The 57,323-nt window shown below is 38.2% G+C and overlaps 1 protein-coding gene and 2 long non-coding RNA genes across 5 annotated transcripts; 2 read left to right on the top strand and 1 right to left on the bottom strand.

Moving 5' to 3' along the window:
- Window positions 1–10,484: 10,484 nt before the first annotated feature.
- On the bottom strand, window positions 10,485–12,466 carry NPBWR1 (neuropeptides B and W receptor 1). The gene is made up of 2 exons (XM_010401178.4): window positions 12,383–12,466; window positions 10,485–11,948 (listed from the first exon to the last, which is right to left on the bottom strand). Exon 2 carries the CDS (start codon window positions 11,902–11,904, stop codon window positions 10,921–10,923), a length of 984 nt encoding a protein of 327 aa, XP_010399480.1. The 5' UTR covers window positions 11,905–11,948; window positions 12,383–12,466; the 3' UTR covers window positions 10,485–10,920.
- Window positions 12,448–40,810, top strand: LOC104690393. Of its 3 annotated transcripts, XR_005601569.1 has the most exons (6): window positions 12,448–12,528; window positions 36,970–37,124; window positions 38,503–38,582; window positions 38,838–38,885; window positions 39,322–39,488; window positions 40,737–40,810. It is a non-coding gene; the product is annotated as an uncharacterized LOC104690393 (long non-coding RNA). The 3 variants fall into 3 exon arrangements; XR_002045780.2 differs by lacking the exon at window positions 36,970–37,124 and having other exon boundaries at window positions 12,450–12,528; XR_002045782.2 differs by lacking the exons at window positions 36,970–37,124; window positions 38,838–38,885 and having other exon boundaries at window positions 12,450–12,528.
- A 6,537-nt stretch (window positions 40,811–47,347) lies between these two features.
- Window positions 47,348–56,650, top strand: LOC109144789. Its single transcript, XR_002045783.3, has 3 exons — window positions 47,348–47,437; window positions 52,793–53,047; window positions 55,566–56,650. It is a non-coding gene; the product is annotated as an uncharacterized LOC109144789 (long non-coding RNA).
- The last annotated feature ends 673 nt before the right edge of the window (window positions 56,651–57,323 follow it).

The following is a 57,323-nucleotide window of genomic DNA, read 5'->3' as shown; positions in this document are numbered from 1 at the left end:
TTTCCCATCCAAACTACTTTTGATTCCAAGAAGTGGAGTATACTGAACAGCTCTAATTTAATATTCATTGGACCAAGGTGCTCTAGGAGGTTTACATAAACTTTATTTAAAATAATGTTATTATGTAAGAGCTTATTGCTGAATATAAACAGTTCCTGGAAACTTTTTCCCTTGCAAAATAGCAAAGCTCTATAAAAATCCTCATTTTGGAAAGCCTTCTCTTGTTATGAAAGAAAGAAATAAATCATCTAAGATGAAGCAATATTTAAAATAAGGGGGAAGGAAATGAAAAGCTTATTAGCAAGTCTATAATCGTACTTCTAGCACTTTGTAATTACACACTGCATAAATTTCTCAGGCATTTTCAATTACTTTTAATTTTTGTAAGCAGAGTTCCAAATATGTAGAAAATTCATTTTTAGCTGTAGTTTTCTACTTAGCATATTGTAGCTACTGTTCTACACATACAACATGCAATAGAAACACAAAACCTGACAATCAGATTTTTTTGTTTAATAATAAAATACTGCCCAGTTAAATTTTCTGTTAGAAAGTAAATTAGAATGGAGTAAAAAACTCTGTAATTTAAATTTGGAGCAACTGAATTAACATACTATGTTATAATACATATATAATGTACTATGAACAGTATTGAAGACACAGTTTTTGGACCCATTCATTGCAATAAAATTGCTGGGAAAGTGGTTGGAAATTATAATATTAAGATTTGTATGATTTTCATGAGTTTAGTAAATTATTTAGGTTGTTTGATTCCTTGTACATATTAGTATTATAGCTTGTAGTGCTTAGCCACATCTTTAGTTCATAGCATTCTTTTTTTTTCTCTGCAATTTTATAAAACAGAAATTATATGGTTAAGTTCATAATTTCTTCATCTAATGTCATAAATTGCTTCATTTATTTATGTGTTTAGTAGTGATTTATACATATAATTGCAAGTATAACATTGGTAATTTTACCATTGCATATTAAGGAGGTTCATAGCCCTTGTCGGAGAATTGCATTGGGTTCCTTAGACAGTGTGCAGCATCCCCAGCATGGAAGCATCTGAGAGCCATTCTTCTCCCCATTCCTATTAATATCAGCTAACTTTGGGTCAGATTCTCTTTCAACAAATTGCTGCAAGATGTTTTTCTGAGTACAAACACCTTTTAACAACAAAGGAAGCAGTTACTCATTTATGCCACATTTTCTTTTTACATCCTCTAAAAATTAACATTGCTGCTGCCTTGCTTTGCTTTGCTTTTCATCATGGCCCCTGACAGGTGTGAACTTCTTAGCAGGTGGATTGCAATTCCTAAAAGCTTTTGCAGCACGCCATAAATGACAAATTCCCCTTGCAGGAGCAGTGGGAGGAATTGTGCAGAGGATGCTGGAGTCTCCTAAAAGTAGACAAGAGAGGAACAGAAGAGCAGCTGACACTTCAATAAAGAACATGTTACTTCATTCCATTGTAGTGGTAGCATGAACTTGATTGAGGCAGTTCAGAAGACAAGAGGAAATGCACAGTGAAGCCTGACTCTCTGATAGGGACATGTCAAAGACCCTGAAAAGGTAGAAGAAATCAGTTTTGCAGAGCACCTGTGAACTTGTAAAGAGAGATTGATGGGATGACTGATAGGGCAGAGGAGGAAAAGAAAGTCTTGACTTAACATCTTCAGTGAGCAACGTCTGAATTTGAGAAAAAACAGTGGAACCTGGACTTCCCCAGAGCAGTACGTGAGATCTGTCCTAACTGTGGAGTTATTCTGAAGAGTTAATTTAATGTAGCATGTAGGTGCTGATAATAAAGTTACATATTGGATGAATACTGGCATTGTATATAACCCCATTTGTCTTTCACATGCTGTGATAAACTAGAATAGGTATTCATCCTTGCTTTAGGGATTTCCCTATCCTTGCCCTCTGAATCTGGTGAGTGGATGGAAAACATTCCCTCTCTGAGTAGATGTAACTGGTGAATGGAATTGGGCCCTGTTGACATGCAATATGTAGGGTCATCTGCTCACCTCTTGTAGATTGCTAGAGAGTTTCTGTCTTCTCTTTTGTTATTTTTCTTCTCAAATTTCAGGCCATGTTTTGGAAAGAAATCTAAGTTTATCCATAATTTGCTTTTCCTACCCTTTAGAACTTCTTCCTTTGTCCACTTATTTCTTTGCTTTAAAGAGACTAGTTTTAATTTTATTATGACCAAAATCTTTTCGTCAGTGTTTTGCAGAATGCCCAACCCAGGAGAATCCTATTGGCCCACTGTATGCTCTCATTGTACAAATAATAAAAAGAATTGTAAAAGGTTTCTATTTCTGCCTTGCCAGATTTAATTCTGACAGGTAACAATGTTTGCCACCTGCCCACACACATTATGTAATAATGTCCTTGAAAACAGCTGTGCATCACCACATCAGGAAACATAATATAGGATCCATTAAAAATAGACTGATTGACATGAGAGACCATTGGTTTGATCCAGAATGGTAACTCTGAAATAGAGGATTTGTTTCAGCATTTTACAATGGATATTATTTTTCGTCTTGAATGCTTCTGGCTACAGTACTGTGACTCAGTAGTTATGGTCCTTGAAAACATGGAAAAAATTAACTGTGTAGTATAGCCACTGAGAGCCACCTCATTTACTGCCTAGTCACAGAGGGATGGAGACTGGCCATCTCAGATTTAATCAACCTTGAATAAGAGTCCTGTAACTGATACAGGAAAAAGTTCAAAATATGTTTGCTAACTCCACTAGGGCCTGTTAGAGTGATTTCTGCATTGGTTCTCCTGTCATATATTCTGGTTTGACTTGGTTTATTTAATTGCGTGCTAAGTTATTTATACCAGGATTAATTTATCTAGATGACATTTCTTGATGTGTTTTTGATTTCAGAGGAGTTTAAGTAAGAGTCAGCAGAACTCTTTATCACACTGAAAAAGTTTGTCAAGGGAGTTGAAGTTTGTTCTGTGCTTTTTGGGAATAGCAGTTTTTGAGGAGATGTTTAGCATTTTATTATTCTCTTTACCACATATAGCCTCTGTGAATGAACAAGAACATCAGAGAAGTATCAAAACTTTAGAAGAAGGGAAAGATTACCATAATCTTTTGAATCTTTTCCTTTTAATACTTCAGTGCTCCTTAGAAGACAGGGGTTTTTTGGTTTTGGGTTTGGTTTTTCAAACTGGTCAAGGTATCTCCAAAAATGAGAGCTAGGTGCTTTCTCTCTTTATAATAAGTTTACATATTTTGTTGTCCAAATTTCTCATCACATGTTGCAGCACCACAAACCAACAATGATCTGTCACACAAACTCTTGCTGATAGTTGAGTAGCTTTAGCTCATCACAGAGAACAAATGCCAAACTCTAAGGCCCATCAAATATGAAGACAATAGCTTCCATAGGTACCTAATATAAATCACATGGTAGTTTTATATAGCATACTGCTGCTATGTCACTATGCCAACCAGAAATCAGCCTTGTTATTTCTTTAGCTGAAGATCCATTTTGTAACACAGATTCAGGGAGTGAGGCATAAAAGCCCATGCACAATTTTTCAGGTTCAGTTTTAAGGTGAATCTAATGCAGAAATGAAAAGTACACCTTGGGAAATACATGTCTCTCCTGACACAAGGAGGGAAGCAGGCTCATGGTCCTCTCAGTGTTCCAGGAGACCAGTGTCCCCAGAAAAGTAAGACAGTGTCTGTCTCTGTCAGGTTGCAAATTCTCTTGTGAAGCTCTTAATTTTCTGTACGTGGGTGAATGTCTACCACAACAACCCAGACTACTTAGGATCTCAGTGGAACCACAGTATCAGCAGAAAATAACAACAACCAACCAGCACCTCCACTATTCTAACATTTTCTTACTAATTTGGGTTGGCCTCATTAGGCAGGGATGTAATGCAGAAGAAAAGCACCTCAGAGCTAGAGCTGAGGAGTGCTAACCCACCAGGTGCCAGGTGGTGTAGCCCAGATTTCCTCCCACAGGAAAGGGATCTGCTGCCACACGGGCATGTTGTATGACTGCCATGCAACAAGAAACATAAATATACACTGGAATATTGAAGGGAACTGTAGCAACACCTGAGCCTGTAATATTCTATAAAGACACATTACACTGTTAGCTATTTATTTATGAAAATCACACTAACTGTATCCAAGCCCATTGCACTTACAGCTCCTGAGAATTCTGCCAGATATTTAAATTATTAAGCTGCTTGCTCCTTACTAGAATCATACAGATTTTCTTTTACTTAATATACGCCTTAAAAAAATAAAATATTTTGGACATATTTTCTCTAAAGAAAATCCCCAGTTTTGTTTAAGGACTTGAGAATTTTGGTTGAGAATCTGTTCCCTTACTGATCTGTCTAGTGTCTGAACTGAAAATTTGAATCTAGGAGCAAAAAGGAGTTTTAATCTAGGTTTAACCCAAACTACTCCTAGGCTTTCAGCATACTTTATTCAACCAATACTTGTTAGAAAGTACTAATCTCCATTTAAAAAAAAATTGTATAAGAATTCATGATATTTTATATATATTTGGCAATAAAAAATTCAGTATATTTTTGTTTCCCCTTGCTAATTTTTATTATCCTCTAACACAGTGTCCTAATTAGTGCTCTGGAACATTTTATTTTAGTCTTTAACTCTGGTTTAGGAAAACAGTGATGGCTTGTCAGTGAAGAACCAGTGCCATCTCGGGGCTGAAAGCTGAAAGGAGGGGAAGTGTCCTAAACATTAAATACAGTGTGGGGATAATGGGAACCAGGGACAGCAAAAAGGCAAATGGGGAAAAAAATTCCAGTTAATGAAAATAGGGTGAAGCAGAGTACAGAGACACACAAATCCTTGCCTGGAGGCAGCTGGGGCTGCCCTGGTTTGAGGAATGGTGTGGAGGAGAGTTGGCCTCTGCCTGCTGACACAGGCTCTGCTTTATGTCAGTGACACCTGCCCAACACTCCCCCAAACCAGTCTCTCTGGGGGGCTGATTGAGTGGGAGTGGGAATGTGAGGACCTGCTGTGTCCTCAGCTGCATCCAGACATCATTCTTAGTGAGAATTGTTACTATATACTGGAAGAGGATGCTTACAAAGAAACAGAAAAATGGCAAGCAGCTTTGGGATCACGCCTCTACAAAATCCTGACCTTTATTAAAGCTATTTTGTTATAGTTCTGTTTATCATAGAATAATAAATTTGAATAAAATTTGAGGAAAATATGTCTTACATAGAAAAATGCATGCTAAGTGTCAGGCATGACAGCAGAAATTTGTTTCCATTCAGTACATTTGCTGAATAATTTGTCTTTGTACTCCCTCTGGTGGTATAAAGGTTTTGTAAGTAAAAAAGATTCTGGAACCATTTGTGGAGCCTTCAGAGAGCAATAAGTTGGTGGTTTGTGCTTCTTCTTCATGCTTCCTAAAGATGAAAGTGAAAAAAGATGGGGAAAATGGAAAATACATAAAACCTATGCAGAGTTTAATTAATTTTTCTTTTACTTTGTAAAGCAGAAGAAGAGGTTGCCTTGTGTTGCAATCATGCTTTAAATTGGCAAAACAACGTAAAGAACTTGCTCTATTGAGAAAGAAAATTTTTCTATTGTCCACAAGGGAACTATTTTGAAGCAGAAAGAGGCCAAACAAGCTGAAGGGGCTGGGGACCACTGTAACTGGGTTGGGCTTTTCTGCAAGATCCTTACTGACACTGGTGAGCAATTAGCCCTCAGACAGGGTTAAGAACAGAAATATTTCCCTGTCATGACTGGGCTGCTCATATAAGCTGCTTACCAGAAAAAGAACCACAGTGTCTTTTAATACAAACTTGCCTCCTTTGCACATGTGAACATACAGGGGTTTTACCCGCTGCATGTTGTGCTGTGTGCATTAGACAACAATGTTGGTGTTAGACTAAATGTTGGTCTGTTAAATTCCAGCCTGTAAACTGCTCTTTCATCTGCTGTCTGCACTGGGTGAATAGAAGATCCTTTTTTCTCTTTGATTAATTAGCAATTAATTTAATTATGTTTTATTTTTAAAACTTTTGGATATCCTGCCATTGAATTGGGCCTCATGGGAATAGTCTCTGGAAAAGGAATGTTTATTTTATTTCCAGGCCCTGAAAATTCCAGAACTTCTGAACTCATAGGGGGAAACTCCATCTGCTCAAACATAACTAGGCAAAATTAGTGTATTCTTCATTTAAGATAAAGTCCTTATGACAAAAATATTACTAAAAATAATAGACCTAAAAATAGAGTATTAATTTTCTTTAGAAATGGGAGTACTTATTTTGGAAAACTGTTGAAGATTTTGCTCACAAGCATTTTATTAGGAAAAAAGGATCATTTTCATTGATTAAAAGGAGCAGGCACTGGAAACGTTCTGGAACCAGAAATGTAGGAGTGGTGGTCAACATCAGCTTTGGGTTTAGGGCAGCTGGCTCAGGAATAGTCAGGCAACTCTGCTGTTGCTGGGAATGTATGCAGGGTGATTTTTAAACACAATTTATAGAAAACTCATGGTCCTGAAGGAATATTTGTTTGCCAGAGGTCTTTAACCAGAGCTCCCAGGATGTGTCTGAGCCACCAAGGGACACATGGACTCAGGTTCCTGGTTGAAGGGGGGCTTGACAGTCACACACAGGGTTACCCTCGGGGTCTCTATAGCTTGCTATATAGAGACTACAGGGAGATGTTCATGAGAAGCAGTGCATGTCTTTTAGAAGTCAAGGTATTGAAAAGATTTGGTGCTGACAAGTCTGCCACAAGCTGGAGGCCTGGTTCTGTTTAATCACATTATTTTGGCACGTGGGAAGCTGAATACTGACTTAAACAGAAAAAAATGACACTGTTCTCTCCTGCCTTGACTTAAGAGGCTTTACTGCAATCAAACCAGCAAACACCTGTTGTCCTCCTTTGTGTTTATCCAAGGCTCAGACCCTTCTGTGTCCCAGAAGTTTTCCCATCCCTGCTTTCTGCAGAGCAAGGCATCAGGCATTATACAGGTGTATTCTCCTTGTGCTCTAACCAACCACAGTCCCGAGAATACAACCCTTCCTACCCCTTACATCTTGTTCCCCGCCAAAAATCCCCCTCACAGACAAAATTTGAGGCATGCTTTTGGGCAGTGGCCAACAGTTCAAAATGCTGAATTCAACACCAGTCAGAGGAGTATAAACAAGGGAAAGGATAAGGCATAAGTAGCCAGAAAATTTAATTCTATTCTATTTATTTATATAATCTGTTTTTCTATTTTCTCTGCTTTCCCTCTGGTAGTCTGTATCAAATATCTGCAATATCAGTTGCAAGTTATAGTTATGCTGTGGAAAAAATGAATTCATTTTTATTTTAATAATTTTCATACATATAAAATACTTCCATGTATATAAAATACTTCCTTACAGCAACTCTATTGTCTCCCAATGTGACACTCTTAAATTTCATTATTGCTGGTTAAACATGGGCTGAACAGGAGCAAAAACTCCTCCTCCAGAAAAAAGAAAAAAGAAATGCTTAAAGGGAGCAAATGTATTGTTATATTATCATCTATTGCTGCTCTGGGAGCCAAAGTTTAGCATCTATACAACACCAAGCCATCCTTGCTGACCAGCAGGATTGAAAATTGAACCTCTCCTGCTGCGTATTGGTTTGGGTTACATTTAGGCTCTGCCAGAATGTTCTGTCTCCCAAACAAAACAGGCATATGCTAAAGCAAGAACTAAGTATTGTGTTTTCATATTGAAGCTCTGCAAGGTGCCAGGAGGCCTTACTTAGCACTCAGGACCCTCCTCAGGCTCTCCAGACTCAACTTCCTCTGCAATTCCTACAGTGGGATAGGCTCCCAGACACGTCACAGACACTGCAGACAGCACAGCTGTGCAAGGTGGGGGCTGCCCAGTGCAGGAAACTGAGCTGAACACCCCTGTCAGAGCTGGGCATTGCTCAAGCCTCAGTCTGCTCTGTGACCAACAACCCTGGGAAAACTCCAGCATTTGGAGAAACAGTGAATTCTTCTCAGATGTTCACCCTACTGTGAAAATAGGTAAGATGTGGCTTCAGAATGAGAAGGAATTTAGGGAAGGATTGTGCTTACAACAGGTGGTATTCTGTTTGCATTTTTATGATTCTACTAGAAAAAAGACAAGCAATCCAAGTTACTTTGAAGTGAAATTTGCTAATAGATAATTCTTCTCATATTTTCCCTTTAGGAAAACAAAAAATGAGCATGGGGAAGACAATGAAATGAAACATTGGCTAAGAGAAAAGGCATACTTTAAAATGCTTTCCCATTTCCTGAGAAATACAAAGATTTTAAAGAACCCTCTCCACACTGATCTAGACTAGAAAGTTGTTTATTTATTTAAAAACTTGAACCAGATTATATTTTTCAGGAACAGTTACAATTTTGATATTCAAAGCTAGATAAAAATGGAATACAAATCTGACTGTTCTTATAACTTATTGTAACTATCAGTCGGCATCTCAGAGATGTGTTTGATGTATAGGAACAGAGTAGGTTTTTCAGAAGCACAACAAAGCTACCAAAGTTTCAGTAATATTTCTGGGGTAAAAAGAAGCCCTGACAGGTGATGAGACAAATGTAACTGCATAGCAGCATGACCAAAGCACTTAGGTGGTCACTATCACAAACAATGTTCAAATCTGTGCCACTATGGTCACTGTTTGACAGAGAATTTTATTTCACTGGCATTCATCAGTTTCCAGGGAAGGACCACCACCAAAGAGGGCACAACGGTGCTGCAAATGTCTTTTCGGAGAATAAAGATGCTTACTTTTTAAACTGCATGCAGTCTTTAAGCAAATAATGTTGTTGTGGACATGATGACTGAAGAATAAAAGAGAGGTGGTGTGTGTAGCAGCAGCCTAAACAAAGAGAGATTTTGCTACTTGGCCCATAAAGACTAAATTCTTTCTCCATGGCAAGTGACTGACCACCAGGCAGCTGGTGGGAAAACTTAATTACGCTTTGTTTCAGGCAGAAAGATAAAGTGTGGGACACTGGTTCTCGAAGCACATCTTTTTCTATGCAGTGTGGAGATGGGTGCTCCACACCTTTTGGGCTTGCTCTTCCAAAGGCCAGCTTCTGTGTGTGATGGAAGTCAAATCATCCACCCTCCAATGAAACAGAACAACACTGTCATTCCCGAAAGGAGTCCTTCCATTTCCATAAAAGCTAGCCTGGGTGTTGAACTTAGCATTGACTGTCCCAGGGAATATCAATGTCTTATAAGGAGAAATTATTTAAGTGTCAACCCAGTTATATGTTATTATAAAGTATCAGGGTGCATAATTGCTATAATCTGCAAGTAAAATTTTTATTTGGAGTTTCTGTGGAAGGATTTCACAAAGGAAACTTTCCATACGCTTATGGCAGATCTTTAAACTGCAGCAGTGGGAAAGGACCTGGTGCAAGGTCTCCCAGGAGCAACCTGCAAACTTGAGCATGTGCCATACAAATCCTTATGCACCTCCTGAAAACCATCATGCCCTCCTGTGTAAGTGGAAATGCAATTCCTTAGCCACATTCCCTATCTCTCTGTTTTCAGAGGAGGTGAAAATATGTAAAAAATTGTGCTACTTTGATTTAGCATCTGCTGCAGGAAGTGCAGTGAACACCTCTAAGAAGAGAAATGTTAAGTGATTGCAGATATTTCTCAGTCCTCAACATTTTTGTAGATTTCCTTAGAGGACTAAAAGAGGAGATGAGACAGGAGGAGAAAACCTCCTCATGCAGTGTTTGGACATATGAATTCTAGTGAAACTTTCACCCTCTCTCTCCTGCTTCAGGTAAAATTAAACCTTCTTTTGGGTATTTTTTTATATTTTTTTTTTCACTTCTCCTTCTTAAGAAAAATATTAATAAATCTTACCAAAAAGTGGAATACAAGTATGTGAGGGATAGTTTAAAAGTAGCCTAACCACTGCAAGTTATTTGTGATTTCTAAGGGAAGAAGTCAGGATATTCTCCATGTTTCAGAAAGATCTTTTCAAACCCTTAAAAGGTAACTGGTTCTGAAGATACCCTCTGATTCTGTTTTCTAGGACCACAAACTAAATATCTGTAAGTGCAATAGCCCATAAACACATGACAAATGATAAAGTATTCACCACTTCTGATATAAACAAAAGCTGCATTTTTTTGCAAACTATGACCAAGTGCACTGTTAAGCTATTTTCTGCAGCAAGTGGCTCCAAACCCACACCTGTGTATTTTATTCATTAGGGAGGACTTGCTCTTTTTTCCTTAAATCCAGACTGATAGCTCTGTTACATGTTATCATGGATTTTGACTACCTTATCTTAGTCCCCTGTAAAACGTAATGAGCTCAATACCTTGGTTTATTCCTTATCCTTTGGAGTTGTGCCTTTTCAATATTGCTAAGTTTGCAAGACTTTGGGTAAGCAGGTCCTGCAGGTACGGAAAGAGACTGAGGAATCATTAAGCAGGACAGTTGGTAACACACTTTTATTGAGCTTTACAAATCACCAGTGATTGAGACAGTCACGTGTCTTGAGTTCACAAAACAATGCCTTGAAAAAGGGAAAAGAGACCTGTGGCAGCTCCAAACCTAGGTCAGAAAGCACATTAGAGAGAAGGAATGTAAAAAACCCAACAACTAACTAACTAATTAACTAACTAACTAACTAACTAAGTAACCAACCAACCAAAAACACAGGGCAAGGAAAGCAGTGCTAAGGAAATGAGTGCAGGACAATTGAGAAAGACGCACCAGGCCCCAATTCGTGTCTTGGGTAGTGAGACAACCTGAAGCCCTGTGGGCCATCACAAGGAGACTGGAGAGAAAGCACTCTCTAGACTGGAGTCATCCAGGAGAAGCAGGTGACTCTAGGAGGGACACAGGACAGGGCAGAGGGTTGAGCTGGCTTTATGAGGCGGATCTGCAATCTATCAGTTTGCGAAAGTTCCTCCGGAAACTGTCATCCAGAAAGGCATACAGGAAAGGGTTAAAGCAGCTGTTGGCATAGCTTAGGCTGGTGATGAAGTAGGAAATCTCAATGACGAGTGGAGTTTGTGGGATGTCCATGATGAGGGCCACCACCGCACTAAGGTGAAAGGGCGTCCAGCAGAACAGGCACACAGCCAGGATAACAACCACCATCACTGTCACCTTTTTTTTGGCTTTGTCCAGGGCTTTTGCATTGCAGTGGAGCTGCAGATGTCTCAGTCTGCAGAGCATAGTGGTGTAGAGGGTGCAGATGGTGGACACTGGGATGACAAAGCCTAGAATAAGGGTGTAGATCCAACTGCCTTTCCACCAGACACTCTCGGGGTGGGGGAACACGAAGACGCACTGGGAGCGCCCCTGCTCCTTGTGTATCTTAGCAAAGACAGTAAAGGGCAGGATGATGACAGTGACAAAGGACCAGACGCAGAGGCTCACAATTTTGGCTGCTCGGTAGGTGCGGTAGGACATCTTCCTGGACTTGGTGGTGGCCACCACAACGAGGTAGCGGTCAATGCTCATGACAGTGAGGAAGTAGATGCTGGAGAAGGTGTTGTATTGGTCTATGGAGATGATGAGCTTGCACATGAACTCTCCGAAGGGCCACTGCAGGAGCAGGTAGTCAGCAATGTTGATGGGCAGCACCAAGGTAAAGAGCTCATCAGCAATGGCCAGGTTGAGGATGAAGATGTTGGTTACCGTTTTCATCTTTGGTGCTTTGAGGATTACATAGATGACAGCAGTGTTGCCTGTCAGTCCCACAGCACAGATGACTGAGTAGATGACAGGCACCATGATGTAGTACCTGGGGCTAAGTGGAGGAGTGGACATATTCAGACCCCTATGTCCTCTCCCAGTGCAGTCTGCACATGAGGAATTGATTTCAGGGAGGGAGGAACTCTCCATGGCTACAGGAGAGGATGGCTAGGATCAGTGGTGGTGAGGATGACCTGGAAGTGGGGAAAAATAGGTGAGACCTCTGCTCTTTGCAAGGCTGTCTCCTCTGGCACATCCAAAAGCCAAAATCTCACATAAACTGCCCACCACCACCCTGTTGGGAGCAAAGGAAGATTACCAAGGGCTTATCCAGTAGCCAAGTGACCCAGAGGCTGCCCCTTCCCTCCTCCCACACAGGTGAGTGCCGTGCAGGGTCAGTGCTCAGCCTCGGGTTCCTCCGAAGTGACCGACCATCGCAGGGTGACAGCGCTCGCCTGGGAGCCCAGAGGTCCGACCCGGTCGCCTTCCACGCCGACCTCGGGGCGCCCACGGCAGGAGTCCTGCCCTCTGGGGGAGCCGGTGTCCTCGGTATGCTCCCCAAAAAGCAAAACCCACCCCGTTCCCGACTGCACAGAGCACTTTGAAAGTGGAGCAAGGATGCACTGACCTGTTTCAGCCTGGCTGCGGCGGTGCGGCTCCCTGAGCGGCGGGATGCGGTGCTGGGTCCGTGCAGGACGGATGTGCCGGTGCCCCTCTTTGCTCGATCCTGAGAGTTACAGCCGTGTCCGTCTCGATCTGGGCAGCAAGAGACAGGTAACGCGAACAGCAGAGAGGATGGTTTAAAAGTCGGAAGCTGGGGCGCTGGAAAGAGACTTATGCGTTTGTTTACCGGAAGTCACATCTCTTCCCGAGGTCTGGCAGTGCAGCAATGGGGAGAAAAATCCCAGCTGTAGGTGGCATCTGCTGGTCTCGCTGTCTCTGAGACCTCAGTGCTCAGCGCCTGCCTGGCCCCGGGACCGTCCCGGCGCGGGGCGTGGGCAGCGTGATGCTGTACATCAGGCTCTAGCAACATGAACGAGAGGAAGATGCCCCTGCTTATTGAGGGGGGGTTGGACTAGATGGCCTTTAAAGTTCCCTTCTGACCGAAACTGATCTATGATTCTGGCATCTTGCCAGGAAAAGGTATTTTTCACGGGATTCAGAGGCAGGATGGATGAACAATAGACCCTATGCATCTGCCTGACACTTTGACTCCTTCATGCTGTGCTAGCAATAAACTGGAATATAACCCTGGGAAGCCAATCTTTTTCAAGAGGATAATTCAGCTTTCCTGATTATCATGTTTGGGTTTTTTTTTTCTGAAAAGTACATGGTATAAAATCTATCTAACTTTAGTTTCATTTTTGTTGCCTTTTCAATGACAGAATTCTATGGGCTTGCAATACATTTGACAAAATTTTTGCATCCCTAAAATCAGAAGTGCAAACAACTTCTTTTTTTTTCTTTTTTTTTTTTTTTTAATGCTACAAGCAATACTGACCACATTCATTGTCAATAATTACTAAAAAATTACTAATAATGTAATATATGCATCTTTTGGCAAACTGGCATAAATGTTTATTATCTGTAAGCTAATACCATGGAGAGAGATAAACACAGCCTGGGTCTGATTGTCCCATATTCTGGTGCATAATTACCTAGATCAGCAGGATATCACCAATCTTAAAACCCAAGCAAATAAATTATTAAGTAAATACATGAAAAAGGACAAGAAAAGTACCTTCGATTCATTGTAACTATGATTTTTTGTAGCTGTCTTATTTTATTTCAGATTACTAGCTACATTGTATAGCAAATGATACTTCACCATACAGAGCACACTCTCTGCTCTGTGATTCTTTATTTCCTTTACAGAAATACTTGAGAATAAAAGGTGTTCACACTCTTGTGTGCTCCCATGAGAATGACATAAATACTGTGCTGCAGGCTCCTCATGGAGTTTTGCTTCCCTTTTTTGCCTATAGTTTCACAATCCAAGTAATGAAAATGTCACCTTTGCTATGGAGTTTATTAGAAGCTAGCATTTGAGTCAGGTTTTGTGACCTAAAGTCTTAGGCACAGTTGTCTGAAAGTGAATATAGCTTTGGAAACTCAACGTGCTTATTCCCCATACTGCAGCAGTAGTATGACAGAGGTGCCCTACCATGCTGAGTACCGAGAAGTTTCTTGGGGAATTCTTCCATACTGGTCCTCTGTAGGCACTTTCTTGGTAACATGCAAGTGCTGGAGGTGACCTAACCTTAATGTGTGCAAAAGTTTTTTCACAGTAGTGTTTGTACCCACCTTTCAGTTTATCATTGCCTGAACTGGGAATCTTCTTCTTCCCAGAAAAAGATCCCCTAACTTTAGCAATAACTTTACTCTGTGGAGTTAATGTCTGGGTTTTTTGACTGTGTCAGGTCAAAAATGCAATTCTAATAGAAAACTGACTAGGAGGAATCTGCATTTTTCCTCTCTCTTGGTAGCCAAAGAAATAGATTTTGGGCCTAATAAACCTCCGATGCTTATGTGGACTGCTGTCATTACTCAGGGAATTGTAGCTGTCTGTACAGCACACCTATAAACAATTTGCCTCTACTGTCATTGCTGATATTGATGTAATGTTTGAAGGCATCAAAAGACATCAGGTTTTATACACAGCCCTCAAAGTAATTATTTTCCCCTTTTATAACATCAGTTTCCCAGAAAGGCAGTCAAAGGGCTTTATAAGTTTATAGCTGACTACTATAAACCTAGAAATTCTATTTTTCTGTGAATATGTCCAAGCCACAGCATGTATCTCAATGTCTCAGCAGGTGCACAGACCATCTTCCTTTCAGCTGAAAGCAAAGAGAAATGAGAAATGTTAGGAATAACCTGATGACTTCTACAAGTTGAGACTGTCAGGATTGGGAAGTTTAGACTGATAGCCACAGCAGCTTCTCTAGGAGTCATTAAAAACTGTAGGCCAAATCCAGCTCTTGGCCAATTAACTATGACCCCATTACCTCTGGTGGAACTGTGCCTGCTGACAAAGTTGTACCAGATGGTCATTTGGCATGTTCACAGTATATGAGAAGACAGTGATTTGTAATCATCATCATATGTGTGTACAAAATATCTCTGACTGTGTTTCCTTCTGAATACTTTAAGCAGTTTATGCTGTCCTAGTTAGAAGTCATATGTCATTTTCTTTGAGCAGTTTAAATCATAATTGGCTCTTTAATGTATTTAAGTATCGTTATCTGGTGACCTAGATGAGCAACAAACGAGAAAATGACTTCATGAATTGCCACTAAGAGCTGAGATTTCATCATAATGATGACGTACCTTCTCTGTTCATTTGATCCATGTTTGAATTTTAGAGTATATCCTTTTCTCCTGTGGGCTAAATGCATGTGAGAGAGATCCATTTTAGTGGTGAACTGGGTCAGTTTTGAAGAACTTCCATCATCTCAAGTGGGGAAAAAGGCGCCACATAATTTTCTTTGCAGGAGTGCCTCATCAATCAGTACAGAAAATAGCTCAGTAGTGGAGCTAGGGTGCAGCTTCTGCAATGCACTCATTTTCTGCCTTTGGCACTGACTTATTTGCCAACACAATGCACAGATGTGGAGGAGCTCAAAAATTTTCACGAGAGTCTCCTTCTGTGACTCCTGCCCTTGAGGGAGAAAATATGTTGGATTAATAGAGCTATTCATTAGGTATAAAGGACTAAACTTGCCAGGTGACATCAAGATCAGACTTCTCTACACCAATCTTCACAAATTCTATCAATCTTTTCAATCTTGCATGAATCCTTTCAAAAAACATCCAGTGATGGCAGAACCACAGCCTCTCCAGATAATTTGCTCTATAAAATCTGTTCTTCAAACCCTGACGTTTTGTTGTGATTGTAAACACTTTGGTTGTTTTCCTGCCCCAAATGGAAGCTCAGAACAGAACATTTTCTGTCCCCTGTGATGAGCTTTTCCATGTGTGAACACTGCAGTGTCTTTTCTCTAGAGCTGACAAACACAGTTCTTACTGTCTTTCCTTTTGCCTCATCTGTTTGAGATCAGAGGACCAGTTATTTTCATTTGGTCCATGGTTGGGTTTTTTTTTTTTTTTTGTTTTGTTTTGGTTTTTTTTTTGGTTTTTTTTGTTTTGTTTTGTTTTTTGTTTTTTGTTTCGTGGTATGTTCTATTGGGTTTTTTTGGAATTTATTATATGCCCTTTGTCTGTGATAGTATCAAAGCAAAGTTTCACATCAGTAAACAAGGCCTGTGGCAAAGCTTCAGATTGTTTTGATTTAGCCAGGGTTGGCAGGCTTCTGCAAACTCAGTATTTGGAGAAATAGAGAGTCCTGTGAGGTAGGACTGGAACACTGGGAAGCTGTTATGGGAGGATATGTGCATGGTGTCTTTTGCACTGCATTACTCAGCAAGTAATCAACCTGTGTCTATCACATCTTACTGGTTTCAATTCAATATCACCCCAGTAAGATGAGCTTGTGTCCCACAGACTGAACTAATCTCTCTGCCTGTGTTCCCCACAGCTGCATTCTGTGGGAGCAGCTGACTTCTGGCACTGCATCAGTGTGAATAAGTGTTAGACCTCAGTGTGCTGGAAGGGCACGCAGGTGGTGAGCAGCTGAACCATGCAGGCCTTAGAAATAAATTCTGAGCTCTTTTAAAATGTGATTGGTAGCAGTGAGTTTTTTAAAACAAAAGAAAACTAAACAGCTTGTTCTAAACCCAAGTGTGTGTGTGTATATATATATCTGTGTGCGTATATGTAGTTAATCAGTACAATATGAGTGAAGCATAACAAGGGTAATTGAAGAGAAGCAAAAGCAGTAGCTGAATAATAATAAAATAAAAATCCAACAAAAACCCCTATGTGCATGTTTTTGTTGCCTTTGGGGTTTGGGGTTTTTTGTAATAAAAAATTCACTAAACTTCAATGTATTCCTCACATGTCTTTGTCTTTGTTATCTATTTGTGAAAGAGAATGTCCTGCCTAAGTCAGATGAACTTAGCAATTCTTTTAAATCCATTCATTTCAATAGGTTCTTACAAACTTATTGATGGGCTTATATTAGACTCTGTGCTTGATGTAGTGGGAATCAGTTCCATAAATTCCTCATTGACTTTGCTATTCTAACATGAGAATTGGAAGGACATTTAAATTATCAGGGAAAAGGAATCCACTTGCAAGACAAAAAATTAGCAACAGAACAGAAGTAACTGCAATACAAAATGCAGCTGTCCAAACTTGATCAAAACTTCTGGAAGACTTGAGTGCTCTTCAGCCTACAAATGATGAAATAGAAATTCTGCTTTTTATCTTTGCTATTAAGGTCACTAACTTATGGAATTACTGTTCTCCAAGGCAGATCTTTAATAAAAACCCAACGAAACTGTAAGATATTTAAGATCCTCTGTACAAGCTCCAAAAAACTTGTTCGAATTTTTAGCTTTGCCGCAGTGAGACATCACAGCCAATCCTCTTACTGTTTTCAGCACACAATCAAGGCTCCCTGGGCAGGCTCTCCGGCATTTAAAGAACACTGTTGGGCACTATGAGGTTTCTTCTTATATACCAAGTCTATCATGATGCATCACCACTCCTCCTACCTGATGGAAACACAGTCAAATGAATTTGCTTTTTCCTTCTGCCAGACTTGTCAGTGCATGCAAACTCGCACTCTTAAACTGTTTCTCATGTGCAGCTGGGTTTCTTAGCTCGCTATTAAAGCTCTCAGATTATAGGACTGAATTAGTGTGTAACTGTCACATAACCTTTGTAATTCTCCTAAGAAGAATTTTGCTGCTGAAATGTGGCAGCTATTTGGTAAAACTACTCCAGAAAGGTCATAAACTTGTTAAAGATTGATCAGCAATTGCTGAAGTGCAGCTCCATAATTGATAGCATACCAGATCTTCTTTCTTAACATGCTGTTTAAATTTCCACAGCATGCACTTTGATTTGTCTGATATTATCCATAGCTGGTGTCTTCAGTCTAGAGTTTCACATACATCTTCTTGATTTTTATATTGGCTTTTATTCCAAGTATGTCTATATTAACTGAGTGTATAATAAGGCACAAGGACCAACAAAGTCAGTACATCGTATTAATGAAACCAGTGTGGTGTGTTTTGGATTAATCTTTTAAAAAGCAATCTGTAAAACTGAGGGTAAGAGGTAATAAAATCTCCATCTGTTAACCTTGGAATGCTGATGAAACATAGAGAATGGGACATCCTTTTATATATGGGTGTTACTACTACAAAGATTGTTCTAAGTTAATAAGTCATAAAAAGGAGTAAGAAAACATGTGGGAGAAACCTCAGGTTCAAGAACACCCTTTCAAAGACAAGGCATCAAAGAATACATTCAATGTAACCTTCACAATATTTTGAATTTCATTTTACTTATACAATTATAAAAAATTTTCTCAAATAAGGAACAAAGTATTTTTGGACTGGATTGGGAAAAAAAAATCCATATATAGATATGTAAATCTTGTTGGAAAGGATAAATAGAATTTTGATATATCAAAAGGATATATGACAAGTGTGTCAAATGCAAATATTGAGCCAGAGTGGGGAGGGGAGTGGTTTTCTTTTTAGTAGGAGTACTAAACTGGGAAATACCATTCCTAAACCACAACATGTTATTGAGCAAAGTACTAATGTGGCTGCTATTATTGAACTTGTCCATGTATTTTGGAAACAGTTCTGATCTTAGGTTTATCACCTGTGTAAGGCCCATGTTTCCGTACTTGCTGCATTTAATGTCTGTTTTCTTGATGACTCCCCAGGCAGTCCAGTAGGTGCCAGCTTACACCCTCTCTCTGTGTTTTTTTGCTGTTCCAAGCATGACATTTAAACCTCAGTTTCCTGTGGGACAAGTACACAGCTGTCTATGAGGAAAGCCCCTCTTTCAAACTATCTAGAAACTATCCCTAAGTGTCTAAATAGTGTGTTCCACTTTATATAGGGAAGATTGCATCGATGTCCATACAGTCTCAAGAAGTGGTGCATTATCTCAAGGTCCACAGTGTGATGATGCTGCCTGCAGCAGGAAAGCCAGCCAGGAGGGTCTGCGAGCTTCTCTCTTTCATCCCTGTCTGCTCTGCAGCCATGGCTGCTGCTTTATCATTTGGTTTTTAAGTAAGCGAAGTTTCCCACAAGTTCCCACCACTGAGCTACATCATCTTCAAAGAAAACACCTAAATTAGACCTTTGGCAGCTGTGGTGTCCAACTTCACACTAAGACTAGCTGTTGGTGAGCCTTTGCTCTTAACCATTGGCTGGCTGCATTAAACACGACACAGGAGCAGGAAGACACCAGTACTTCATATCTCAATAAGTAATTTTGCAGGAGAACAATTTTGTTATTGCAGACATTTGTTTAAGAAATAGTGCAAATAATTAATAATATCTTTTAAATATACACATAATAAAGATATTTAAGTGTGAAAAAAAACATCAGTGGGACTGCTTGGGGCTGAAGGCGAATAAAAGCTTCCTACTGCAGAAAAGCTTGTTGAAATAAAAATCAGAGAGCTGGGCAGAGCAGCAAATACTGATTATTGGATATAATGATGAAACTACATGGTGTGGGTTTTTTCTTTACAACATTTATCGAGCCAAAGTTATCAGTCTCAGAGAGTTGAGTTTTCCTTCAAACCTTTTCTACCCCACTGCTCTCCCATTGCTTTCCCTTTAGTTAAGTGTTCAAATAAAATACTTCCAAGCTTTTTTTAGTCTGTGAACCACCGACATCTGGCACTTCGTGAGTTGTTTTACTCCCTTTCCAGAGGCAAAGACAGTCATCTCTGCTGGGGCAAAGCCAACTCTGGTCTTGGGGCTGATGCTTAGCTTTCATCTGCCTTAGCCATGATGTGTTTATCACCACTTTCAGGCTACAAAAAGCCTTCCCAGAATCAGGAACATTATCAGAACGCCCATGCTATTCAAAGCATCACAAAGCATGAAGAACAAGTCTATGTACCTCTAAGGCAATGCTTTGGCAATACAATGTAGGAGAAGAAGACAAAAACTCTTGTAGGCTTTTAGCGAGAAAACCAACCTCAGAGATGCTTAAAAGCAATCCAGAGATTTCTTTTTTGAACTACCCCCCAAAGTAAAATAAAATTTAAAAAAAACACCAACCCCCCCAAACAAACAAACAAGAAACCTCCCAAAAAAACCAATTCATAGGCAGAGAGGACTGGAAAAAAACTAGAAGAAAAGAGGCCTATGAAAAGAAGTTATCACATACAGTCTGATTTTTGTGGGATGGGAAAGACAGAAGGTCAACTTTGTAAAAGACATCCTATTAAGAAATCATTTAAACAGTGAAATGAAGAAGCAGCATCTACATCTTAGACAAACATAAAACAGGAAAACAAAGAAGGAAGGAAATCATAGTGCCTTTATATATACAGAGGAACTTACAGATAGTCTCCATTTCCTGCCTAGATTACTGCTTAGATGCTGGTTAATTGCGGGGGTACAGGTGATTTCAACCACTGTCTCCTCAGGAAAACACAAGCAACCAGCTGTGGTGTTAGCAACCCAAGTTTAGCACGTAACTTTCAGTCATGGTGAGAACCCATGAGTCCCTTGTTTTGTCTTTTGCATATTTTCCCCTCATTGGTTAGTATTTTGTCTTCCTGTTTTATGTATGAAGTTATGTATATTCATGTTCCTTTTTTAATATGTATTAGTTCTAGAAAGTTCCTTGTTCCTCGACGCCCCATTGGATCCTTCCCTGAGTCCCTCCTATGTGTTGTCCCCATTGGTTCCCTTGCTGTCACCTGCTTGTCTCTATCCCATTGGCTGAGATCCCTTTCCCCGCCTATTCTGTACCCAGTATAAGATCCCTGGACCCGCCCACCAGTTGGCCTCTTCGTCCCTGTCGTTTCACTGGAGTAAACCTGCGTGGAGCACATACAGAGAGTCCCCTCTCTTTCTTCTTTGCCTTCACCTGTGTGCCTGCCTGACAGCAACAGGGAGATCCAGCCCCTTTGGGTGAGGAGCTCTGCCCCGTTTTCATCGTATGCTGGGCACTGAGTGCCGCCTTCCAGAGGGGTTTCAGCGTTGACCTCTGGGCTTCTTTGTGTCGGCACACGAGGGGTAAAACCCCCTTCTGTCAGCTCCCAGTGGCTGGAAACCCCTATAGCTAATGAATGATTTCTGTATGTGAGCTGAAATGCAAGGACTTTCTAGCACTTCACTCAGAAAACTAAAATAATTTCTTCTAAACTCTTCATGTTACCATTAAACTTTGTGCCATGCAAATAGCAAGCACCATACTTGTTGTTTCATGCTTTGCTTGTGCATGCACTGTTGATTACTTACGTTTCCAAGACTCTGAAGTTTTGAAATACTGTTACCTATTTTGTGACGAGTGCCCTTGGCTGAAAACTTTTCATTACTTCTTGACTGCAATTCTGTTGTCTGTCTGTGGCTTCAGCCTGGCAGTCACAAGTTTAATTGCTCTGGTAAGTGACTCATGTATTTGTCGCCTGAGGCCGCTTGGTAACTAGGCCCACATCAATTTTCACTTCTTTGAACAGTTCTAGGTCTATGCCAAGCCTAGACACAGACTATTGTTCTTCAGTTTGCCATATAATCACAGGAACACTGGCATTCTCAGCTGCTGGGGGCTAGGCCAACGCAGCCTTGTGTGCACGACGGTGGTTTTAGGTAAACTGTGGTTTCTATGGGATACATTATTCCAACCTGCTGTTCTTCCCACCATGTGTAAACACAGAGCAATATGCTTGCTGATGGACTAATATACCTAAATTGCCAGCTGGACTGCCCTAGCCTAGGAATACTTCTATCCCCGCCCCCGTCCTATCATTTGAGCAACATGGAAGGTGTCCCTGCCCATAACAAGGGGGTTGGAACTAGATGATCTTTAAGGTCCCTTCCAATATAAACCATTCTATAATTCTGTGATCAATTTTAAGTTGTGTTTCTTCTTGTGCTGCCTGTTTTAATGTCTAAATAAAAGTTAAAAATTTTCAAGGTAGAGTGGGGAGGGTTGCAGTTAATTGTGAAAACTAGTATATTGTAGAGAGCCAGAGGAGTAGATTTGGACCATTAGCATTTCTCAGAGACAGCTCAAACAGGAGGATCTGCCTCAGTCAACCTCTTGATACAGAAACAGGAGTATGTTCAACCTGTGTGCTGCCCTTTCTGCTGATAACTCTTTTTACAGGACAAGGAATGAGACAGTTCAAGCACTTCCATCTCTAATCATGGTAGCACTAACACAGATGGAGCTTCCCAAAATAGTTGGCTTTTTCCTCTCTTAGTAAAAAAATGAGAAATTCATGACATCCTCAACTCAATCTGGATAGCGCCAGGCAGCCAGGAATTCTTCTGGAAAGAATATCTCAGGGCTAGCAAGCACAGAATTGATTTAAATCTGTCCTTAGGACCCATAATGTTGCCAGCCAGTATAAAGAGGCAAAAAAGTCAGGCTTGTGGCCAAGACTGTGAAAAATGGGTACATCATTAACTATTCTGATTTGCAGTAGAACCCAGCATCCAGCTATTTCTGCCTCATATTGAATACTCAGGTTTTGAATACTCCCTTTCTTTTTTTCCCTAAGTACTAAAATATAAAACTTTAAATTGCAGAATGCAGTAATTGGCATGCAAGCAAACCTAATGTGGGACTTGCAATGTGTAATTTTTGTGTCTGCATGAGGAAAATGAACTGTTATCTGGAGTTATTTATTACTTTTCAGACACTGAGGCCTGTAGGAGTGAACAGTGAGTATCCTTAGTGCTAAATCCTGTCTCCAAATCATTGGCTTGAGGAGTGCTGCCCACTAAGAATGGTCCTTGGCCTCTTCTGAGCAGTGCCAGGGAATTGCTTTGGAAAAGTGGCTGGCCCAAGTGGACAAAACATCAGGGAAAGTTCATAATGATGCATCACATCAGGGAAACTTCAGATTGAAAAAATAATGTTGTTGGTGGAACTATTTCCCTTTCTAAAAGGAATAATTAATTTTGGTGAGATTACTGTTTTTCTGGGTGCTGTTTAGCTTACATGTGTCCATGTGTGTGGAGCCATAGGCCTGGAGTCCATGTCTGTCAGCAATGAACCCAAGTGAGAAATCTGACAGTTCTGTCTCTTTGCCAGCCGAACTTGTTCCTTGCAAATTCTGATCTGTCATTTATTTCAGTCACAGGAAGTGGGATTCTTATATGCCTGGAATATGTCCACATCATATTTTAGCATTGTAAAGTAGGTAACATGAACTTTTCTTTCCTTTTTCTATAGTGAACAGTATGATAACTATAATACTCTAGAGCACATCAATGGTGCCTTGTTTAGTCAACTGCAATAGCAGAAGTTTTTTTGAGGTTACTTGAGAGTGCTTATGTGAACAGCTTAAAAACAGCTTGAAAATTGTATAGGGAGTAGGTAATGGGAGCAGCTTGAACTCTGAAGACCCAGGCTGATCACAGTTGGGATTGTGGAGGAGGTGGTCTGAAAGCTTTCTCATGCCAAAAGAATCTGTTCGCACCTTTTTTTTTGGTTGCAAATGAAGCAAGTTGAAGGCAGAAGAGGTGCCAGAGTGTCTCAGAGTGGGAAGTGGGGATATAGGTCAGGGAGGAACATGACTGAGCAGGCGGGAGTATTTGCTCCAGATCTTTCTCTCCAACATGTCCATGGCTGTTCTTGGTCTCACCTTCTTAACCTGCTGCATGAAACTTAGATCAAAAGTCAGTGAGAACAGTAAGTCAGGTTTCTCTGTGAGTCTGAGGCTCCTTGGAAAAGCTACCTTCACTCTGACAGTCCTTGAAATCTGCTTATCTTCCTTTCTGGTTCTCATTTTAGCACTTTCTTTTTTTCATGTATTTTCACGTGTTCCGTGTTACCAAGTCTCAAGTTTTTCATGATTTCTAAAACTTTGCTTCAGCCCCCTCCAAGTAATCCTAAAGATGATATTCCCTACTCGATGCCCACAACATTGCCATAAGAAACTCTTAATTTTCTCTGGCTGCTAATTCTAACCAGTAAGACATACTTACAGTCTTTGGAACTTCACCAGGAGCATAAAAGAACCTTACAGACCTCTCAGATTTGTCTCACCAGAGGGGAAAGGATATATTTACATATATTTAAAAAATCATTACCTTATTTCTGCCACTTTTTAGCCATGTTTCCAGTGAGCCAGAGTTCCACAGGAATGCTCAGCTCTCAGTTCTGATGGAATTTGATATGAAAATTCATAAAGAAGCCCTTTGTTGCCATGTAGCTTTGGAGACATGGAGTACACTGCCCACAAGGGCTGCTACGTTGGCTTGGCTGGTGCCCAGCGCAGCATCAGTGCTCTGGCACTGCAGGGTGTGGTCTACCCAATTCACTGGGGCAGGCAAGACTCGTGGCTTTGCACAGGTGCTGATAACCAGGGGCCTGTCCCACAGAGCTGCTCATCAAATGGTATCCTGTGAACTTGAGGAAGTGAAGGAAGATGGCAGGAGACTTGGGTGAAGGCACAGAGGGAAAATGGGGAATATGTTCAGTTTAGCTGAAGCTGGGGATTTATTCTTAGAATAAATTACGTCTTAGCAGGGGAAAATTAAGCTAAGGTGGTAAATGCCAAGAGTTTTCTTCATTCCAAGATCATGTATTTTTCCCGTGGTCAGGATGCCAATTCTCAAGGAATCTTCAAAAAGTGTTGCTACTTAACATGTCCACTGGGGCATCAAATGTATCACACAGAAGCAGATGAAAAAATCCAGCATTTTTTTTACTTTTTGCCAGATTCAATATGAAGAGACATCTGTTCCATTAGTACCATTATCAGCAACTACACATTTCATATGTTCACATTTGCCAGCTGCAGAATGAGAATACCAGTGAATAATCATTTTTGTTGCTTGAGTGTGTCCGTGGCATCTTAAATTTTAGCTCCTTTGGAGTGTGTGAAGGTAGGGAGAAAAAAAATCATGCTTAAATTTAGCTTAATGAAAAAAATTACTAATGTCTGTGACTTCAATGAGGCACAGATGATCAGGTAAAAGTATTTACCCTGCACTTCAGCAACTAGGAAAATTCATGATTTGTTTAATCTATCAACCAAACCAGCGTTTCCAACATAGGCTGGTAGTGACTTTAAGGCCAACATAGACTCTTCCAGAGGACTTCTTGATAATAAATTATTATTATTATTATTATTATTATTATCTGATAAAAATAAATCCATAAACAGCTGAAAAAATATTGACAAGCACCGGCCAGTACATCTTTACATAAAATGTGAAGATATGTGAAGGCATAATATTGTGCCTTTTGAGTCTCAGTCCTTATAGACTGCAGTTGTTCAAAGCTGTTTAAAAAGCTTACCCTAAATCCATTCTTACTTTTCCCAAGAACCCATCCTTGTGCTTGCCAATCTTTGGGAACAAATACCAGAACAGACTTATACAATCCTCAGGGAAGGGGAGTAAGGATGTAGCCTTTAATACTTGTATGATTATTGAATGGTGGTTAAAGCTAGACAGTCTCTAGTTTTATGCTTTTGGTTAAATAATGCTGTGAAATGCAGCAAGACAGTGCCTAAGAAATAAATCCACAAATATATATTGATCTTTGTTTATAATACAGTAAGATATCTTTTGAGACAGAACTGTTAAGGTGTGATTTCTCTGGCTTAGTGTGTTCTAGAGGTAGAAATACTAAACTGTGGATCTGCACATTGACTGTCGGTTTCAGATATTGCACTAATTCCAGATAACAGTTAACTTTCCTTCTGCAGATGAAATGATTACACACTGCTTATCCCAAATCAGTTTTGCTTGCATGCCAATTTCTGCATTCTGCAAGTCATAGATTTTAGTACTTAGGGGGAAAAAAGTCCTGAGCCAAGTAGGAATTAGCTACTTTCTGTGAAGCCCCACTTCCATCAGTACCATTTCACGCCCGGGGACAGGGCAATGGACTGCAGTGCTGAAAAGCCCCAGGATGCAGTTCTTGTTTCTCTTGAACAATACCCGTTCCTAAGGTTAATAATAGTAATGACAACCCTAACTGCACTAGGTGGTGAGCACATCTAATTTGGACTAGAAAATCCCTGAGATTTCAGGAAATATGGGAAGAACTGTGCAGTTGTGCAAACATTTCTACATCAGGAAAGTAGCATGCATTGTACCATGCTGGCTCCTGTCAGTAAAACTGTGAAGGAAGACATTAGACCCCCTTAGCTTCACTAGCAAAGCTACATCTCTTCTGAAGCTAGCCTTTCTGTTAACTAATTAGACATTTCTTACTAGTTCTGAAGGTATTGATTTTCATTTCTTAACCAAATCAAACCAAAAAACCTTGACATCTTCAAAGGAGAAACTATTTTAAAAATACCTTGTTTAGGAATTTGTTTCATATTTTGAAACCACAAAGAAGTAAATAATCTTTCAAAACATTCTTTTTTGCACCATTCAAAACAACACAAAGCCTTAACAAACAAAACTCAAGAACTTTATTATGGGGACAGACATTCTATACACCTGTAAAAATCTCCAGTGAACTTCACTGAGCTTCACATGCCCACTGAATCTCAGTGTACCCTACTTGGATTGAGGCAAAAGGAAATCAGTGGGATCCATTCTTCAACCAGCTTTTTTTTAATCCATTGTCCCCCAGTGCAGTGACTGTGTGCACTCTGTCATTGTCCATCCTTATCACCTTGCATGTGGACTGATGGAGTGCTTCCACAGTTGCCTCCTAGTACACCATTAATCCAGGGTGAGAACAGTCAGATGCAATGTCCCTCATGTAAAGTGATTGATAGTGACATTTGTTTACCACATTGCCAAGCTCTTTTTAATATTCTGCAATTTGATTTTCTCTGTGGTTTTTATTGTCTTCCACTCTGATTTATTAATTAATACTTTTGATAATGCTCCTTCATGTTAGTCTTCCACAGAGTGAAATAAACAATAATGGAAACTTTAAGGGTTTCAGTGAGTCTTGAGGAGGATTAGCCTTAGATACAGAATATCAGAGAGCCACATTCTGGGACTATTTCAGACTTGGCCCCATTCATGTCTTATTCACCTTGCACAGATGCTCCCCATGTACACTTTCTTTTCTACACCAATTATGATGGAAGTGAAGTTTGCTTGCCTTCGAATGCACTGTGATGTAAAAGACCATACACAGCTGGTAAAGCAGATAAGGTGGCCTGTGTAAATCCATTTGAATGTCACAGTTACCCATGCCATGCATGCTGGGATTCGTATTTCCAGGATTGGAAACAGCAAAAGTCCTGGAATTAGCTAAGTCAGTGTGTGTAAAAACACATTGCAGAACTCATCCTTGGCTCAAGGCAGCACGAGACCTACATTTAAAAATTCACTTTAGAGTGTGTTGTACCTTCTCTTGTCTTTCATACATCTATTTTTTTTCCCTTTTATGAATAAAATAAGGAGGGATTCATGGCATTAATCATGCCCAAACACAGTGCTGTTTGCTCATCACTAACAGGTTCTACTTTTTCAGTTGGATGATTTACACTAGAAATAAATAATCCTCTTGTCCTGAAAAGATTGCAAAGGAAACTGTCATGTGCTAAAACCAACATTATTCTTTAGCAAGAAGCAAAGTAGTCCATAACTACTTGCTGTTGGATGGGACATGGCTCTGCTTACTTTTTTGTCTTTGGAATTTTCTTTTCCTGCTGGAAAATTTGCCTTCTCTCATGTCCAATTATTTTAACATAAAATCACCTTTTAAAATATAAAATATTATAGTCTAGGAAAATCTAGAACTCTTCATAGGGAGTGTTTCTGTTTCTAGAACATCTAGATTGACCTTACCCAAAAGCAGCAATACTTAGCTCTGTTAGTATGGTAATTGCATACCACTGGAATTTTTAATCTAAAAAAAAAGTCAAATGATTGAAAAATCTTGAAATCCTACCCACCCGCCCCATACATCTCAGAGTTTTTCCACTCACCATGTTGTGAAAAATAATTTATTCTTGGTTTCTTGAGGCTTAGGGAGATGTTAAAATTTTGCCTTCTTTTCCACCAAAGAAAAGCATCTTATCAGAAAATTTACACTTTTTCCTCAAAGGGAGTACCATAAAAGTATTGTCAAGGGAGCATGTATCCGTGATGATCAGCAATTTACCATCTTTTGTTCTCAGTTTTCCCTTCAAAGAAAGTAAAATAATTGTTTTGCCTAATAGCTAACTTTTTCATGAGACAAAGATAAACTGCAATATATTAAAACCAGGTTTTTAAAATACTTAAATTACTTAATTAATACCATAAATGACTTGTTAAAAGTATTAGCTAAACTCATTTCTGGCAAACCAACATCTTCAATGGAATCATGTTATTGATAACATATTTTCATTCTAAATGCAAACAAGAAATTGCGAAGTATTTTATAGGGAGAGGTAAGTTACCGATATCTTTATTTGTTCTTTTTTTGGCTTGTTTTAAATTAAGAAATTAAAAGCTAAAAATTAAGAAATCTGTCAAGACTGAATTTCACAATCTGCACGGGATTAAGGAATACTCACATTAATATCTGCAGTTTCCTCCTTTTAGCTGCAGAGTGGTTGCAAATTCTGAAGATGACAGTGCTGAATCATCCTTTCAAGTCCACATTAATTTTGTGGTCCTATTGGAATTATATTCATGCAAAGATTATTTTAAACCTTTGGTTTTTGTTGTGTGAGAACCACAGGATGTCATTTCTTTACTGTAACTATGGCCATGCTGAAGACACGTTACCAGGCTGAATGGGCCTCCGAGCAGACCCAGACCAGCTGCACTTACACTCCTTGTTCCTAAATATCCAGTTATGCAAATAAACATCTCTTCAGCAAAGCAACAGAAACGAGGTGTTCTTCAGAATTATATAACCCTATTAATATTTTTTTCATTAATCATAGATTAATGTTCAACTATGGGTTCATAGCATGAATATCTAAAAAGGATGGTGGTGGTTGTGAAGTTTATGTATTTTCAAGGGAAGCGAAACTTCTGCCTTTTACATTTTCTCACTCATTATTATACAACCAAAAATAGCTTAGAATTTGAGTAGAAGAAAGTATTTCATGCTGCAATTTTGAAGTATTCTAAAAAGGGGAATTTAGAATAGGTCATTTTATTATTATTCTTACAAAAATAGAGATCAGTATTGATACTAGTTAATGAGAAATTGTCACTTTTACATCAGTGGATGTTGAGAAAATAAAGATATGGCTATACTTTTTGTTATTTTATTCTTCCATAATTACAGATGATGTTGCAGTGAAATAGAGCAGTTTTCAATAGCAATTGAAATGTCCTTTTATTTATTAATTTATTAATCCAGAATTTAAACAAGCTTTTCTGTAAAATAAAAATGCAAAAGTGAGGAACAAATACTGTTGCCCTTGATGAAGCCTAGACACAGGACTGTGTTTTTGAGTCTTATTAGTCTTGCAGGCTGACCACTCCAATTTAATCAGCCTCCTGAGTACAAAGAGTAGATTGCTGCCAAGCAAAGGTTGTTAAATCTGCACTGTCTGGCTTGCAACTCTGAATTCAATGTCTGTGTCTAGATAAACAGGGCTATTTGAACCTGACAAATTTATCACCACCCAGCTACATATGTTTCTAGCAAGCTGTAACTTGATAACTAGAGCCCTTTTAAATCACTTTTCAAATCAAATGAATGATTTTCTATCTCCAAAACGAAGATAAAAAGGTAAAGATTGGTAAAATACAGACATCAGTCTTTTAGTGTAGGATCTCTCTGTCTGCACTTAGATTACCTTTTTTTCCCTAGTCTTTTGTTATAGGATATTTTAGTGTGGTTTTGATTAAAAGTAATTTGCTTCCTTGCTCATTCTATCTGTGCAGCAAATGAATGGTCCTCTGAAACTTTTCATATGCTCTACAGTGAAGTATTTTGCAGATATTCTCAATTTCTTTACAATAGCTCTCAAATAGCATTTCATGGAGAAGTTGTGATGCTGGAGATGCCCGAATAGGCAGCTGGGTGATGACAGTTCTTCAGACTTTCAATGTTTTTCTCTCACAGTGATATTCTCTAGTAGCATTACAAATTATTTTCCAAAATAGCATTTGCCACAGTTGTGTTTTCTGGCATTACTTATAGTTGGATTTTACTCAGAGCAAGTTGAAAAGCAAGGAAAGCAAAGCTTTGTTTGAATGTTCTTTGTAGTGCCCATAGCTGTTCCACAGGCTGCAAGTTATCAACACCACTATGGAGCTGTATGGGAAACCAAACCCTTCTTATCCGTATGCCCCAGAGAACAATTGCTCAGCAATCAACTGTGGATAGAAAATAGTTAAAATGGAAACCTGGTAAATAAAAAAGAGTTTGAAAGTCAAATACACAAACCACTCTATGGTTAAAAATGAAGGCTTTTTCCTTTCAGGCTATTATACTGTTATAGAACTGAAACCAAGAACCCATCATTCAAGGTGTCATCATTTCAGTTTGGTTTGCTCTTTTCCAGATATGCAAAATGTCCAGAGTCCAACAGCAGCACCTAGAGTGGGGTTGTTGGAGGAAATTTTTCTTCCACACCTTTACCTGCACACTGGTGCAATGTGTAGGCATTCAAGTGATGCTGGAGCCCACTCTAGACTGCTTGGCCAACACTTTAAACAGTGTGCTCATTCTTCCTCTTCATGGCCTCAGAGGGAAAAAAAAAAGTAGGTCATAAAAAAGTCACTAGAAGACATCTTCCCAAGGTATTTTGACAAAGAAAAGAAGTCTTACCTGGTTTGATACTTCTGGGAAGAGTATTGGGATATCTATAGAGAATGAATGGCATATTTTTGTCCTCAGGCCTCAGAACCAGAATAATAGGACAGTGACTCATTTTTAGAACAACAGCTTGTCATATCTAGCCTTCCTATTGTTGAAACAAACTACTGTTTTGTTATATGATTAAAAATGAAGAACACTTGCCAGAAAAGAATATTAGTTTATCATACTAAATACCGGAGCTTTAGAATCACGGAAATAGGTTTCTTTCTTTAATTATGAAGCTAAACTTGACACTGAGGGATTACTCTGAGTCCTGTGAGGTGACCAGTAGCAGGTGTTTTCTAGCAGGAAGATGCAGAATTCTTCCTTCAACTTCAACAGATTAGTTGCCTGAGTGTTTTTTTCTGAGGAGCATCATATCTGTAGCTAGGTGAAAGTAGTACCCAGGTACTCGTATGGGTCTGGAAAAGACTGGCAGTCTGGATTTTCTACAAGCAATTATATTAAATCCTGGAAACTCCAGTCAGAGTCAGTAAGTCTGGCTGTTTTGGTAGGACTTGCAGCCAACCTGGTTGTTGGGAGGCCTCTTACACAGAACCAGTCAATAAACCAGTGCTGCTGTTTTTAAGCTGGAATAGTTCATTGACATCTTCCTGGATGTTCTGAATTCTCAGTGAGTATCCATCACCAAAGCAGGAGTTCCTCTGAATGTTAGCATTACTTTTCTCAAAGGATCACCTGAGTTTTCAGCATAAAATACTTGCAATATTTTTAGTGTGGCAAGAATATAACACCATAATTTAGTCAGATACATATTTGTCTATTGCTACATTTATGTGTCTTTCTATTCTCTTTATTGCCCAGCTATAAATCTTTATATTTACACTTTTTCTTTGTATCAAAAATGAAATTTAATGGGACTTCCTGTGAAACAGAACACCTCACTGTGGCTGGGGCTTTCATGAACATTCTGCTTTTGCTGTGGAACAATTCCTATGAACAGATTTTTCAATATGACTTGCAGGAACAGATTGTACTATGTTGTTTGAGGAAAAAAGAAATTCTCATTAGAAGCCAAAGTAGTTCATGGGATAAAATTTAAAAGGTGAAAAGCATCACTGGGTGCAATGCTGAGATCTATTGCACTCTCCTCAGCTAATGTGAAAGTTACTCTGATGTGCTCATCTCAGCACTCAGAGCTCAGGCACCAAACCATCATTTGGTTTAATTTCTCCACAGCCCCCATCTGTCACAGCCCACTCTAAGGCTGAACAGCACAGTCACACCATCTCCTGCTCCACAGGTCAATAAAGTACTGCCTACAGGCAGTGATTTACCATGTTGTTATTCTTCAGTAATTCAAAAGATTCAGTCATGTTTTCATAGGCAAACAGATCTGTTGCCAGAGTTTCATACTGTTTTCTAAGCCCTGTGCTCCTGTGAAGCATAAACTCAGCTCGGCTTTAAATGTTTGCTCTTCAAGCCTTTCTCCCTTCTGGGACTGGAGTGTCACTGGGGGGAGACTTGCACAGTTTTGAAATGGCTGTATGATATAAATTGGCATAAATTGAGCTGGTGGCTTGAAAGAAATATTTGTGAATAATGTAGCATGCTTTACTCAGTATTTTGAAAGTTCTGGAGTGTTTCTTATTCCGACACAAGAAATAGAACTAGATACATAATTTTCACGAGCCTCAATTACTTTAGGGGCATTGTTGAGGGTGTAGTGGTATTAGATAACCACATTGGGAAGTAACATTTGTTCATTATATGTCAATATTAAAATCACAGAATAAGAATTACGAGGTATCTAATGGGACAAATGTTGGAATAAGTTTCTCATTATTTCTATTTAATTTCTTTTCAAATTTAGTTAAAATTAAAGTACAATAAATCTGTACAACGCACACTAATGTAATTTTAATTTCCTTACAGTATTGTGTCTATCTGTGTATCTAATATAGGCACATGTAACTCACTAAATACTTTGAGACTGTGTAAAACCGGTGATCTTTTGATCTAGGCTGTAGATACAATATGTCTTTATTTTCTACTCACTTAAAATCTGAAACTTTGAATGTGTGTTAGCTTGCATGTTTGCTAGGCATATATCCTGAATTTCTTGGGACTTGATTACTGTGGCTGGACATCAGGAGCCAAGGTCTAAGTCTCACTGATCTATGCTGCTGCATCAGTGGTTGTACACTAATCTGTGCAATCAGTGTCACAGCAACAAGCTCTTTCACTACATGTCAAAGAATTACTTCACCAGGCTAAAAACTTAGGGGGGTTAGAGGGGCATCTCAGAACCTTTGTCTTCTTCTGGGTTCCACAGTCTGCTGGACTTCAAAAAAACCCGTGGTAAATAGATAACATAAACTCTCTGGAGTTAAACAGTCAACATTTGAAACGCCAATTTCTACTCACATCTCTCTTGTTGGTAGCTACCCAATTGTGTGTGTATGGTCCCACCAGGGAGCAAATGAGGAAACATGCAATTATCATCTGTGCCCTCAAACCAGTTCTCTGCCTCTTTTCTCTCTATTTTTATTAAAACCTTTCTCAACTGTTATCACAGGTTTAGCAGCAGTAGAGCAGAGAGCCCTGAAGGATTTTTGAAACTAGGACATGCAGGAATTTCAGTCTCTTAATCATCATTTGCAGGAAAGGAAATTCCTGATGTGTTCAAGAAAAAATATTTTGGCAATGAGATAGGACAATCACTGGAGCAGGTGACCAGAGAGATTGTACAACCTTCATCCACTGGGGATGCTTAAACTTGCTTGGACATGGCCCTGATCAACTTGATATAAATTGGAAGTTTGATTTACTTTTAAAGTTATCCCTTATATATAACCTTATATAAGGTTTTGAATGGGGAGTTCTAGTGAAATCCTCATTTTTCTTTAATGAGGTAATCAACTTCTGCATTGAAACCTCACAGTTCTGCAACAAGTTTTGAAGAATATAATGAATTATTGAGAAGCTTCATAGAAAATGGCATGCTCCATTCAGGTGCCTTTGTAATTATATGCTATGTTTAGGAATATTTAACTTTTTGTGTGTCCCAGTTTTCATAGTTTCCATAGTAGAGGAGTAAATGGTGGTAAATTGTCCTCTTACCCTTTTCAAAAGATCATAATAAAAGGTCCAACTTTTTCATAAATGCAGTATCTGGAAAATTCTGGGGCTCCACAAGCACAAAGTTCATTCCTCCACCTAATAACTGGGTCACAGTTGTGTAGGGTATCACATGGTTGTGTCTGTCTGCTCTGAAATTCATGTGGTCCAGTTCACATCCTGTTTTTCTCTGGGATAATTTAATCATAGTGAAAATCCTCTTACATGTATGGCAGCATAAAACCAAAACCAGAATTTAAAAACCAGACAACTTTCTGACCTTAAATATTGATTCTTACTCCCAAAACACTATTCAAGCATACAACTCACTCTTTTAGTAACAATTGAGAATATTCACTCTACTGGCAATACTTTGTTTACAGGAAAATTACGGTGTGAAGACAGAATCAGGAACATAACTGAAAATGGAAAATATGTATGAACTATATATATATAGTATATTCTCTCTCTCTATATATAAAGGATGCTATAAAATACAGGGTTCTTAAGTGTTGGGAATTATTAAAGGATCAGGGACATGGATCATTCATAGAATTATGGGATCAATAAAAGAACTGTAGCAAGAGCCTGCAAGCAGAAGGCCTGTGTGTGAGAAAAACTCTCCATGAGAAAAATCTCTGTGAGAACCAAGCTGGGAACAAGAAGGGAGTTTTGAGAAGGTACAGCTGTGTAGATAAGACCGAGAGAGAAGGAAGATAAACTTTGAATTCTTTTAATCATAACATAACTGTAGAAGCTTGCCAATGTAAGTCCAATTATGTAGAAATAGAAATTTGCTTTAATAAGTTTTAAGCCACTTAAGAGTTAACAAGCTGGTACACTATATAAGTGCCTCTGGATTGCTGATAAACGGAGTTTTGCTCTTATCAACCATATTGGCTGGTCTGCAAGTAACTCTCCCCGCTGGAGTCGCCGGGCCTCTCATCTTTTTACAATTCCAACACTTAAGGTTCTCACAAGGTTTTTTTGGTTGGGTTTTTTTATTTCATTTTTTTTCCCCCATTTGTTAGTTTTTTCTTTTTTTGTTTCCCTATCCCCTGCACCCTGAGCTAATTAACTGAATTCTAAGACGAGGGCATTGAAATCCAACGAGGACAGCTAATACTTGACAAACACAATGCATTAATCTGGAGACTGGGAGAACCACAGACACACTCAGACAAAATGATAATGACAAATAGACTTGGCCATCTCTTGTGGCTCAAGTCAGAATATGTGAAGACCTAACAGACAGTAAAAGGTTGCTAATTACTTATATTTAGTTTTGACTGTAATTTTGAGGCAAAGTTTATCCCCGGAGTCTTTACAAATTTATCTTCCAAAAAAGCCACTGGAGAGCCCATAGGAAGAATTTTGTATCTACAGTATAATAGCATTGATGAAAACCTTGACTTAAGATCATTAACAGCAAAAATAGCATAATTGCCTTTGAATTTTTTTTTTTTTTTTTGATAGAGAGTAATAACTTTGACTTTTATGTGACTGCAGTTTCCTTACAGACTGAAATTCCATAAACCAGAGAGGGCCAAATGATGAAAACAAGCAGGACTAGCTTTCTGTTTGGGGAACCACTGTGGAGTGGAGAAAATAAGTTGTTTCAATGCTTTGGCCAAGGAATAATTAGCATAAAAACATTTGAAGAATGGAAAATATAGGAATTTATTGAGGAAAAAAAGTACAGATCCTGTGTCCTCTCATGTTTTTAAATAGCTGGTCTTATAATTCAGCCTCTTAAGCTGCAGGTGCCAACAGCAACAATGCCAGTATACCAAAAGCACTGAATTCATAGAGGCAGAATAATGAGGCCAAGCTTTATTATGTTGATTAAAAAATGGTTTTTGAGTTCTGTTCCTGGTCCTGGGAGAGAAATTCTCTGCATCTGAACAAATTGCAAAACTATTCATTATTGATTTTGCCACTCTGTTTTTTTCCCCCCACATTGGAGGAGGTACACAGTGCAGGAGAAAATGTGAGCTTTTAATTTTCATGTTGTGTAAGACAGCTTTTCAGGCAATCAGTCATGGGTCTGAGCCTCAGAGTAGGACCATGTCCAGTGAGAAGGATTACTTGCAAGAGAAGTAAGGGTAATGGTACTGTTGAAGGCTAATCACACACATTTAAAGGAGGGAGTGTAGATGATGGAGAAACAGACAAAAAATCTGGAATACACAAAAGACTGTCTAATCTTTGTAAAGTGAGGTTTTGAGAGCTTTTCCTAGGAGTGTGAGCAGAAGAACTGGTTTAAAAGAGACTCAGCATAAAAGAAACCAGTCAATTTTTTGACTGCATACAGATAAGGAAACAGGTAAGGACATATATAGTCGTGAGAAATGGAAATGCTGAAGGATGTTGAGACAGACAACCTTTTTGTAGGAGATGTGATGTGTTTCAACACGTTGGATGATGCTCTCCACCTTTTCTCTCCTCCATTGACTTTTAATGTACTTTGTAACAAACAGGGAAACAAGCGCATGTGCTCCGCTCCATCAGCCTCTGCCATCTCCAGACATTTTTGGTCAGTTTTCACATTTGTTACTGTAATAATCTGTCACCTAAATAAAGCAAGGAGGCTCTCATTCAGTCTGTACTATGACCAGAAGTAGAGATGGCTTCAGACCCAGAAAATCACAAACTTAAATAACCATTTTTTTCTCTTTTGTTTGTTTATACAAAACATTTGCTAGGAAAATATCAGGAGAAATATTTTGAAGATATCCTTATAGTTGATTTTGCATCCTTGTCGGTTTGCTCACAGTTTTTCCTTTATTGCAGATACTAATTGAAATCCGTCCTATCTTACAGAATACCTGGGCATGAAGTAGGTTATTCAATAAAATTTTTCCAATCCTAGGGGCTTTGATTTATGTATTCAATCTAATGAAACGCAATTAAACCGCCATTCAGAGTATGTATGGAAGTGGGTTCACCAGTCATCAGTCACAGGCTGGCTTGCCTAAATTAAAGTTTGAGGTTTAACACCAACAGAGTTAATATTAATGTAACTTTCATATTGTCACATATACTAAGGGGCAAAGGAAATATTGCCTTCAGAAGAAAGGAGCAGGTGCAGGCCAGGGTTTCCATTCTCCAATCCAATGCAATAGGTCAAACAAGACTTCAAAATAACATTTGAATCAGTTTTCTGAACTTCAGGTTCTCTAGTGAATCACAGGTCATTTATTACAGAGTTTCTTTACAAGTGGAATGGTGTAACATCTTGTCATATTACTAGGATGAAATAATTTTTTTTAGATTATCTATAAAGCTTATTTCAGCTGGTTACAATTCTTCTCACAAATGTTTTCATCATTTCAGACATGAACATGACCCATGGAGTCACTGCCTACTGGAGCAAACAAACTCCAGCTCCAGTAGGAGCTCTAATTTGTTGTGATTAGGCCAGATCTGGGTGATCAGAAGCTGACAAAATTACATTTGAATGCTGCTTTGTTACAGTGAGATATTACAGGGTAAGATCTGAACATCTCTCCTAGTCTCATACACCTGAAAAACTAGTTTGAAGTGGATTCAGCTCATTGAAAAATCATAAACTTTACTTACTACCTTGGTTTCTGTTGATCAGACTATGGCAAAAGAAAATATTTTGGAAAGACTGTTTCTAGACACATAAAAAAAAAGAAATGTGAAAGGCAAGAAAAAGACTTATTTGTTGGGTCTCATATGTTGAATATAGGTTTGGATTCCTTGGAAATAAGTTCATTAACTCCAACTGCCTGAAAAATTGCATGGGAGTATTAGAGAAATCAATAAACAATTTGTATGCAGGTGTATTTGGAATTACTTGTAGTTTCAGAAAAACGTCTTCAAAGCTAAGGTCTGCCACTAAAACTTCATTGACACTTTTGGGGTTTTTTTTGCACCAGTACACAGTCGGAAATCGCACAGGACTATGCTTAAGACTGAGGTAGACTTGGGGATTCAAGCACTACAGAGAAACAAGTGAAAATGGAGGATTTGTCTGAACTATTGCTTAATGTTTGTCAGAGAGTCACAGATTTTAAAGTTATTATGGTGAAATGAGAGTAGTGAAGGAAAGGAGCCCAAGAATACAAACTGGATTAGCGTGTAACAACTGGAGGAAGTGTTGTCTCATATCTTCTTTGATATCCAAGATACATCCTACCTATTCTGGGATGACATTAGATGTCCAGACTTTCTTTATGTTGGAATTGGGCCAATTGCCAAATTCAAATCTGTTGCACAAATTTTTCCACATGATATTCTTCTAAAAAAGATGAATCAAATGCTTAAAATCAAATTGATATTGCTTTAATGAGTTTCCTTTGCTTATTTTAAAATGGTGGGAATAGAGAGCCTGTGTTGGAATAGATGACATCTGGGAAACTTTGTATTACAATGGCTCAGGGAAGCCATTACACAGTGAAATCCAGTTTTGTGATTTTCACAGTGTAGCTCTGAGCTCAGACCCATTCCTGCCTCAAAGGTTTTGTTCCCCACCTGATGTTATTGAATATTAGAAGAATTTCTGACAGAATGTTTCCCAAAGGCAACAAATTTCTATAATATACCATTGTTCAAAAAACACGCAATACCTTAGTTTTCTTTCCTCATATAACTCCAAATAAATTAATATGTTCCAGGGAATGTAATTTTGCAATACTGTGGGCAACAATAAAATTCCAACATATAATGTTCTGTATAGTAACAGGTCTCAGGAAGTGGTTTCTTAGCTGCCTACTGAAAACTTGCACTTCATGTTTCCTACAGTCTCTGCTTTCAAACAACAACCCCCAGCAGACAATAAATAAAAAATTCCCCCAGAAAAATCCAGCTTTGATTTGCTTGTGATTCTTTTTTCTTTTTCAGCTTAATCCTGCTCAGTGATGGCCTGAACTGTAACTTGAATTTTTGCCTCAAAAGTGTTTCCAAAATTTTTCTGGGAACAGGTATGGAAATAGTATCTTCAATATATTAGCTCCTCACTCTACATTTGGAAGTTTTTATTTCTCATCATTTGGCCACACAAATTATGAGAGGTTTTGTGGCTTTTAATAGGTCTCATATTTTTAAATTTCAATTAATTCAATAATTTGAATTTATATGATCTCATTGTATGTAATAATTTGAATGCACATCACATGTTGAACTTCATGACTGAGTCTTTGGAAGCAACTCAGAATAACATCTGTCTTTTTTCACAGGTTGATCATAATACTGACTTGTGGTTGGAAATTGCCTGCCATATCCAGGTTATTCTCAGTTACCTCAAACTTGTGGGCATTTATAACATTAACAAAAATGTAATTAAATATCAAGTCCCCTTAATTTTTCCTATGGAATATTTTCATTTTCATCTGTATTGACAGTGCTCCTAGCATAGGTTTATCAGCAAATATCACTGACATCAACATGGTGCATGTCTTATGCAAAAAATACAGATGAAAATATTCAGATCCATCCCAATTCCCACCCTTCAGGAGCTGTGATAGAGAAGTCTCTTCAGGCAGATGTTTTTCTTTTCAGTGTTGTCCTTCATCCCACCAAATAATTCACTGTTAAATACCAGTCATTGCCAATCCATACTTTTTCTGGTTTCCTACATATTTTACATTTCTTCCACATTTTATTATCTTTTTTTTTCTTTGGGAAATCTGCCTTTCATTTAAAATATTTACTCTCTTCCAGAAAACAAATAAGACAAATATTTTCCATTGGAAACAAGGACATGGTTTCCCAGTTGGCTCCTGTTACTACTATTAAGTCACTACCCCTTTTTGGAACTCTGAAAGTGCACATAACCCTTTGAAATAAGCTTAAGTGAGAGAAGTCTTGTGTTCATTTTGACAGAAAAGGTAAATATTACTCTTTCATTTTTTTTAGCATATGTTTATTTTGATTAGTAACCTATTTCAAAGATTTTGAGATAGTAAACATTCTGTCTCTGTTCCCAGAAAAGTTAAGATCTTGAGTAAATACTGGAAAGCTTGAACGGTCTCACAGGTAAATATTGACAGAATAAAATAAATTACTTGTGAAATGTGGCATAATGCTGCAATCAACAGAAAACTGAGAGGTGGTTAAGAGGCCAGCTTGATGGAAAACAAATATTCAGAAATTCTAATGGGAAGATTCATCTGCTCATAGATGAAGCCCCCTCTCAATGTCTGAATAATTCTGAAGGACAACATTGATTTTATACTTTGAAGCACAGAATCAAGTTTAAAGGTTTGTGTTTAAACAATGCGTAATGTAGTCAGATTAATCTTGAAAGAAATAATTTTCAGATACAAGTGTGTGAAAGATATAGATGTCAACAGGACAGATGGAGAGATATTGCAGCTTATCATTCTTAGATGAAGGAATGTGTTCAAATGATTTATCCTAATTGTATTTTTATGCTTCCTACAGTAGATCACTTATAAAGGCACTATCTATAATTTGTCAGTCTAGCATAGCTTGCTTTTGCTGAGAAAAAATAGAGAAGGCATGAAGAAAGCTGTGATATTCTTTAATATTTGTTGAATAAAGTGCCAGAAGGAAGATTTAACATTTTTGCATGCATCTGTTTTAAAACAAAAAATCATTTTGCTAGACATTGATTTCCAGAAGCTTGATTAAAGACTAAGAGTTTGGTTATTGAAAGCAGAATGAGACATGAAAATAAGAACATAATAGGATAAAAATATACATGATTTGAAGTTTTAAATGGAATGTCTGTGCCAGGTTGTCTCTGACTATGTGATAACAAAATTCTGGCTTACAGGCAAAAACCACATCTATTTGTTTACTTTAAACACCTCTTTTCTGACCATTGGACTCACAGTTGCATATCTAATTTTTTTTGTTTTTTAAGACTGTTGTGAAGTTGCCAAATGCCTACTGAAGCTGTGGCACACTAAAGTGATTCCATATTGATCACAAACTTCAAAACATGGATCAAGCTTTTGATTACAATTGGTCCCAAATATTGAACACTTGGCCTTTTTTTTTTTTTGTAAGAGATGATGAGATGACATCTAATACAACTGCTGCCAGTTTGAAAGCTGAATTTCAGGACTGTGTTTTGAAGCAAACTTAGAGATTTTTTTTTTTATTTGCAGTATTTCTGTAAATCATCTAGAACAGAATTTTCTTAGCAAGTCCTAAGGCCTCCAGCTTCTCTGATTATTAAAGGCAAGTAAAGAGTTCTTAAGCTTCCTTCCTTAAAGTCTACTCTTTTCTTCCACTTTCTTATGGTGATGGTACAAGTTGACAGGTTATTGGTAAGGTATCTGTAAGCATGATTTTGTAGCTTACAAAAATACGCCTTCCTTGCACAGTGTAGTGCAGATAAATACCTCTACTGAGGACCCTGGTTGTTACAGCTTATTTGAATAAAGAGTAGGTAACAGGGTCTGAGAGGTGTGTAGAGGGAGAAAGGGAAGAGTGGCATTTTCCCTCCTCTTGTACAAGAGGTGTTGGCCTTTACAAATAAAATATAAATATTGTTTCCTTTATAAACAAGGAAACAATAGTTGGTGTCAAGGACAGGACAAAGCTATCCAGCCTTTTCACTGCTTGAAGTCTTCTACAAGATGGATGGGATTTCTTCATCAGAGGAGTGTCTTTCATGTGGAAAGCTGTGTCGTGTGTACTCATATCAGGTCATACACATCTAATTGTTCACTTCCTAGAACAATGAGTAAGCATTATTAGGACCCCTCTTTGTGAAGGCTAATTACCTCCATATTGCTCTGCCGTCCTGGCAGCATGGTTTTTCATTCAATACTGACTTGGTAGAAATGGTTTGTCTGGAAATTCAATTTGACTTTGGCTACAGCTCAGAAAAAAAGCTCAGCACTCATTAAGATTACTAATGATGAAGTTTATATTTTATGAATTTCTCAATACTGTCTTTTTAGATGGAAGTGCCATTTTTCTGGAGTAAAAAACACAGTAGTTCATATCATCTTGTAGGTAATTTCAGCCTACAGGCTCTCTGCCTCCCAGATAGATGAGAGTTATTACCCTGTGAGGCTTTTCTCAGGAAACAGACAGAAAATAATTTATTGAGTTGCTTTTTAGTGATGCCTTTTAAATTTGTCATTAAATTTCTGCATTTTTCTCTGTGCATGGAAAACTCTAGTATAGTTTTTCAAAATTCTATCTATAGGGTATAAAGAGAGCCTTTTTAAAAAATTTTTGTTGTCTTTTTTTTCTTTTTAAGTGATTAAACATTTTGTGTACTTGATGGATTTCCTTTATTGTTCTTAATGTCAATATTTCAACAAATAAAATGGTTATTGTTGTCTTTTATAACACTCTGTGCAATAGTTTTTAACTTCAATTAGGCATATCAACTCAAAAGTAAAGATTTCATAAGTTTTAAGTAGCATCTGCTATAATAACTATCCATTAAATTCAGAATATAATTACAGACATGCACAATGCAGGTCTGAGGCCTGATTAAACTGATGTTGAATCTTCAATTGTTTAGATTTTAGCATTTGGGCTGTCAATTAAACTACGTTAATTACAGTGCTTAAAATATTTTTCCCAGCTATTGTGAGTGTTAAAGTAAAAAAACCTAGCTGTTGGATAGCAGTAATTATTTCCAGTCCAGGGAAATAGATTATCAGTAGCAGCATCAGACACAAAACTTAAATCTACTTCAGGACTCCAAGATAGAAAACCGCTGTATGCAGCTGCAATTTATCAGGGACTTCCAAACATCATGCTGTTTACTTAAAAGTTGATAAATGTGGCACTTCAGCTCTCTCTTCTGCAAGGTGTCCACCTTCTTCTCCTCATCTTCCCTGCTCGGGAGACCTTCACTCAACTACAAGATAAAACTCCTACAGACTTGATCCCAAAGTGAGCCACTCTGAGTTAATTCCCATGATTTAAATGCAGTTCCTGAGCTTTTTGGTATTAGGAGTGAATGTCATAATGGAAGATTTGGTTCAATAATTACAGCCTGTTGAAGTCAGTGGGATTTCTGATAGAGCAAAGAGTTACTGAGCATTATGCAAATGAGCCCAAATCATTACACAGCTATTAAATGACTGTGTGCACCAGGAAGGAAGAAAAACTGTTGGTGGCTATAAACACTTGTAATTAACACTGATGGAAAGAAATGAAGCAAAGGGCAATCTAGGCTGAATGCTAGAAAAAATGCTTAATGGTAAGGTCTATTGAACTGCATGAAAGTTCACTGACTAATGGAAGCAACTTTCAGTTATAACACTGAACTGGACAAAGAAATGTGTTCTAGGAACTTTTTCTGACATAGGGAGCTGAATAGTGTCTTTTCAGAATATATGAATAATTATTTTCTTTAAAAATTTTGTTATCCAGGCTGTAGGTTTTGGCAGTAGATTCCTTTCTGCTTGAAGATTTTGTATTTTGACTTGCAGGTGTAGGGAAATACATGTAACTTTGAAAATATAATTCTGGTGGTGTGACAGGTACAAATTTTCCAGTTGCCTTTAGAAAATAAAACCAAGGAGAGTTCAGGACTTTCATGAGAAATCTAGACTGAAATGTTTCCTGCAGAATTGAGAAATGGGAGAATGGCCACAGGCTAGACAAAACTGTATTTAATTCTTTAATGGTTCCCACAATCACAGAATGGTTGAGATTGGAAGGGACCTCTAGAAAGCTTCTGGTCCAATCTCTGACGGAAACAGGGTGACCTAGAATCAGGACTGTGTCCAGTCAGCTTTTGATTCTCTCCAGGGATGGAATCTCCAAAACCTCCCTGATCAACCTGTGACTCTCCTTGGTCATCCTCACAGTCAAATAGTGTTTGTTGTTGTTCAGAAGGAACCTCCTGAGTTTCAATTTGTGTCCATTGCCTCTAATCCTGTCACTAGGAGAGCAAACTACCTGGTTACTAGCCAACATACATTTTTGGTTTTTGGATGCTGTTTACTAAAATGGCCAAAACCTGCCCAGACTATTTTTTTCCCCTTATTTATTACCAGTTCCAGTTGCCAGCAGAGAACTCCTTAGGAAGAGTTAATTCTGTAGCTGCATTTTCAAACTCTAGTTGTCTGATTTGTGAGAAGGTGAGAAAATGTAGACTGTGCATGAATTTCAAATCATCTCTGTGAGGTGATGCAGTGAAGCTTGAGAAGGATTCTGAAAAAGCTGAATTTGTAGGCCTGAAAACTGAGTTGTTCAATCATGTGTTGTTCAATCCTTAAGAAACTGCAAAATACAATTCACCCCACCTTAAAAAATAGACTGGTAGTACCCATACCTTCTGCTTTTATGATTAATGCTTAAATTGGAAGCATCCAACCTCTCTTAGATGGTGATATAAAGAACAAGAAGCTGGGATAAGAAATCTGCTACTACCCTAAGCAAATGCATCTTAGAAGGAAGTTTCACATGACACTATTATTGGTATAGACCTGGCAAAAGTTTGTCCTAGGTTTTTATGAGATTCAGAAGAACCAGTTCAGTCCAGTATCTACATAGACATGTCTCTGTTCATATACAGTGTGAGAGGCCTTATGTACAAACTTTGGCTTTACCATAATTACCAAGAGAAAAATTAATCACCAGAGAAATACCTTGAGAAATTCAGTAATCACTGATTTCATAGTAAGCATTTTATATATAAAACGAAGTACTTATTTGTGAATAAGTATGGAGAAACTGTTCCACTTAAAAGCTCTGATTTCCTATGCATAACAAATAAAAGAACTTGACAGTAATAAAAATACAGAATAATACAAAATAATTTTTTTTTTCAAAATCAATGACAGATGATTTTTGGTTTAAGGTGATATAAAATATTGGAACATGGCTTTGGTACCTAACATATAGCTGCAAAGATTTAATGTTGCTGAGCAGCTTGCTTGGATGCCTTTCCAATGATTTGCAAAGCCTTGAGGATTTCACAGTGATTAACTCTACCATATGTTTTTTTGCAAAGGCCAGTTTTGCCAGGCCATCAGTTTATATGCAGATTAAATTGGCAAGTGTGATCAAACTTTCACAATCAAGTAAAGTAAATATTAATTGCTTGTAACTGCTTTTGGTTTTCTTACTGCAATTGGAAAGTTACAAAATAAAGAAGATAATGTAATAAATGAAATTCCCATTTGAGATGGCATCTGGAGTAGCAGAAAATTCTCCTGTTGTCATGGGCTATAGCTACCAGTTATGTTACATATAAATCATTTCACTCATCACTGGTTGGCAGATTTTCTTGGCACCACCAACATTCACAGTGGTTGATTCTCTAAGAAAAGGCTGAGAAATATTTTCTTCTTTAACTGTTTATGAATGACTTGTGTTTGGTACTTGAAAAAAAGGCAGATTTCTAAGTATGTGTTAGAGGTTTTGGGCCCTGGGAATGGGCAGGAACAGGCAGGTATGAATAGATACACCATGAGATTAGCTCAGCTGGTTAGAGCACAGAAATAACACCAGGCTCATGGGTTTCATCCCTATATGGGCCAATCACTTAAGAGTAGGACTTGATGATCCTTGTGGGTCCCTGCCATCTTGAATATTCTGTGACTTAGCTAGCAAGGAAGGGATCAGAGAAACACTCCTTCTGCAGCAACTGATTGTCCAATGAAAGCATAATGAAAGTATTGCTCCTCTGGCCATAGACAATGAAGTGAAACAGATTAGATACTGTTTTGTAGGAAAATGTGAGGTGTCTGCCATAGAAGGCTTCAAACCAGGGTCAGGAAGTCATCAGTCCAAAAATGCATTTTATTACTATTGTCCATTGCTCAATTTAAAAAAATCCATATAATCTCATAAACAAATAAATAAATAAATATATGTATATATTTATGTATATATATATGCATGTAACAGATTTACAATTTATAAATAGATTGGTGGATAACCACGTGCTTTTGTCCTGAGAGCTCAGTCTCTGTCTGCCAGGAGGGAAAAAACATTTTGCTCTCAGAAGATTGATGAACTGCTTATATCTGGTTATAGATGGCTTCACTTAGACAATAATGTTTTCTTAATTTTTGGGTATGTGAGGATGTTTTCCCAAGGAAAAGTCAAGTTCAAAGTCCTGGCTGGTTTATGTTCTCAGAAATCTTGATGCTGGGAAAAGGGAAAAATATGAAAAAAAATGCAGTGAGAGATGTAGGTTTAGAATTTACCTGTGTCCTCAGATTGCAGTGCTGTTTTAGCATGTCAGTCCTAAGGTTTATGTAAGAGCAGACACAGAGCTGAGCTTGTGGTTAGAAGACAAGAAGGGGGAGATCTAACACTGATACTGATGAAAACTTGCAGATTGTTTTATTTCTGTGAACCTATTCGTTAAACCTTTGCAACTTTATTGTCTAATTCTGGATGTGAAAATGAATTCCTAATATTTGCTTATCCTATGTTCTTTGCAAACACTAAAGCATGTAGATAACTACTCAGTACAACTTCTAAGGGTCTTAAGAGAGAAAAGGGACATGTTCTTGTTTAGAGGAGCTAAAGTATCTTGTATTTGTAATACAGCTTCTCTGTGGTGGGAATACCTTCATGTGCAGAGACTCAACAGTGACTCCCTGATGATGGGAGAAGCCACCAGAAATTCAAGGGTTTACAGTATGTTTATAGTAAGCTTCCTGCTCTTTTAGACTGGAGACACCTAGAAGAGGTACTGAAAGCTAGGTAGTGAAATCAGGCCTGGTTTACATTAACAGATCCTAGCCCTAATTGTTATGTCCCAGGAAAAGGTTTTTATGCTGAACTGGTCATGCACACTGAGAATTAGGGGAAGAATAATTTTATTCCCCTTAACCATATTAGTAGCTACCATGGTAAAAAAAGTTAGCAGGTTCCTAAAAAAGCACAACAGGTATTCAGTAGGATGAAGTTTTGTCTGGAGGGGGGAGGTGGGGATATTGAAGACTAAAATAGATATCATAGCTTAGAGGTGGTCAAAAATTTAAATTAGGGGAGCAAATGAACATGGAACAAAAAAGAGGAAATGAAGATGACAATTTAATGGATAGCAAGGAAATGGAAGTATTAGCTGTAATTAAACACTTATCAGGGGGAGACAGAAAATTAAGAAAGGCTGAATAAGGAAATAAGTGATTTGCTAATCAAAGCATCTAGGGGAAATCAATAAATGCATCAGGGTGGTACATCCTAGAAAGAAGAAACTGCACCACCATGAATATAAATGACTCAATAAGAAAGAAGACTATGCATAAATATTGAGAGTCTAAATAAAGAGGAGGTGAATTATATCTCATTAAAGGGAAGGTGTTGGAGTACTTGGAAACATTGCCCATATTGATCATTTGAGACAATATACACTTCCTATGATACTGGTGAACAAAATCCATTAGGAATGAAATTTGACATAGGGATGAACCAAATTTTAAACCAGGTTAAATAATAAAGTTAGAATAATTTAGATGTCACGTCATGTTTAGAGGTACATATCTTAAGTATGTAATTAACTTAGCTAAAAGTTGTAAACTTTGCTTTGTCTTAAGAAAATATGCTGTTAAGTGTAAGAAATTGCCAGACCTCAAGAAGATTGCAGTACTGCCTTTTTTATTTTTAAAGATATTTTTTTTCTGTGAATATAAAAATAGAGAATTTTAAGAGACCAGTCCTAGAAAAAAAATAGGTTTATTAGACTAAAACAGAGTCCTTTCTTAGATCATTGATAAATAATAAAACTGAATAAAATGAATAAAATATGTCAGTAATTCTTTCTTTGTTGGACCACAGGAGATTTCTTGGATGACCAGGAGGTGGAGAAGGAAGGTCACTAACTCTGAAGAAACCTTTATTGTATGAAGGAATTGACCAACAGAGAAGGAAGGTATCCCAAAGCTCTTTTCTTGGAGACAATGTAGAAGAAAACATGAGGGATGTGGGAAATTGAATTGCTGATCTCAAGATTTCCATGTTAGTTATGGTAGCTATCAAGGAAAATGGAAGAGTTCTAAAACCTTTGGAAAGCTTTTCCCTTCCCACTATGTGTACACATGTATGCAAACAAAGAACATGACATTTGGAAATATAGTAGCAAGGAGTAAAGGAGGAAATAGAAAGAAAATGGCAATAAAGAAGAAAAATATGTGTCACAAAATGCCAAGGCTCATGGACATAGTAAGGAAATAGCTGACTTGTATTTCATTAGTTTCGTGATGTTAGCCCTTGTGTTAGAAGAGTAAGTTTTACGGGTATAACAGACTGAAATACTGCCTTTATTTTCAGCTGTCATCTTCAGAATAAGGGTTAGAAAATTCTCTTTGTTCCCCCTCTCTCTCTCTCTGTGCCCCCACAGGACAGGTAACCCAAGAGCACAAGCTAATGCTTACTGGGTCCTCTTTAAGGGATACACAGGAGAAAATCCTCCATTCACACTGAGACACACTTCGGTGGAAAATGAGTGATGTATATAGATCCTGGTGTAACCCACATTTAATTTACCATCTGCTTGGTGTTGCAAATTAATCTTAAATTAATCAGTCTGCACCTCGAAAACGTGGATGTGTCTGAAATAAAATTCATGTATACATTGATTGTAGGCTAGATAACAGGAAGTCATTCAGAGAGCCAAACACAAATGGTTGGATGAAAGGCATCTATTTGCACTCTAACTCTATGAAGGCAAGACAGGTGTGACTGCTACAAAACAGAAGAAAAATTTTGATTCACTTTAACAGTGACCCCAATAAGTTGTTTGGTGTTCTGGAGGTATATTTATGAACAAACCTCCTTATGATTTCTGATACCATGGCATGGCAGGTCATCTTGATGTGGAAGTTAAAACCACATCTTCCTATTGCAAAACATGGAGATAATCTTCAAACCAGAGGCCTGAATCTAGGTCTTCTCTATTTTGCAAGCCCCAAATGGCTGAGCTGGGAGGGAGCTCTGGAGACAACCCAGCCCCCAGTTCAAAGCCAGGTCAGCCAGGGCAGGATTCTCAGTGCAATGGGTGGGTCCCTAAACCCAGAGGTTACAAAGAATGTTCAATTTCTTTTTTCAAAGTCCCTCAGCTGAAGAAAGAGTAGTGATGTGTTGTTAGAGAAACAACATTATTACAGCTGGCGGTGGTGTCCGAGGCTGTGACCCAGGAAGAGATGACCGGTCCGGGGAGATGGTCCCGAAAGGAATCGCCTTCCTGAGGTCCGGTGTCTTCCTCTCAGCCGCTGGCAGAGGAGCCCTTGCAGAAGCTGTCAGCTCTTTAGTGATTATCAGCTCGTGATTCCAGCTCAGCTCTGCAGGGCAGCCTCCAGGCCAAGCCAGACCAGAGAGAGAGACGAGAGGACCCGTATGGCTGGTTCCGCACGAAGGTAGCTTTATTGTAGGTTCCCTCCGGCGAAGGGAAGGCCAGGGACGAGCTCTCTCCCTACAGAGGCGAATTGGTCTTCTTTTATAGGGATACAGGGGATCAGCAAGGGGACCAATGGGTTACAGAGGGTCTGGGACAGACCAGTGGGTTACAGAATGATCTGCATAGGGTCTCCCAAAGGACTGTGGGTCTACTTTTCCTCACCATGACTCAAAAGTAGTCACCTTTCCAGGGAGTCCTGCTGGGCGATTGTGAAATCTTTTATCTCAGCAGACATCCCTCCAGGGCAGTGGCTGGGCATATCCCACACAACATATCATATAATCACTTTGTTTAGGTTTGTGCTGGGAATCTGGGAGATGTAACAGTAAATCAAGCAGAGAAGGTAAAGAGACATTTTTTGGATTAGTGTTCCAACAAATATGTTACAGTTTGAGGCAGGCTATTCTAGACAGAACCCTTCTGGGGGAGAAAAGACCCCTTAGTGGATCTCCAACTTGTTTAAATATGCTAGTTACTTGTTCAGCAATGTTACTGCTGAATAGTGTTACATATACCAGAGAGGTATAAGGTGAACTTTAGAGGCAGAACTCCCTCTCACTTTCAGTGCATTTGAGCTGGTTTCTGGAATACAGTTAGGTAGATGGCAACATAATCAGCTGTAAAGTTTTTCTTTTCTGCCCTTTAAAAGGAAATTTAAAATAGTGGATAAACTGAATTCTTAAGTAATTACAATGACCTGTTAATTGCCACAGTGCAGGTTGCCACTCCAGCTGATTTGCTGATGAGGTACTCAGGGACAATCTTCTGACATTTTCTAAGGGCCCTGAGAAACGTGTGGCTGAGCACCCAGCTGACCTCCCTGCTGCACTGGGTAAACTACAGGTTGCCTGAATGGTTTGTGATCCCACATCTCACTGCACCATTTAAATGCCTGCTCAATTAGATTTGCCACTGGTGAAGGTGGATGAAATGAAGCTGCTGAGCCATCAACTAGGGAAGCAAGGTAGAAGCACATGTTCCCTTTTATTGTGTCACTACAAGGATATTTGCTCAGGGATAGGACAGAGAAGATTGTCGTCATTTCTGAGTTGCTGAAGGATATCTTCATATATATGTGCAGAATAAGAATTAGAATCAACTAGTAAAAATTTCATCTGTCTCTCTTAAAAGTAAACGGATATTAGTACTGAAGGAAGAAATGGAGTCTTCCTGTTAGTGTATCAGGTCTGAAACTGAAATATTCAGAAGTGGGAATACTTTCCTGCTGTTTTCTAGACAAGGTTAAAAGCCTTAGTTGGGGAAGAGGATTTGATGACTTCAGACTCCTACAGACCAAAGTGAAAAGTGACACTCACACTGAGGTCAAAGTAGGTGAAGGATCAGGGTAAGATTTGTTCAAACCCCTGGGTGCAGACTGTGATAGATCAGTAACAATGAGCAGTGCCTTTCGTTATGCACTATTCTATTAGGCAGTGGGCTGGAGGTGAGGTAAGTTAAAAAGCTGATTGATGTGATTGTCCTGAAATCTCAGTGTGTGTGGGAGGAAATACATAAAACAATCCTCTTGTCAAGCATTCCTCTTTACTCAAAGTAGAAGAGTATGTAATTTAAATTGAATAGATGTTTTTTTCTACTTGCCACTGTCATAGGATGAAAAGAATGAAAACTGTAGAGCAGCAGTCATATAGAAAGTACAGAAATAGCACAAGGAGGGAATGGTTTTAACTGCAAAGAGAAGAGATTTAGATTAGATGTTGGGAAGAAATTCTTTACTGTGAGTGTGGTGAAACACTGCCACATGTTGCTCAGAGAAGCTGTGGATGCCCCAGCCCTGAAAGTGTTCAAGGCCTGTTTGGATGGGGCTTTGAGGGTCTAGTGGGATCACTGCCCATAATGGGGGGAGTTGGAACTCGATGATCAGTTAAGTCCCTTCCAACCCAAACCATTCATTACCATGATTTTATGAAGTGTTTTGATTCAGGATGAAAAGAAGTTTAAACACAATTTGGGAGGAGGAAGGAGGGAAAAGAAAACCATTGATTTTGGATAAATTTTAGTTTAGTTTAGGTATATTTGATAGAATCTACTGTCTTTTCAACTTGATGATTTGAAATTAAATTTTGAAAAGATTTTTCAATTTGGAAAACAATTTCCAAAACCACTTTCAAATAGCCTTTTCAGAAAAGCAGAATTCCAGTTTAATGAAAAAAAGTGATGTTCCAACTCTTGGTTTTCTTCTACAAGAAGAAAAGTAACATCAAGAGTTAAGTTTATTCAAAAGAAGACAAAAGCCTTTTATTTAGACACAGATTTAGATCCCAAGTCTCTCTTGCTCTCAAATACTGCATTCTGAACAAGAGAAAACATGTTTCACTGCTGTCATTATTTCAATGATAGACTTCCACAATAAGTTTGTTTAGAAATTTGATTTTTTTTAATTACTCATATATCCATCAAATGAGTGCCATGGTAATATAGCATATGTTTAATTTGAAATCCTAATTATGCCAGATGTTTATGGAAATTCAATTCTCTGTTTTGTTGGTCTATTTCTTACACACATATATAACATATTTCCGAGCACAGCAGGACTGCATAAAATAAAAGGGCTGGGTACTGGTTAATATGGAAGGCAGTCATTAGTGAAAATTAAATTAATTGTATTATGCATTATATGCTCTTGGTTTTTATGAAAATACTAGAACAAAACAGCAGGATTTCTTGAGAACAGAGAAATCCTGTAAACAAAGCATCAAATACCTCACCAGGAAGCATTAAACTTCTGAAAACTAGAAAGAAATGAACCATAATTTCTAGCCTAATGGGGAGGTTAGAATCAGAGTCTCTAAAATACTGTCTGTACTTTCAATTCACATCAATGACTTTGCTTAGTCTTTTTAGCCTGTTGCTGGTAAATTCAGGTAGTCTTCAGAGTAATTCATTTCACACCACAGAAAGATTCTTCAGACTCTGGTCAACTGGATAGGACTGGATCACATTTAAACACAACATCCTTATTTGTCATTTACTTCATTGTGCTTGAGAAATTCTTGGAAATTTTTAAAATCAGTTTTTGTTTTCAAATGATAGAGAAAAAATCTGCCAAGACTAGATTACAAAAATCTGGCAGAAAGAGTTGTTCTCCATCCAAATGACCTTTTAAAATTTTCCTTTTTTTTGTCTGTGTATGTAATTTTGTATTGATTACACATATACTGAATTGATCCATGAACTTTTAACAAGCTAATTGCTGTGATATCTTGAATGTCCAATAAATAAACAGAGGTTAGCCAAGCATGATGTTATCCACCAAAACATCTGCAGACATTGAAACATATCCCAGTTGGGTTTTTCAGTGTAAAGGCATGGATTTAGTGGATTCAATTTGTGCAGTGCCAAAATGGAGCCACTAAAAGTCTTTTTAATTGATCACAAGACCTTGCGGCCTGTTCTAATCTGGAGCCTGAAAGCTACATAGGCTATAAATCTCTTCTGAGTATTTACAAATTCACTCCTATTTTAAAAAGTCACCAGAAGGAAAATTACCCCATCGGAACACTTTTCCAAATAGAAGAGAGCCTGAAGCATCTATTAAAATTTCTCATTTTTTTTTGTGAAAACCTTTAATACAATATTGATAAGTAATCACTAAAATGTGAAAGTTTAAATACCTAGGCTGTATACAGTGAGGTATATAATTCAAATGGACATTAAGAAATCTAAAGTACTCCATTACTGCAGTAATCTGTAACTGTTGTTTACTTGCTTTGCTAGTTTCCTTTTTCTTTATAGGTGAGAATTTATGTAAACCATAAATAATTTTTTAGTAATTTTTTCTCAGGTATTTAATTTGGTGCTTCATTTTATTAGCTCTTCAGCTGCAAATTGCACTGCAGATCAGTATGACACAAAACAATATATTTTAATGGAATAAGAAGATGACCAAGAGTTGTTCAAATGGAAAAACAAGAAAATAGTTGGAGCAGAAAAAGAGAAGGGCTCCGAGGAGTGTCAGTGATGCAGATGGAAAACAGGAATCTGTAAAACAAACCTTTTGACTTGCATCTGTGGAGTGAGCTTGGAATAAGAGCGCTATCCAAGACACACTGCCTAACATGATGAAAGGTAGGACAGCTGGCCAAGGGCTTAGTCGTCATGTAGGGACTGATATTTCAAACAAAGAAAAAAAAGAAAAAAGAGCCTATTATAGAAACAGCCAAATCACTGACAAAATGTTGTTAGAAAGCATTAAATCCTACAGAATTCAACAGAATTGTTTGATTTCTTTTTTTTTTTTTTCACAAGTGACTAAACTGGAATGAGCAAAACAAAACTTCAAAAAAGCAAAGTGAAAAATATTTCTTTTCTGGAATTGATGATCACCAAAAGAGGTGTAACATAAAACTTTTTAAAGCTTTTGAAGATTATTAGGTCTCTGGTGTTTGTGGGAGTGCTTTTAAAACTGTTTTGAGGCTGATCTATCAGTGACTAACACAGAAAAATGGGATGCCGTGACACATGGTTTTCAGGGATACCACAACTAAAAAAGTGAAAAGCCACAAAACATGACAAATCTTATATCTGATTTTTATGGTCTTTCTAGGGAAAAAATATTCAAACTAAATAATTCAATTCCTGCAATATCTGTTTCCTTCTCTTTTCCTTAAATTTTGTTGCTTGGGGTCAAGGGACCTTTTTTTTGCATTCAGACCAGTGTTAGTAAAAACTTAAGAGGTGATTTGAGATATGCAGGTTTAAATCAGGCTTAAAAAGTTGCATTTATGCATTTGTATTATTTCCAATACTGTGCATCATATGGTAACAAACCTTTAAAAATGTGCTAGGCAGTGCTATGCACAGCTTAAGGGTTGGCTTAAGCAACATCCAAAGCATCAGACTTATCTGAAGATAAGTCAGAACTTCTGACTTTTTCTTTGCCTTTAGTAGGTGCTAAAGAAGGGTTCGTTAAGATACACTTCTAACTTCCTCATATAATGACCCTTAATTTTAAAATTAAAGGAATGCTGTAATGTCTCAGGTCTATAAATGTGTATTTAAGTGGTGGCATTGACTTTGTCTTTGGCAGGGTACACATGTAGTATTGTGCCTAAATGCTCTCTGTAAAATACCAGCCAGCTTGCCTAAAGGTGGCATCTGAGTGAAGCAGATGAGTAATGAAATATCCCTTGTAAGGCTCAGAATTAAAACTGCTCTGTGAGAAGAGGACTGCTGGGGCATTTTCAACATTTTCATAGGAACAGTAGGATAGTGCAACACTACTTCGGTAACATTAATTCAGACCCAGTGAGACCATGCCTTGTGGCAGATGGTAAGACACTGTTTTGCACAGAAGCATGGACCCCTCAGACATCTTAGGTATTTTTCTCTCCATTTCTTACCATTGTAACTCTCATATTTTTTCAGCATCTCTTATCCTATTTTGAATTTTGTTAAGCTTTCTTCTTCACTACTATTTGTGACAGTTAATGAGAGCACACAGGACATTTGCTTACTCTGTGAAAATTACTGTTTTCTGTTGTGAAATGTAGATTTGGTGCTTCTGGTTTCATGCACTGGCTAGGGACCCTCACCTTGGCTTTTCAGGCTCATCTACCTTTCTTTGGGTGTGTTCAAAAACTCAGTGTACATGGTTTTATAACTACCCCACATACAGACAAAATTTCTATATGTATATTGCCTTTGTCAACTAACTTGATGTGCATCCGTAATTTGCTCCCTCTAGAGGGGGTTAGTTTACAAAGCCTTTGCAAGAAAGAGGCAAGATTCAGTCCTGAAACACTGCATGTGTTTAAGTGCATTCGATCCATGCCTAACTCAAATAATAAAATGCTGTGGCATTGGCTTGGAAAATGCTAATGGACAAGGATCATTAAACAAGGCAATAGTCACACAAAGGTAATTGTCACAGTACTCTTCTATTGCATTTTCATGCCTACATAAAGATAATTTTATAAAAAATTTCAGTTACATTGAAGCGTAATTTCATTTAGAAATTACATCTTCATTCGATTATAATATATATATGTATAATATAAAATGCATTTACGTTCAGTTTCCTTTATTATCTTTTGTGTAGATCTGAAAAGCTGACTTGCCATTCCTTGAGGCCATTTTTTGAGGCCGATTCCCTCCTCATGCTCATGGTGACAGCACTACACTTATTCACAGATATAATAGTACTTCACCAGATGGATGAAAGCAGATGGGCTGGTTTCTTCTTTTTTCCTCCCTCTTAGTCTCTAAGGCTAAATTTCTTGCATCTAGTAAATTGCCACTACTTTTGCATGGGAAAAAATAATAAAATTCTTTCATAAAGTAATTCCTTAGCCAGAACTAGAAATTCATGCGTGAAAGTTTAAAAATATTTAGAAGGACATTCACAAAAAACTATGCAAAATCCATAAGTTAATACAATTCCTCCACTGAACGGTAAGAAGCAATTCAAATGCAAATTCTTTTATTATTAACCTTTTATTTAAACTTCTAGCTTATAGTATCACTGATGCATTTCAGCAATTCAACTGAGTACTTAATTTTATTAATTCCTCTTAACAATACTGTTAAAAAGGTTGGTTGTACAAAACTGTGTGAAACCTAACACTTTTGTTGCCTTTAAATTCAGGTTTGTGCCTATGAGAATCTCCTTTGGTCCTCATTTTATTCTTCAGAGAGAAAATAGAATCAATAACTTCTTCATCAAAGACATTTCATGCAGCAGTGAAAAGCTAACCGTTTATGTACAGTTTCAGACATTTTAGCTGTCTGCTTCACAGGAAGCACCATCTTCTAAAGAGAAATTTGACTGATTGCACCAGCCAGCCCAGACAACTGATGTGTTTGGTACAGGGAAGATGTGGGCAGAGCTGCAGGGAGGGCAGTCACTGACACAGGCTGCCCCTGCCACAGTCTCTCTGTGTGAAAATGCAGTTCAGCTTCTTGTGGAACAAGACAGCTGAGCCTGAAAGAGCTGTGACCTCGGGTAAGATCTGCCTAAGAAAACAACTATGCAAGCAAAAAGAAGCTTTAATAGGAAGACTGAAGGTAAACACAATTTTTTGTTTGTTTGTTTTGATGCGTTTTTGTTTCAGCAGCAGCATGTTTGCAACAAGCAGCAAAGTCTTGCAAAAGAATGTGTAGAAAGGGTTTCTGGCTACAGAAAAATTCCATCCCCCACTCCATAGCAAGTAATAAAACACAAAGCCTTTTGGGAAGATTTATAGAATCATAGAACCATAGAACGGCTTGGGTTGAAAAGGACCTTTAGATGTAGTCTAGTCCAACCCCTCTGCAATGAGTGAGGACATCTTCAACTAGATCAGGTTGCTCAAAGCCTGTGCCACCTGACCTTGAAGTCTACATTTGTTACCTCTAATGTGCTCTCTTTGGGAGAAGCACAGGGAACAAGACTTAGACTTGGCAGGCATTTGTCACAATCCTTCACTGAGGCAGTTGGACACATCTGGACAGTCGACACCTGTAGACTGAGGATCTTGTACCTTTTTGGGTGTCAGAAGGTACTGAGAGGAAGCAAAAAGTGCACATTTGCTGTGGTATGTAGTGTTCCTCTCCAGGGAGGTTTCAGATTTTCTGAAGCTATGACTGGAAAGTTAGTTCTGCTGAGAAGCACTCAAGAAAGGCTTGAAATGAAACTAAGCCTACTCAGTCCTTGCTGAACAAGTTTTATGTTTTAATAATAATACCCCTCCCCTCCCCCCCCCCCCCCCCCCAAATCCTTTGCTAACATTTTGTTCTCTTTTTCCTTTTGGAGAAACTCACAAGACATCAAATATGTCTTAATGATGGGACTTGGGAGGATGACACTATGAATGAAACTAAGTTATAAATGAACACTCTTATGCAATGTGAATGTTCACATCAAAAATGGAATACTATCCATCAAAAATGGAATAATGACTTTTGATCATCCTTCCGCCTGCCAATGGTGGATTTAAATTCCATTTTAAAAGTGTGCAGTTTTTTGGCACAGGCAAGAGACATAGTCTGTGACTGTTCTTTGAGCTTTCCAAGTGTGGGATGGGTGTTGAATGATGCATCAGCACTATCATGAATTCAGCTTTCACTGAGCCTTGTAAAACATGCTCATGTGAAACCTGTCCAAATTTCATAGCAGATGTCTTAGAAAGATATGGTACCATCAACATGCAATAGTAATAAGATTTTATAAGTAATTGTAATTAAGAGAGAAAAAAAGTCATGTTTGTCCAATTTTAGATGGAAAACAGCATGAACTGCAGGAAGGATTCTCTCATAAAAGCACATGCTATAACCTAAAATTGTTCCTAGGACTAAGGAAAGAGACAGTAAATACAGGAATTTTATTTGAAGGCCAGAGAAGAAATAGAAGCCTCATAGCCATTTC

Source organism: Corvus cornix, chromosome 2, assembly GCF_000738735.6.
Source record: "Corvus cornix cornix isolate S_Up_H32 chromosome 2, ASM73873v5, whole genome shotgun sequence".
NCBI classification, from domain to species: domain Eukaryota; kingdom Metazoa; phylum Chordata; class Aves; order Passeriformes; family Corvidae; genus Corvus; species Corvus cornix.
Note: the sequence above shows the minus strand (reverse complement) of the source record. Positions and strands in the feature narration are given on the sequence as shown.

Excerpts from the sequence above, each read along its gene's own strand:
- NPBWR1 (XM_010401178.4), bottom strand. The coding sequence starts at position 11,904 with ATGGAGAGTTCCTCCCTCCCTGAAATCAATTCCTCATGTGCAGACTGC.